Source organism: Chlorocebus sabaeus, unplaced genomic scaffold (assembly GCF_047675955.1).
Source record: "Chlorocebus sabaeus isolate Y175 unplaced genomic scaffold, mChlSab1.0.hap1 unalloc_scaffold_240, whole genome shotgun sequence".
Lineage (NCBI taxonomy): Eukaryota > Metazoa > Chordata > Mammalia > Primates > Cercopithecidae > Chlorocebus > Chlorocebus sabaeus.
This window is the reverse complement of record NW_027327527.1, coordinates 270,433-342,521: the sequence shown is the minus strand read 5'-3', so window position 1 is coordinate 342,521 and position 72,089 is coordinate 270,433. Positions and strand designations below refer to the sequence as shown.

At 46.9% G+C, this 72,089-nt stretch overlaps 1 protein-coding gene across 1 annotated transcript; it reads left to right on the top strand.

The window, feature by feature from the left end:
• The first annotated feature begins 12,300 nt into the window (after nucleotides 1-12,300).
• On the top strand, nucleotides 12,301-24,267 carry LOC140711166 (uncharacterized). The gene is given in 5 exon segments (XM_073014067.1): nucleotides 12,301-12,370; nucleotides 12,373-12,607; nucleotides 17,835-17,986; nucleotides 20,933-21,296; nucleotides 21,964-24,267. Coding segments are annotated over 5 exon segments (996 nt in total). The 3' UTR covers nucleotides 22,139-24,267.
• Nucleotides 24,268-72,089: the final 47,822 nt, after the last annotated feature.

The window sequence follows — 72,089 nt, the reverse complement described above, 5'->3', positions numbered from 1 at the left end:
ACCCTGCTCGCCTCCAGTGGGGCTCTCTCCTGCCAAGGGGAATGGCCCTGAAGTCCGTTGAGATTTCCAAAGCTCTACAAAGTCGTCCTTCCTCCTGCTTGTTCAGAAGACCTAAAGCCCTGAAGACACCAGTGAGAATTGACTTAGCCTCTTAAGGCAGCTCAAACACCTAAACACAGGAACGCTGGACCTCTCTGCCCTCGGGAGCAGCAATAACCCACTGGGCTAAGCAGAAGGCACAGATGTCACATCCAGAAGCCAGTGGCGCTCACGTTTGCATTCCAGGAGCCGCCCTTGTGAGTCTCTCCAAGGCTTCCAAGTCCCACTTGATTGTTTTCATCGTATCTCTATAACATCAGAGACATTATATCTCATGGTATCTATGAGATCCTCTCTACTTTTATGAGCATATATGCTCCCTGACTTACCGTGGGATGAAACTGTTCCAATAAACCCAGCGTAAGTTGAAAATATCCTAAATAGAAAGTGCATTTGACATAATAGTTTCAACTTACAATGGGTTCATCCAGAGGCAGCCCATCTAGGGCCGAACAATGCACTGAGTGTGACTAGTTCACACCATCACAAGGTTGAAAAAAAAAATCACAAATGCAACCATTGTGAGCCAGGGACCATCTGTATTGTGGCTCCTGTCTTCAGAGACAACAGAAACCTCTTCTTAGACAAGAGTCACAATTTATAATCCTCAGAATGTTAAACTTAGTTTAACAATCTACAGATTCAAACAAAGCCAAAGTAGGCCCACAAGGCCATTTGTGCCATTCGCTAAGACACACGACTCCGTAATAACCCTCACCACAGCCCCTCAGGGGGAGTCCCAGAGGCGGCTGAGGCTTGTAGCTACGGACACTAACAAAACCAAAATCAAAATACACAGGTGCAGTCAAGTCATATGACTTCTCCACTAGCATATGCACAAATGTTTATCAGCAAATCTGATCTTTGCTTTACCTCCCTCCCATGACCTAAAAAGGAGTCCACACACACACACACACACACACACACACCCCACTTCAAAAACATAATTCGTACTTGCATTCAATTCTGGGCACTTGGAATAGACCTAATGGGGGATTAAACCTCTCCTCCAACCCATTGCTTAGTCTTCTTAGAGGGTGAAGGATTTTGCATAACACAAGTCAGCATAAAAAAGATCTTGTATAGAAACAGACTTTCAAGTGGTCCTCATTATAGTGATTCAACTAATATACAAAAGACCCAACACACAGCACAATGTCTATTAGAAGAATGATTAATTTGTTCCCCTCAAAATCCTAATATCTACACAGAAAAAATACCCGATACACATTTTATCATTCTTTACCAGTATAGTCATACAAAGGAGTATCACAAAAGCAAAAGAACACATTTAGTGTGACTCACAGTTCTAAATTTAATATAAAATTGCTAAAACCACCAAGACAAACATGACTATTAAATATTTAACGATCTTCACCTAAATTGAAGTCACCATTCAACCACCAATACCTCTGCTGTCCTTACAGGAACTTTCCAAAAGTAAATTCTGGAATTAACAGGACAAATTTTTCTAGTGATAGAAAGTAGGAAGAAATTGGTTGAAGGTGGTTCCTTGGCTGTCAAACTTTTTCTCAATAATAGTTTGTAAAATGAAAGCATCAAACAGATCGTTACATTAACTTACAATCTATCAAGCAATACTGGAGCAAGCTTTAAATATCAGCCACATTCTGTCAGGGCTGACTCACATTAAATCAGCCTCAGTCTCATGTCTTGCAGCATCCACAGCTCATCTTCTGAAAACCGCTTAAGATTTCATAATTAACTCAATTAAACAATCTAAGTTTAATTCATTGACATGAAGGGATAATTTCCCCCCAAAATAGTACCTCTTTCCTTGACATGATTTAATCTGTGGTTAGAGTATTTAACAGGATTTCTTTCCTTCTTAGAAAATAAAATATACACCTTTCCAATATGAAAAACACTAACTGTTAATGCTATAGCTTAACCAGGTCAAAAGCGTTTTTTGTTGTTGTTGTTTTTTTACAGTTAAGAAAAGAACCTAACTACATCTTTGGAACTTATGTGAGGTAGTGTCCAGGGTCACTGGGACTCCCACTTGGTCAGTGCAGCTGGGTACCAATTAAAGAGAGAAACCCAAGCATTCACTCAAAGCCCCTTCCCAGCTCTTCATCCTAGTGGAAGCCATGGGCACAAAGGAATGCGGCATTCCTCGGAGGACTTTGGGGAATGGCTGCTTGAGAACATCAAAGTGGCTCACGTCCCCCCAGTATAAAGCCAATGACTGCTCTCAGCTTCAATGCAGCACCATCCACAACAGACAACGTCCGGAATCACCTGAGTGCCCGTCAACAGAGGATGAAGGGAACGTGGCCCGAACATATACAGGAGAAATACTCCACCACACAGCTGAGATCCCTGTCATCCGAGACAGGATGGATGGAGCTGGAGGACATTACGTTAAGCAAACGAGCCAAGCAAAGAAACGGAGCATGTTCTCACTCATAAGCAGGAGCTGAGAGCAGATCTCATGGAGGCCAAGAGGAGGTGGTCAACAGGGCCCAGCAGAGCCCACTCATAAGCAGGATGGGCAGAGGCTCGTAACGGGCACAAACACACAGCCTAATGGGAGCACAAGACCTACTATTGATAAATCAGCAGGGGGATGGCAGTGAGTCATCTACTGTGTATTTCAAAACAGCTAGGAGAGAATAACCTGAATATTACCAGCATAAGGAAAAGAAAATATTTAAAGTGAAAGACATCCCAAGTACCCAGATTTCATCAATATAGGGATGAATCAAGATATCACATGCACTCTGAAAATATGTACATATATTATGTATCAACAAAAATAAAAACCAATGACAGAACCATTTGCAAAGCACGTGCAGGAGAAGAATGGGAAGCCTGACATGGTGTGGCTGTGTGTCCCCACCCAAATCTCATGCTGAACTCTAACCCTTTGTTGGAAGTGAGCCCTGGTGGGAGGTGTCTGACTCATGGGGGTGGTTTCTAATGGTTTAGCACAATCCCCCAAGTGCTGTCCTCATGATAGTTCTGAGATCTGGTTGTTTGGAGGTGCATGGCACCTTCCCCTTCACTCTCTCTCCCCTTTCAGCCATGTGAAGACATGCCGGCCTCCCCTTCACCTTCCACTCTAAGTTTCCCCAGACGTAGAATCCTGTACAACCCACAGAACTGTATGCCGACTAAACCTTTTTTTCCTTATGACCCAGCCTCAGGTAGTTCTTTAGAGCAGTGGAAGAACAGTACAGTCCTCAGGACCAGCAATGTTTTCTTTCTACCCAGCGGCCAACAAGGTCCCACACCCTAGCTGGTTTTCCAAAGCCTTTGCCAGAATGCTGAGGTTGTTTTAGGGATACTAACTTACCCCATCTCTGGCAAACCAGATGGGGCATCCTGTTTTTCTCTTACCACCTTCCTCAGAGAAACCCCACCTCTGAAACAGCCTCCTCCAGGGACCTCCTTCAACAGCAGCAAAGCTGAGTATTCCTTGCACTTCCCTTCTTCTGAACAAGTAAACATCCTAAGCTTGTCTTTCCATCTTCCCAGCTCATTGAAAAAAATATCTTATGCTTTCTATTTTCCTAACACACACACGGAAGAGAAGTGCCGTGAGGGCAGGGGCTCTTGCTTTCCCAGATCTGAGCCTGGCCCTCAAACACTACCCGAATTCATACTGACACGATATCCAGAAGCAGAAATGCAAATATCCACATGACTTCAAATACCCTAAGGATCTAACAGGCCGAGTGGCCCATGTAACTATGGTTTGTGCTGGGCCATTCAACTGGTGTCCAAATCCCTGTCCAAGTGAGCTCTTTAATTTTGGGACTTTTCAGACAGTTGTTTTGTTGTTCTTGTTGTTGTTGTTGTTCTATTTTGTTTTTATAAAAGGGATCTATTACAGTTACAATCAAGAATATCCTAGGCCGAGTGTGGTGGCTCATGCCTGTAATCCCAGCACTTTGGGAGGCCAAGGTGAGCCAATTACCTGAGGTCAGGAGTTCAAGACCAGCCTGGCCAACATGTTGAAACCCCATCTCTACTAATACAAAAATGAACGAGCCATAGTGGCAGGCACTTATAATCCCAGCTACTCAGGAGGCTGAGGCAGGAGAATGGCGTGAACCAGGAGGTAAGGCTGTAGTGAGCCATGATCACACCACTGCATTCCAGCCTGGGCAACACAACAAGACTGTCTCAAAAAAATAAAAATACACCAATACGCCCAGATAGTTCTTCACCAATGTCAGATACATCAGTTTAAAGAAAAATAATATGAAAGCTTGTTTTTAAATTTCAGTGGTGAATTTAACCATACCTTTTAAGAAGATATGAAGATAGAAGTTCCCCAAAGATCGGGGGAGAAAAAAGCAGTTAAGAAAATGTTAAAACTTGAGGAGAAAAACAAGTATGGGGTAAGACCTCAAGGCAAAACTTTTTCTTTGAACTTTGATTTCAAAAGAACAGAGATGCCCAAAATATGAACCCTCCCATCTGCATTTTATAATCCTCTATGTCCTTTGAAAGACTGGAGATGGGATCCCAGGTTCCAAAGTGCCCAGCCAGGGCTCACATCAGGCTGATTCCTCTACGTCCTTTGAAAGTCTGGAGATGGGATCCCAGGTTCCAAAGTGCCTGGTCACGGCTCACATCAGGCGGCATCTTTCACAGCCGTTTACTCCCCTGACTGTGCCTAGAGAGCTCTGTGGCCCAATTTACACAAAAGGGTCCTAATTTACACAGGTTCATCACTTTGAACAAAGTCTCAACAAATGAGACAAATATTGACACTCCACAGAAGCACATATTTTTTCCCGAAAAGTTAAGTGTGAGTTTCCCATGAGCCAGGCAGCTTGCTTACAGAAAGCACTAGCTGACTTGCTGGTTTAAGGTTAAATGCATTTAAATTGTTAAGTGATCCGGCCCCCCTCCCAGTGGGTGTGTACGTTGAACTGGCTGCAGTAGTGATGCACAGACCACGTGGTTTTACTTCAAGCAGAGCACCCCACACCCAGGAAGAGGCCAAAGGACGGCATCGAGGTCTAGGACACTTCTAAGGAGAGCTGCAGGCTGAATGCCTTGTCTGCAAATAGTCTCCCATTTCAGAGGAAATCACTGAACAGAGTTCATAACACAGGAATTTTAAAAATTCATATTTCAAATTTCATCCCATTAGAACTCTTGAAGAACAGATGTGCACCTGCTCCAAGTCAATGACAGGACATTCGAATAGTCCCTGAGAAGTCCTCGGCCTCCGCCTCCCACCTAGAGAACGTCAGCTCAAGTTGATCACAGTGCAGTGCGATTTTCTATGATATGCACGCCTGCATCTGAGTTGAGATGTGAATGTCTGGAATGTGACTGCCAGGCCCAGGAGGAACTGCAGCAGCTGTGGGGACATAAGCCATTAAGGAATCCGATTTGGAGAGAACTCCAGGCAACTAAAACTAGTTCCACTGGTTTTTCTTGGCAAGGCTTGACCAGGCAAATTGTTATCACTGTTGCTAATTCATGGTAAATGGTATGGGGACTTAACAGTAAGTAACTAGAGCAATTATAGAATTTGCTACTCAATTACAATGGCACAGATTCCTGAGAATGGAAGAACTGTTGCCCAGGAATAGAGTTCAACAGGTCCTCCTCATGCCCCGGGAAACATGGCATTTCCATGCACCCCTGCTTTGGTCCCCGGCCACCTGATCTCGGCCATCTGATGGCATCACTCCCCACAGCTGGAAACACCTGACCTCTTGTCACCCTCCCATCTCCCCTGCCTTCCTCCAGCCCGGGATATTCAGCGATGCCCACATACAGGACCAGGAAACCAGGGTTATCCTAAACCAGTGCCTGCATTCAAAGTCCTCCATGGCAGGACAATCACCAACGGCCAATACTCCCAGAACCTTCCACCTCAAAACGGGAGAACATGTGGATTCAAGTTAACAACGCTGCATTCTCTTTGCATGTACACATGGAGGCATGTCAGGTTCCACCTAAAGGTATCATCAGGTTTCACCCTGGTCAGGAGCCCAAGCCTACTCACTCTGCATGATCTCAATTCACCATCCACAGAGAAGCCAGCAGTTTTCCTCTGGTGCACAGTGTGGATGGTGGATGCATTTCCTCTGAAAACTTGGAGACGGGATCCTGGCCAAGGAGGCCAGTCACCCCAGCCCCTGCAAGACCCAGACGTGCCCCTCTGCTGTCTGCACACAGTACCCAAGTCTAGCAGTGCTGACTCTGTGGCGGGATAGTTCTGGGCCTGCAGAGGACGCGGGACACAGGAACCGTGCAGCCTGGCTGTAGCCAGAGGCCTAAAGGATCCCCACGAGGCTCTCCAGCCAAGGTGCCATCACCACAGGCAGAGCCATGCAAGAGAACTGCCAGCCGAACTGGAAACGTCCCAATCTGCTCAGCCAACACAGAAAGACAACAACCACGTACAGCTACTGAGCCCCGAAACGTGGCCACTGGGCCTGAAGGGCTGAATCCGGAATTTAGTCTGTCAAGTTCTTTTCAAATGTGTTTGGCTATGTAATCAAATCTTTATTCTAATGAAATTTAAAGGAGCCCCTGGCTATGGGCTCCCTTGTCGGGCATCACAGCTCCAGGGAGTAAGAATGGGAAGGAGAGGTCCAGAGCCTCTCTGCATTCTCCGCCCTAATTCAACACGTCATCATAAGGAAAGGCCCTCCAGGAGAGGTGTGCATGGGAAGAACTGGGTTGGCCCTGACACAAGCATGATGCCGATGACACCACAGCTACCTCAGCCAACAGGCAAGACAATGATGCCCACCTGGACAGGTCACCAGATGTGATGATGCACCCCAAGCCCTAGTCCACAGCAGCCAGAGACCACCCGCTGCTCGTCCCAGGTGAAACAGGCAGAGCTGTCCGAGCCCTCAAAAGCAGGAAGAATTAAAGAGTCAATTCCTGCGATTCCCACAACACACATGACACTCCTCGGAGACAGACACAGGCTTCGCTGTGAAAGTGCAGAGGACGGTGCAGTCCCTAGGCGGGCTGCTTCTTCCAACGATCAGGGAAGAAACCAGATTCCTTTCCTTGTAGGAGAATCATTTGTACCGTCATTAGACAGAAGGTGGCTGATCTTATCAAATCATCAAGCACCGCAAGGCTCTATCTCGAAGGAGGGCCTGGAAACTTGCAGCCACCTGCATAAAGGTCACAGTGCTTACAATGGAGATACGTGTGACTGAGGTCTGGCTTCCTCAGGGAAGCTAAATTTGAACTTTCATCACTGAGGAATTGGTCATTTACAGTCACTCACCCTCAATGCAGAAGAGGGCTCAAAACACTGCACCAGACTTCAACACTCAGGGTTAGGGTCAGGGTCAAATTCACAAGTTTTACAAAATGTATTTACTTGGGATACCGGAAGACATGTAGCTTCACACCGCCCCAGCTCCAGGGTTTGCTTAGCCCCTTCACCAGTGGATCTCACCAACAGATGACACATCCAAGCCTCGTCCATGGCAGCACAGAAAACCACTTGGAAGACAGCCACTCCCACCAAGCTTCCTGACTTTGGTGTTTAAAATATGCACCATTTAAAATCTGCATCTCATACGTGAGATTACACTTCTCCGAACAGACATTGCGACTGTCATTTCACCCAAAAGGACTTTAGGAAATGACACGCGGCCCAGACGTCAGAGGTCGCCGGCCGCCTTACTCTAGCCTAATTCCTTTGTGCCTGTATGGAGCCTTCACAGATACAGCCCGGTCACATTAATGACCATAAGAGAAGCTCAGGGCATAGATGAACTCAGTGCTGAATTTTTCCATTTATCGTCCTTTTGTTTTATCCAGAAGACAGCTGAGAAAGGCTGGGGCAGATCATCTCGAGTGTAATGACTCCAGCCACTTCTCTTCACCCCAGGTCACCCCTCAGTCACACGCTTTTGAGAAACCAAAGTAATTCTGTTCTCTTCACTCTGCGTTCCAAGCACTAAATTCCTTCGTTTTATCAATTAGATTATCAAGCAGCCGTTTGTAATCTGGACTGCAATCTGATACAAAATGTAAAGCTAATTTAGGTTGCGGTAATAGCTCCTATTTACGTTATAGGCAAGGCATGAATGAAAACTTTAATCTGTTCATAGGACCAATTTTGTAAACAAACCAATTATTCAAACAATGATTGTTTTCAGTTAGATGCAAATTTCTTTGCTCATAAAAGATTTTCCAGTAGGAATTTTTAAATCCATGGTCTGTATTTCCTGAGCCTGTCTCTGCACCTTCCCTGAGTGCACAGAAGAACTTCTCAGGGCATCCCATTAGCAGGCCCATGGAAGAGAATAAGCCCACAGCCCCCAGCCCAGGAATCAAGTCCGAGCCCCAGCAGCCCCTCGTCCAGCCGGGGCTTCCTCACCAGCACAGCACCCAGAGGACTTCCAGGTTTAATGCCACATGTGCATGGAAAGTAGAGAGCTGGAAAGACCACAGGGGACATTCTACAAATGCAACTTCCCTCCTGGAACAGCCCAGTAACCCTCTGTACCTTCCCCAAAGTAACCATACCAGGTAGGCATAGAGAGTCTAATGGGGTGCCTAGGAATCAGCATTTAACACGATTCTGACGAATCAAAAAGTTTGAGAGGCTGGTCAGCGAGAGGCTGTCGTGTCCTCCACTCATTTGCAGGCTCTGAAGAGACACAGATTCAGGTAACAGGCCAGACAGGACGGGACAAGGATGGCGAAGTGGAGGGCAAATTCCATGGACCACCAACCACCCCGTCATCCCCACTGAGACTCCGTGATTTAACGAGAGGCAAAGCCAGGGAGAAAAGATGCCCGCACCACACGAGGGACTGAGATTTCACCTAAAGCGCACAACATGTGGCTGAGGGTCAAGGTTGGGTAAGCCGGGAGCACAGAACGGAGTTCACAGGCCCAGAGGTGTCCCCCACACCCAGACCCCGTGCAGACCTCCCAACTACTGCCTGTGTCTCCTGCCTGGTTTATTTCCTGCCCCCCTTCTATTGTGTTGGTTTCTCAACCGCCCCCCACCACCACACACCCCTCTCTACAAGCTTGGTGGACAGAAAAGGGTGGGGGTTGGGTAAGATCTGGGCTCTGGGGCCAACGACCTGCCTGAGACATTAGTTCCAACCCACCCAGTTGTGATGTGAGCCCGAGATTTCTCAAATGTGAGATGGGAAGGTAACTGAACCCACTTCCCAGGACGGCTGTGGAGACTGAGATCACATATAGCCACATATCAACGTCCAGCACACGTGGGACCCTGGCCGTGTTGCCCCTGATGGGAATCCCTCTATGCCCCTTCTGCTACCAGAGCCAACTCCCAGCAGTAGCTGTGGAGGGTGCATCCGCTATTGTCACTCTACTCACCTCCCATCACTCCATGCAGTGACCTGCCACGCAGCGGCCACCAGCAAATCTGGCCCCACTGGATAACCGACCACCAGCACACCCCCACCACCACTTTGCGGTGTCTCCCACTTGTAGTTCCGAAGCAGGCCGAGAAACTGCCCTCAAGGGCGCTCACCTGTTCCTTATTGCACGTAATGACCTGCCAGGCAGGACCACCAGCAAACCCTGCTCCATCATCCAGGCTCCTGTGGATAACCGAACCACCACCTTGGGGAGTCTTCCACTTGCAGTTCTGAAGGGGGCCGAGAAACCGCTCTCAAAGGCACTCACCTGTTGCTTATTGCACATAATGACCAGCCACGCAGGGCCACCAGCAAACCCGGCTCCACCGTCCAGGTTCTGGTGGGTAACTGCCCCCCTCCCCCGCTTCCTCCTGGGGTGTCTGGGAGGTTCAGAAACTGCCCTCCAAGGGCACTCATCTGTTCCTTATTGCACTAATACCTCCTTTACAGAAATCCACTTTGACTTCCAGCACTGCAGGTGTGACAGTTTAGGAATCCTGCTTGCAAGCTCCAAGACCTTAAGGTCACGTCCACCTCACCAGCATCCCAGAGACCTAACACTGTCCCACTCTGTGTTTAAATTCCAAAATACTCTTTCAAAATGCTACTGGCATTTGGTTTGCGCATAAAATGCTAAAAATCTTCAAGTGAAACAAATATCTTCAACAGTTTGATTCAATCATAACATGTGAGTTACACATCTGCCAAGTGGTAAAGCCTCATGCATTTATAACATTTTATGTATGGTCAAACGGTTCATTAATATAAATTATAAGAATCTCTAAGAAACAGGTTTTTTTCTGGCATTAGATGACCAAAGGAAAACTGGGTTCTGGCCGGCTTGCGGGCCTGTAGAGGCAGACATATCTGCTGACACAATCAAGCTCCTTCCCACTGATGTGGCCTCATCCCAGGCCCCTCAGCCAGATGCCCGCAGGCCCCTGGAGGAACAAGCTGACCTGCCCACATTTCTCAAATGCATAGCAGTTGCTCACACTGCAGATAGAGTTCAAGGCACGAGTAGGCCACCACGCTAAAAATACCACGCAGCGTCCACGCCAGGTGACGGTGGTTTTCACTCCATCCCAAAGCCCCATATATGAGTTTACAGCCATGATTACTACATGGATTTTTAGACCCTCAAGACATACTTTGTTTGGTTTTATGCAACAAAGTTAAAAGACTATCACTCAGATATAGGGTCTGAAATTGTGGCATAATCATTTGGGAACAGAGCCTCTGCCAGATCAGGATAAGCACTTGGGACAACACCCCGTGACCTCGGTCCACACAAACCCATCCAGACCAGAGGCCTCCCGCACAGCTCTGTAATTTCTGCGGATTTCTGTAAATGAGGTATTAGTGCAATAAGGAACAGATGAGTGCTCTTGGAGGGCAGTTTCTCAGCCTCCCAACCACACGGCCACATTAACGCTGAAGCCACACCACCTCCAGAAACACTGTCCGTTGCCGAGGTGTTCCTGGCTTCTCCCTTTTTCCAGAACTTAACAAAACCTGAAAGGACAGGTCTGTGTAGAAAAAGACAAACTACTTGCGATTCCTCTTCCCAGTTCAGGCTGTAGGAAGCTCGTCTCGACCCTCTCCGTGTTCTGACCTTGGTTCCCATAAGAAATAAAGTCAGATTTCTAGTCCCTGGGCGGTGTGGCAGGCATACGTACCCTCAGTTACATGAGGAAAGGCGTGGCAAGCCCCCTTCCTTCAGTATAACTGTGCAGTTCCCAGAACCCTGATGCCATCCCCCTCACGCCACTGTGAACACCTGGACAGAGCACATTTCAATGCGTGCACCTTCGTGGGCTGGTTTTCTATTTCTCCACTAAATCACCCCAAATTTAGCGCCCTAAACACTGACTTATTTTCTCCCATTTCTGAAAGCTGGAGTCCAAAACAGGTCCCACCAGCTAACGTCGAGGTGTCAGCAGGGCTGGCTCTGGGGAAGCGACCGTCTCCTCGCCTCCCGCAGCCTCTAGAGGCTTCCGCATCCCCTGGTCCATATGGCACCTACTGTCTCCAGAACCCACAGCAGTCCTGATGGCCCCTCAGCAGGAAGAGGCAGAACGTCAGGAGCCCGGGCTCCAGTGCTAGGGCCAAGCCTCCTCACCCTCCCAGCTCCTCACACTCTCCCGTGCGAGCTAATAGAGATTCCACTTTAACTAGTATCACCTGTGTAAGGGGTCAGTGCCCAGCTGTGAACTGGTTAACCTCGCTCACACAGACCCCGGGAATAACCTCCCAGGCCATGGACCACTTCACAATGAGTGACCACCTGCTCGGGGACCTCCCTGGCCCAGCAGAGCCCTCCGGTGCCTCCCCGTGGGCTCAGGGTCTGCAGCACCAGAGGGCCCTGGATAAAAAAGGCAGCTCTCATGTCGGCAGGAACCCACCAGCGGTTGGGTTCCCGGTACTTTAAGTAGCCCAGGTGGACAAGCCGGGCCCTGTGCAACTCCATCACAAGAATAACGGCTGCACGTGGTGAGTGCACGGGTGACAACCCCTCAGCCCAGCTGGCCGCGTTAAGCACATCACCGCCGTGACCTCCAATGAGACTCAGCTGCTGGCACAGTCCAGGTATCGGGGGACCCTTGCGGGGGGGGGTCACCCATCACCCGCATCCCCGTGTGTCACGGTGTTGCCACACACCATTAACGCATCAAAACGGAAAAGGAAATGTAAGCAGTGTTTGCTGTCCAAAGTTCACGTCAACAACTCCTTATTATGAAGGCACTTCTGAGCTTTCCTCCTGCATCTGGGAGCTACCAACAACCCAGTTCCAGGAGAGAAAATAGCTCGACATCTCCTGCAGCCCATGGAGTCCTCTTGTTGGGACAAGATCACCCCAGGAGAGAGGAACCCCCAGCAGGGTCAACACTGGAGGTCCTGGGGGTGGGTGGTGCTGGGGAGGCCATGCGGGGAGGGCTGTTCCCTGTTCCCTTCCCCTCAGGAGACAGTTTGCCCAAGGTGACACAGCACCGGATGGGATTTCAGGGTCAGGGACCACGGACCCCGGAGCTGTGGACCACACCAGCCCAAAGCCACTGCATGCCCCAGAACAACACGAGAAAAGTGCAGACCAACAACACCTTCGTCTACGGTAGGTGCCATGTTTATCGTTCCTAAGAGAGCCTATGGCCACTTCTACCAGGTGCCCTCCACTCTTCCCCTGCCCCAGCTGGTCCCCCTGTGACAGCCGTGTCTCTGAGAACGGGGTGTGGAGCCAGGGGGAACACACAAAATAAACCACCTGCTACTAGAAACAGCCTCGCTGTCCTCAGGGAGCCGGTCCCGGGGCCAGCCTCGCTGTCCTCAAGGAGTCAATCCTGGGGCCAACTTCGCTGGACTCAGGAAGTCGGTTCCAGGATCCCATGGACACCAAATCCAGGCACATTCAAACCGCACAGGTGGACCTGCTGAACCTGCGTGTACAAAGAGTCGGCCCTCCGACACGCGTTTCACATGGCAGGAACACTGTATTTTCTGCGTGTACAAAGAATCAGCCCTCCGACATGAGTTTCACTTGGCAGAACACTGTATTTTCTCCCTGAGTTTGGTTGAAAAAATCCACCTATAAGTTGACCCGCAAAGCTCAAGCTTGTGTTGGACAAGAGTGAACTGTATGTAATTGACACTGATTCCTACCAACAGTATCCAGATCTTACCATGACCAGCACCATAAACAGAATGAGCAAAATTCAAAAACTAAAGCAGAGTTTTTTCCTGCGAGTTGGCTCACTGCGTATCCCCTGTGGGAAAGACCACACTGCCTGCTGACCAAACTCCACCGGCCTCTTCCTCCGTCCTGAGGGCATCTTCCTCCATCCTGACAGCAGCCTGGGCTCACCTCAGTCCCAGGGTGGGGGAGGGGGAAACGGTGCACCCTCCCAGCTCTCCTCCGCCCCTGCCCTCAGGCTGGCCCAAGAGCAGCCTGGACAGTCACGTGCTGGGGACACCGAGTTGCCCCTCCTCCGCCCACAGCCTCAGGCCACCTGTCTCATCTGTGACTGAGAAATAGAGCTGCAGCTGGAGGCGGGACACGCTGGGATCTACCCATGGCCAGGCCGAGCTGCTCGGATCACTCAAGCTTCACTTTCCTCACTCGCTCTACCAAATAGACTAGAATGAAATATGCCGCGTCCTCCTTTCCACACACTCTCAAGCCTCACATCTCGCTTCCCGGCACTGACCCCTTAAGAACACTTTGTGCGTCTTTCCAGGGATTTTCTATCCTCCTCAAGCACAGAACCACATTCAGAGTGAATTTTTCTTTTCTTTTTTTAACAGAAATGGCACCAGGGCAGATGATGATTTTTTTGTACCATTTCTTTACTTTCTTGGGCATTTTCCGCACCAGGACAGATGGGCTCTGCTCTCCTTCCTCCCCACCCAAAGCTGCCTCACAGCAGCCACACACAGAGCCATAAACCCTCGCAAGACTGTGGGTGTCTTGGGGTACCCCACTTCCCCAAAGACCAAGGGTCACAGATGCACATTGTCCAACAACACTTCAGACATGGCCTCGAGCCTGGGAACCCTGCTGGCCAGCCCAGGCCAGCCCCAGAATAGAGGTGTGAGGGGTGACATCTGCACCTCTTAAAAAAAAAAAAAGGCAGATATTCAGTGTCACATTTAAAATGGTCATGGCGGCCAGGCACAGCGGCTCTTGTGTGTAATGTCAGCGCTTTGGGAGGCCAAGGTTGGCAGATCACTTGAGGTCAGGAGTTCAAGACCAGCCTGGCCAACACGGTGAGACCCCTGTCTCTACTGAAAATACAAAAATTAGCTGGGCATGGTGGCAGGCACCTGTAATCCCAGCTACTCGGGAGGCTGAGACACAAGATTCTCTTGAACCCTGGAAGCAGAGGTTACAGTGAGCTGAGATTATGCCACTGCAATCCAGCCTGGGTGACAGAGCAAGACTCTATCTCAAAAATAAAAATAATAAATAATAACAAAAGAAATATATATATGCATTCCTAGTCCCTTGGAGCTGCAGCAACAAAGCTGGTGATATATTTTGGGTGTTTCTAATCAATGTTTTCCATGAGCTACACTGCAATTCTCAACCTTGACCCTGCTACAGTAATCATCTATTACAAATTAAAACAAGAGCTACATAACTCTGTCTCCTACGAAAATATTCTAATTGAGACATGTTAACAGAATACATTTCTTTGGGTGAGAAAGTATCCACCAGGGTGGGGAACAGACGGCCCACCAATTGTGCTGTGGCCCTGACCACCAAGGACTCACGAATCGTCCACAGCAAGGCTGGTGACTCAAAAAGAACACTAAATTGCTCTTTGACATTAATTCTTAAACCTTGAGAAACCAAAGTTCTCTTTGTAACAGACTTGAAAAAGGATGAAGTCAGAAGTAGCTCAGCAGAGATGCACCAACTCTTACCTGGGAGAGACACCCCTTGCTAATCACGTCTGGATTAACGGATGTGCTAAGAGCATCTCTTCCAACAGGGACACAGACTGCAAACAGGAATGCTGTGAACACCTTCCCCAGATAACCCAGTCCTGACCCATCCACCCCTCAGGAGGTCCCCAGACAAGTCCAATAAGGAAATGACCCCACAGCAGATTCAGGTGCAGGCAGTGAGGATAGTGGCATCAGGGAATTCCACCGTAAACCTTGGCAGCACGCAGGGAGGTGTACCCACCTGGACAGGTGAAGTCAAAAGTGCAGGATGATCTGGCCATTCCAAATATGCAGGGCATTCCAATTTTGTTAAAATGAAACCAAGCCTTTGAAAAGGCCCGGACTTCACATGATGTATGGTATTCATAGTGTGGAGGGCACTGTAGAGAAGTTATCAGAGGGTTCATGACGGCAAGATCCACGGAGGCTCTGCCATGTGCCAGGTATGAGACAACTATTTACATAAAACACCTCATTTCACCCTACACAGAGTCCACAGACTGCTCCACAGTCTCCCAGTTAACAGTTGGTGCATCTCTGCTGAGTTACTTCTAACTTCATCCTTTCTCAACTGCTTCATGTTTCACCCTACACAGAGTCCACAGACTGCTCCACATTTCACCCTACAGAGTCCACAGACTGCTCCACATTTCACCCACAGAGTCCACAGACTGCTCCATATTTCATCCTACAAAGTCCACAGACTGCTCCACATTTCACCCACAGAGTCCACGGACTGCTCCATATTTCACCCTACACAGTCCACACACTGCTCCATATTTCACCCAGAGTCCACAGACTGGTCCACATTTCACCCTACAGAGTCCACAGACTGCTCCACATTTCAGCCTACACAGAGTACAGAGATTGCTTCACAGAATACTACCAAAGGGGACCATCAAATGATCCCCAAGAAGTAATGAGCGCCTTAAAAGTAAGAAAGCCAACCTCCTACCCCTCTCTTAATTCCTTCTCCTCATTTCCGCAGAACCAAGGAAATATGAAGGGCCAGTGACGCCCCACTGAAGAACGCTCTCCTGGTGGTTACGCTCTGTACATAGGGAGCACAACACTGCTCCGTGCTGCGCGAGGCTACTCACTAGTACGATATGTTTGTTCTATTCTATACTATTCCGTTCTCTACGATAGAATACTACAGCTTCGGCCGGGCGCGGTGGCTCAAGCCTGTAATCCCAGCACTTTGGGAGGCCGAGACGGGCGGATCACAAGGTCAGAAGATCGAGACCATCCTGGCTAACCCGGTGAAACCTCGTCTCTACTAAAAAATACAAAAAACTAGCCGGGCGAGGTGGCGGGCGCCTGTAGTCCCAGCTACTCGGAAGGCTGAGGCAGGAGAATGGCGTGAACCCGGGAGGCGGAGCTTGCAGTGAGCTGAGATCTGGCCACTGCACTCCAGCCTGGGCGGCAGAGCCAGACTCCGTCTCAAAAAAAAAAAAAAAAAAAAAAAAAAAAGAATACTACAGCTTCATTCTATACTATAAAATACTGTACTATCTGTTCTATTCTATTCTATTCTATTTTCTTCGATACGGAAAGCAGTTAGCCAGTTTGCTTTAGGCAGATAGTAAGGGAAGGGTCCCAGAGAGCCTCCAGCCCATGTTTTGTGCAGATAGGGGGACTTGCAGGGGGGTCTTGCCTAAACATGCTCACAGCAGACTAAGGGTCCCCATGCACACGGGGGAATGGGGTGGAGCCACTAGAAATTTGCTCCTTAGACAAGGAGCCCAGCCACATCAGCTTCTATATAAAAGCCCTTGTAAGTCAACTGGGAAGGGGGCGACCAGCAACCTGCTCTCAGGACCCCTCTTTTCACTGAGAGCTTAACTTTTAGCTTAATAAGTCCCACTGCACTCACTCTTCGATGCCCCCATACCTGTTTCTTCCTGGTCATGAGACAAGAACCTGGACCCAGCTGAGCTAAAGAGCAAAACTCCTGCATCAGTGCTACAGAACACTATCCTCTCTGTTCTGTGCCATGCGACTCTACTATTCCACACCATACTATGTAATATTAATACTATGCTGTGTGTTCTAATCTAGACTGTATTATGCTATGCAATACTACATCATTAGTTCAACTGTATACTCTACAATACTATCCCACTTGTTCTATTCTAGACCATCTAATACTATTTTTCCTATTGTATACTATACTACATAATGTTACACTGTTTCTTCTATTCTATGCTACCCTATATAACATTATACTATTTGTTCTATTCTGTGTTACTCTATATAATTCTATTCTGTTTGTTCCATTGTATACAATACCTTGCATCATTTTACCATGTTCCATGATATAAGAGTAGAGTCAGTATTACTTTCATAATCTCTTTTCCAAGCTCTTACCCAGTAAGAAATGTGATATTTTACTATTCCTCACATAAATGCACATTTCATGATAATCAATGCCATTTCCTATGGTTATAGAATTCTGTCTCTATGATTCTATTGATATGGCTTCTTTGGGCTTTTCTGTAAGTCGTTTGCAGTGTCTGGTTTCCTAATGAAAAGATGACTAAGATCCCGATAAGATCCTATAGAACCAGCATTCACACAGGCTCACCTGTGTGCACACTGCTGGACTCCGTGTTGAAGGAGTGACAGGAAGACAGACGGCTATCGGTGGATGGAAGGCAACAAGCACAGAGTAGATTCCAGAACTGAGACATGTACCACGGCTCTGGCACAGCTGAGGGTCGATCCCAATTCTAGCCTCTCACAGAAAGGCAGAGGAGACTTAGCACAAAGAGCATGAAACTTTGCTTTAATAAAGCAAATGCTTACCATCCACTGCGAGGAACTCAAGGAGAAATGGCAGTAGGCTCTACTAATAACTACTGCTTTAAAAAATGGAAGGGAGAGGGTACATTTTCACATGGGCCATGTGGAAAGTTGGCTGGACCTGCCGCTGGACCTGACACTGGACCTGACACTGGACCTGACGCTGGACCTGCCGCTGGACCTGTCCCTGGACCTGATGCTGGACCTGCCACTGGACCTGATGCTGGGCCTGCCACTGGACCTGCCCCTGGACCTGCCCCTCGGTCTGCTACTGGACTGCTAACAAATGCTGTAGATTTTTATGTAGAGAAAAGTACAATGCGTCTGAGAACAGCTGTCCCAGCTCTGGATGAAGCCGGCAGAACAAAGAAGCAGCAGAGACGCTGGTATCATTCAGTGGGCAGAGTCAATGACCCTCCTCTAAGTCCAGCAAAGCTCACCCTGCATGTCTGCAACTAGAAATACCAATCATAAGCCAGACCTCCTGGCAAATACCATTGACCCGCTGTAATTTTGTGTGGTGTATTTTGTCCCATGTACAGGAAGTCATTCACAAACCCTTTAACCAGGAAGTACTAACATGACTTTTAATGCAGTATAACACCTTTGCACCCATTTAACATATATTTAACCCCAGGGGTATATGTAAATATATATTTTATAGAGCATCAGGCATGTTTACCTAATGGCTCCAACCTTCACAATGTCTCTCCCTGAGAGGACAGCGGAGGATCCCATGCACTGTCTCCAGGAACATGCCCCTCCCAGAGAGGACTCACAAATCAAATGTGCACATGCACGCATGCACAGACACATATCACACACGCACATGCACATGCACACGCACACCTACACCTACATGCAATACATACATTCATACATGCACACACATTCACATAATCACATAATACCAACACATAACACATGCGTGCACATACACACAACACTCAAACACACACGCACATACAACACTGAAACACACATGCATATACATACAAATTCTGACACACATACATATGTAAATACGTAGACATAACATGCACAAATATACATGTATAACTATACACACACGAGCATCCATGCATGCCTACTTGCACATATGTGCAGTCGTGCCTAAAGATGTAACACATGCACACACATACATGCAACACAAATACACATGCACACATATACACATGCATGCACATGTACATTCACACAAAGGCACACATACATGCACAACACATATACATGCAATACACACTTTCACACACATAAATGCAAACACACATACATATATATACACCCCTCAAAGACCCCATTATTCAATTCTAAACAAAGTGGTTTTTCCCCCAAATGTACCTTCTCGAAATATATAAGCTCTACTGCACATTTCTTGTTTCAAATAATGAGGTCTCACACACAGCACGCACACATTTATACTCCAATACACGGGAACATATAAATAGAAATAGGCACTCGTGCACGAAGACCCTCTTCTGTAAAGGTATTCTCAAACTTGAACTGAACGAATTCTGCTAATTATAGTCAGAGTCAGTAAAGATATATATTTGACCTCGGAATGAATATACTCGTTCTTTTCGTTACCCCTGGCAACAGCAAGAATGTAAAACACAGTTGTGCGATACCATGTCACTTATTCAATCCCACTTCCTGGGATCTGACCCACTTGTAATAGCGTTTCTGTCAGAGTGATTTCCTTCTGACTAAAATCATGAGATAATTCCTTCTCTTCCTGCTTTCTCTTTCCCAGGCCTTTTTTCACTGCCCTTCCATCGTCTCCGAAACTAAATCATACTTGTCAAAATGGAAGGCAAAGAAACAGTCTTAGGAGAGAATCCCACAATGGAATGGACCCAAGAGAGGAAAAAATATTCTTTTTGAAAATGTACAAAAGGAAAAGTCAAGGGGCCTGGGTTCCCTCTCACGACAGAAACAGACGTCAGCATAGCAGGTCACTCAGCACAGTTCAGCTCTGTGGATGAAACAGAGATTCTAGCTCTTGTCCCTGTTTCATGATGTTGCAGTGAAGGAAACAAAACAGACAAAGGGCACAGGCTGCAGAAACGGATTTTAAAAGGATGACTTTTAAAATGTGCACCTGCTTTTCAAGGGCACAATGAGGATATTGTCAAGTATATTAAAGCTGATTTATAAGAAATGGGTATAAAGACTCTACAAGGTCATTAGACTTTAGACTTACAAAGAAAACAAATCACATTCTCCTAGCATCACGAGTCAGGTGTTCCACAAATACTAAGAAGAGCCACCGCAAAGGGATCCTCTATGAGGGGTCAAAACATAACCCACGAATCGTGGCCGAGAGCTCCTATAACCTGATTTCTAGGAATCTAATTTTCAACATCCTCACAGCTAGCACATCACAAAAATACAGAACTCCAAATGCCGTAACACAAGTGCTAAGAACACCTAACCAAAAATATACGAGGCATTTCAGAATTAGAAGAACACAAGTTTTATAAGTTCTTCAAAAGCTCGTGCCGGTTGAGGCTCTTCTGCAGATTTCAACAAAAGACACGCTAGAATTAGCCATTGACGGTAACCCTGAGTCAACACACACAGTGTTCGGAAAAGTACAAGGCCTGCTCCGGCCTTGAGACCCCTGGGAACTTTCTCTGGACCGCACCGAGTGGATGACTTTGAGAACTCAAAATAACCAACAACCAGTCCATGAACAGAGAAAGAAGACTGCAGCCTCCCTGGGGACCTGGCTCCATGCCTGCCCCCTTTCTTCCGGGTACCTTTGCCCTTCCTGGCTCCCTCCTCCACCTGGAGACGCTCTGGGTTCAGGCCCCTCTCCAGCTGTGTCTTGGTCCACAGCTGGCTGCCCGTGTGAAGCACCAGGCCTTGAAGGACCATCTCCACCTGCTCCCTGCACTTCCCACCCACTTCCGCCGAGACCCCCAGGCTCTGGCTGCTCTCAGGGATCAGGGCCGCCAGGCTCCCCTCGCAGGCTCCAACTGGAGTCCTGCCCCCTGGTTTTCAGCAACACTTGGGACTTTCTCCTGGAAACTCTCGGCTCTGGGCTTTAGTGAACTGCGCCATCCAGCTCTTCTCTGGACTCAGCAGGACCTTTTCTGGGTCTTCCAACCCTTCCTCCATTTCCAAACGTGGGCTTTCCTTTGGCCTCCTCTCTCCAGACATGCAAGCCTCACACTCTGGCTACTTGACCTGCACTTCTACCTAAGAGGCTCCCAAATGCACCCTGCTCCAGATTTTCCCCAAGCCTCCTCCTGTATTTCCAAACTCGCAGCTTGCAGTGGTGTCTGTAAGTGTCTCCGAGTCAGATCCACACTTGCTTCTCCTGATTTCTGGCAAAGCGCAACGCCGACCTCGGGGTGCAGACTCGCAGCTTCTTCCGCCTTCCTGCACTCCCTCTTCCCCTCCTGACCCAGGCACCGAATCGCTCAGCTCACTGGCTGCCTTCTCTCCTCCTCTCGCCACGGCGAGTGCCCTGCATGAGCCTGCTCTGTCCCCCCGGCTCCACGGCATGCCGCACATCAGAGACACGATCCTCTCCGAAACCCTCAGTGGCTCCCTAGTATCCCACAGGTAAGGACTTTCACATTCTGGCCCCAATCTAACTTTCTGGTCTCAGATATGCACATGCATATTTTATCTATGCAAAGAGAGTACAGGCCTCGCACCTGCTCTCATTCCTGGGCTCCTAGCTCCTCCTGAAGGTGCTGTATGAGCTACCTATGCACTTTGCAAACACTAACTGAACATGCGCTTGGAGAACACTTACTTGATAATTTTGTGGCATTGCTGGATAATGCGGACAAAGTGAGAACTACGCAGGTGTGTGGATGCTGCCTTGCCCAGACCTCACTTACCCAGACACTCCCAGATGCTCAAAGTGACCAGCCCTATTGGCGCACAGGCAGGCGCAGGCTGCACCCCCAGAACTGCGCCCCGCGAGCTGAACTATAATCAGGAAGCAGCTGTTTGCTCCTAAATCTGTTTATGCCGGTGCACTTGTTACACATTACTGAAACCAATAAAGTATGACTCCAAAGAGACAATAATTGTATGAAAACTAAGTTGGATGCCTTTCAAAGACTTAATAGAGGGGAAATTTTTTTTTCATTTTAATCTTTTCTAAATTGCTATCAAATTAGGTATGGGCAAAAAATATACACAATGTTTGAGGAAATCATTTTTAAAGGTTTCAAATGTAACATATCTTGTTTCTCTTGTGTTGCCTATTCTCTTCTAGAAGAATCAAAACTGGGGCAGGCCTGCGATGGCTGTGGTGGAGGAAAGAGGCCACACCCACAGCCAGTAGAACCACGCTCAGCAGCAGCCTAGCCCCGCGTGGAAGAGGCGTGAACACTCTCGGGAGAGGTGGATGTGCACTAACCGTTCCCAGCTCTGATCTACTCTTTGATTAACTGAATATGGTGATTGGTTTTATCTGAACGTCAGACAAAAGGGTGTCTATGCCCAGGAAAGACTCTAAACGCTCTGGACCCTGCTGGGGCAGACGGTGACCGTGACCCAGTGATGCCACTCTCCAGTGGGCAGACAGCCCAGTCTCCTAATCGTAAAGGACATTCATAGCAACACTCCGAAAAAGAAACACTGTTCTTTTTCGTTCTGACCCGGAAAAGTGAAATTTAAAACATTAAATATACAGGTTCTAACTAAGAGGCAGACGGACCAGGCGCGGTGGCTCACGCCTGTAATCCCAACCCCTTGGAAGGCTGAGGTGGGTGGACAACTTGACGTCAGGAGTTCGAGACCAGCCTGGCCAACATGGTGAAACCCCATCTCTACTAAAAATGCAAAAATTACCCGGATGTGGTGGCGGGCACCTGTAATCCCAGCTACTTAGGAGGTTGAGGCAGGAGAATCGCTTGAACCCGGGGGGTGGAGATTGCAGTGAGCCGAGATCACGCCACCACACTGCAGCCTGGGCAACATCTTCTCAAAAAAAGTAAAACAAAACAAAAGAAAACAAAACAAAACAAAACAAAACAAAATAAAATAAAATAAAATAAAATAAAAAGCAGTGAAACAAAAGGAGATTTCCTCTGATCTTAAAAACAGAAGTATTTGATTCACAGCCTGGATAATTGAAGATCTGCATAGAAATCACCTAGGGCCTCACCCTCCCTCACAACAGAGTGGGATAGAGGGAAGGAGGGCCAGAGGTGGGCCCCTTGTCCACGAGAGGCTCCTCTCGCCCCATCCCCTTCCTCAGAAGGGCGGCCTGCCCAGCACAGGTCCGTTCTCCCCAGGTAAGACCCCGACGTCTCTACAGGAACACCCACCTCCCTTCCCTGCAATCCACTCCAGCTGTTCACGGCCAGTCAAGGGGGGCGCTCTTCAGAAAGGGGCAAATGGCTTAACGTCCCAGGTGTGGCTTACCAGGGAGCACAGAGGAAGGATGCAGGTCCCGAGAAGGAGGAGGCGCAGGAGGACAAGAGAGACAAGAGAGACAAGAGAGGCCACCCAGTGGCGGGCTGAGCGCAGGACCTGGCTGAGGTCTCCTGGGGAGGGGCAGAGGCAAACATGCTGCTGCTTCTCGGCTGCTCGGGAGGATACAAGCTCGGAAGGGGCTGCAAGGCAGGACTCGCTGAGGAGCAGTCATGTGGATGCCCCGCCTCTCACACGGCACACACTGACAACATGCAACTCACATGCAACACAACACGCATGTACAATGCACTTATACAACACTGACAACACACAATACACACAAACACACACAACCTATACAACACATACCCAATACATGCAACTCACAACACAATATGCATTTATAACACTCATGCAACACATAACCAATACATGCAACTCACAGCACAACATGTACGTACAACGCACTCATACACACATACAACAAACGTAATTCACATACAACACAACACGCACATACAATGCGCTCATACAGCACACACAACACACAACTCACATACAACATGCACATGCAACACACTCATACAACACACAACACTCATATAGCACACAACACATGCAACTCACAACACAACATGCATACACAACACTCACAAAACATACACACAATACATGCAACTCACCACATACACATACAACCGACTCATACAGCTCACGTACAACACATGCAACTCACATTCAACACAACATTCACCTACAGCACACACAACACACGCAACTCAACGCAACATTCACGTACCCACAACACAACATACACATACAATACACTCATACAACACATACAAGAAATGCAACTCACGCACAACACAACATGCACTCACAACACACAACACTTATACAACACACAACACGTGCAACTCACAAACACACGTACAACACACTCATACAACACACAACACTCACACAACATACACACAATACATGCAACTCATATACAACATACACATACACACAACACATAACATTCATACAACATACAAAACATACAACTCAAATACATGTACAACACACTCATACAACACACAACACTCAAATATACAATAAATGCAACTCAACACAATATGCACATACAACACACATACAACCCATGCAACTCACATACAACACAACACACACAACACATTCATACAACACACACTGTATAGATTCTAAGTATGAAATAGAAAACAGCACACGCACGGTTTCTAAAGTATGATGAGTTTTTTCAAGAAGGTCGTCCAACATCCAAACTGGTACCATGTCCTCATTTTCAGCTGTTGTTCAGATTCAAGCATTTTTATCATCTGCTCTATGAATTATAATAATACAGCATAAACCCATTTTTCATTGTACACCCACTTTGGTGTGGGGTGCTCCAAAACAGGGGCCAGGAGCCTCAGAGTCATCCCTCGGAACAAAACACAACCCACACTCAGAGGCCAGGAAGGGAACTCGGGGGGCGACACACACTCTCTCATCTGCAGAGCTCTGCTTCAATTACTTCACACGGAACCAGGGCTGGAACGGGGTTGGTGAGGGTACAGACATGGCAAACTGAAAAGAAACTGGCAGGTGGAGAAAGATCGGCCAAAATCCAAGGAAAAATGCTGAACACTTTCCACAAATAGTTCCCACGACAGATGATACTCGGGCTACTGAAAGTTTATTGAGAGGGATATTGCTCCAAAGAAAAAGTTCTCTCCCAAGGTTATGGAAGATTCACAGCAGACACCTGCCCCCAACACACCATCTGCGGAGGGCCTATGAGTCAAAAAGAAGGTAAGACGGAAGTAAGGGTGCAGGGGTAGGAGAGCGGAAGGGGACTGAGAACTCGGAACCAAGTGAAGTGATGGGCGGACACTGAATGCCTGACTCCAGGGTTATCACCTCACAAAACAAGTCTGTTGAAGTCCGTAGTAACAGTGTTAGTGCTTTCACTGAACCTGCACTCAACACTGGAGAACCTGCCTGTGTTATGAAGACGATCTGAAAAATAACATTAATTCACAATGTAGAGTGACGATTCAGCCACAGAAAATAAAACTGATACAATCCACTGCAAGTCATACTGTGTCTTTCTTGAAGGCTGGTTTATGATCAGAAAAGAGGCAGCTTGAGATCTAAAATACTGAAACTGGCAGACACCTCGTTTCCCTGAATTCTCACAACGTGGCACCAGCTAGGGTAAGTCAGAGAGGATTTCAGAGCTTCCAGAACAGCAGAACAGATCAATCATAAATATGCAAAAGTGATCTGAAGACAGAATTAATATTCCACGTTTTGGCTTAAACTAGTCATGTGATTTCCAATAAGTGGGAAACATTCACACCAATTTTTATAAGAAAATTCAATGTGAACACATAGTACAGAACACTATCTTTGTTTTGGAGTTTATTTATTTAATATGACAATTTCAATTGTCTTTAGGGATTCCTGATATTGAATGCTCATCTTTATTAATGATGAGCTACCTATTTTCTGACTGAGGAAACGGAATGTTATCACTGCCTAACAGCAATACTCAAAACAGCCTGTATGAAAGGGAAAAGTATGTCTGTGCGCCCACACATGCATACACATGCATATACATACCCACACATGTACACACACGTGTACATATATGCACACACATACACGTGTATGCACATGTACACATGTGTGCATAGGTACACATACATGCACACATATGCACATGCATGCATACACACGCCTGTACGCACATACACGTACACACACATACACACAGACATATACACGCGTACACATGCGCGCACACATGCATATACACGTGCACGTGGACACACGTACACACACATACACACACATACACACATGCACACACATGCATGTGTACATGCATACGTAAGTATCATCTCAGGTATGTGGATTCAAAATTCTGATGCAAACAAGAATAATCACAAAACAGGGTAGGGTGTCAACAAGTGAGAATTGAGATGGAAGTTCTGGAATGTTCCAGAGACGATATGGGGGAGGTCCACACATCACATAAACATCTTACCATTTTAAACGTGACTATTCCTGCCAACATCGGCCTGGATTAAGATGATTTCATTTACATAAGGAACAGAAAATATAATACTTGTTCTAATGAGATTGTCTAATCATTAGATTATTTTCACAATTATAAGTAATCACTAAATAACTTCCTCTCAAGGGTCTAAAAATAAAAATAAGATAACAAAAGAAAGTCACAGTCCTGACAGTTTTATCATGCAAATCACAGCTGTGAAAATAAAGCATGGTTTTGAGACTATGCCCTCCTCAAAAATCCTTCATGGAATTTTGTACCAGTAATGACTGGTAATTAATTGTTATACCAGGTGGAAAAGTATATCATTTGGGGTATATGAAGTAAGCATGTAAAGAGAAATGACCACACACACCTGAAACCAGGTCTCATTTCACAACTGTTTCCTACTTTAGATTTGCTTAATTTACTTCATGAGGTGCCTCCAGGAGAGAGAGCAGAGCTGGGATCTGCCCCGAGGCTGCTTCGGGAAGAGCTGGGTGGGCACCAAGCCCCTCAGACCGAGGGCTGAGCTGCGTGGCTGTGACCCCATCACTGCGGCTCCCCAAGCGTGTGTCCCTGTGTGTCACGTAAACCCCTGCCACACAGGTGACACACGTCACACACCTGACACAGGCTCAGCACACAGGGAGCGATCAGTAAGTGGTGACTAGAGAGAAGCGATGGCCTTCAGCGTGGACGGAGAAAACAGGCCACAGACTCACAGAGGAAACGTCACAGATCCACAGACGGAGAAAACACCACAGACGCATGGACGGAGGAAACAGACCACAGACGCACGCAGCGAAGAAAAGCACCACAGACACACGGAGGGAGGAAAAGCGCCACAGAGGCACACATGGAGAAAACGCCACAGATGCACGGATGAAAGAAACGCCACTGACACACGGACGGAGGAAATGCCACAGACGCATGGACGGAGGAAACGCGCCACAGAGGAACGCACGGAGAAAACAGGCCACAGATGCACGAACGGAGGAAATGTGCCACTGCGGCACGCACGGAGAAAACAGGCCAGAGACACAGGAACGGAGGAAATGTGCCACTGCGACACGCACAGAGAAAACAGGCCACAGACGCACGGACGGAGGAAACAAGGCAGAGACGAACACACACCAGTGTGGAACATGGGACAGGAACGTCCGGCCATGCACCGGCCACTCCCACTAGGGACTTCCCACCCCAGAGCACTCAGGATGGCTGTGGAGCTCCTGCCATCCACCCCAGAGGTGAAGCTGGGGAGCCAGAGATGAGCAGGTTCACGTCCATCAAATGCGGCAGCAATCCCTCTAGTAACTGGAGGTCACCATTAAACAGAAGGGCACTTCACTTAGAATAAAAGCACTCTGCACAAAAGAACTAAAGATTATCTGGAGACCGCTTAGAAACCATCACAATCATTCTTGCTAGTGACAGCGAAGCTTTAAGAGTGGTCACTTTTCCTGTAGAAACGCCACAGAGGTGATTCCTGGAACTCAGTTAGAATATTTCTTTCTCAGAAACCACACAACCAAAAATTTAATAATGCCGTCTCTTGACCAGAAAGATTCAGATTTCTGATGAAACTAAACCCTGGCCAGCCTTCTGATTCTGGAAGATGCTATACAGAAAAGCTGTAAAGGGGTTGCATTTCTTTTGTCGTCCATGACACACATAAAAAAAAATTTAAATATACAAAAAATGTAGGAATTGTACAGTGAGTACCCATGTATCTACCCCCGGATCACAGATTAGATTTTAAATGTAAAGTTCTAAAGGTTCCCAGCTAAGGAAATGTGCAGTGTAAGCCTCTACCTGGTTAGAACCAAGGGGAATGGAATGAGCTTTCCCCGGCCTTGCTGCTCAGCTGGGAGGGGCTGCTACAGCTCGGCCACCCCACCCCAGAGCACCCAGGATGGCTGTGGAGTTCCTGCCACACACCCCAGAGGCGAGGCTGGATCGATCCCCAATCGTGGTGTTAAGAGTGAGCCAGCCAGGCGCGGTGTCTCAAGCCTGTAATCCCAGCACTTTGGGAGGCTGAGACGGGCGGATCACGAAGTCAAGAAATTGAGATCATCCTGGCTAACACGGTGAAACTCGGTCTCTACTAAAAAAAAATACAAAAAACTAGCCGGGCAAGGTGGTAGGCGCCTGTAGTCCCAGCTACTCCAGAGGCTGAGGCAGGAGAATGGCATAAACCCGGGAGACGGAGCTTGCAGTGAGCTGAGATCTGGCCACCGCACTCTAGCCTGGACGACAGAGGGAGACTCCATCTCAAAAAACAAAAAACAAACAAACAAACAAAAAAAGAGTGAACCAGCCTTTAGAGGCCATGTGGTCTATACTTGAATAAAAAATGTTCCAGGAAACCAAAGATTCCAATGCCTGCGATGAATTCCCAACCATTTGAAATCCAGGCTCTTCATCTATATAAAGAGAACAATACTTTCTCCTGGGAAAGCATTTCAGAAGGACGAAAAAGGATCCACATGAGAGCAGCTGAAAACTACAAGGCACCCTGCAATTATAAGATTTTTTCTATATCTTTGTTTCAAGGAATGTCAGCATTCTAAATATTGCACTTCATCCCACATCACCTTTCAGGAGCAAATCATAACGATCAAAATTATCAGCAGAATCCCTACCAGCTCAGTCGCCGCATGCTTCTTCTCCCTGCATGAGAATTCCTGCAGAACGATGGGACCGTCCAAGAATGGCTTCCTGCCATCATGTGCCCATACTCCTTCCCCAGAGAGCTATTCCTGCACTCGTGGGGCATGGGAAACCTGTATAACGCCACCAGAAAGTCCTTGTTAGACTTACACACTTCCCAGAAGGGCTGATTTTATCCAGAATCCGAACTGTTTCAAACATTAAACCTAAGAAATCATCAAGAAACCAAGGAAATGTAAGGCCATCTCCTGCCCCGGGTGCATGGCTACTAGGGGAGAAATAGAAAATGAGACATGAAAGAAAACTTTTAAGATATTCAGACCATCACTGGATGATTCCAGGAACCCAGTACAGATCATTGCTCTTCCTAATAACAGGAAAGAAATTCTAAAATTCCAACAGGCATGGTGAGTCCCTCACTTGCATGAAATCAAAATAATAATCCATCACTATCTTCAAAAGGACAAAAGAAAATCTCTACTTCCTCTTCATATTAATTTGTGTACAAATAACTTAAGTGAGAAAATCTTAATGTCTGGACTGTGATATCAATAGCAAAATAACCCCAAGCTTCCCAATGAAAAGATATAGACGAGCTGAGTGGATTTAAAAGAAGAAAAACCAACTATATACTGTCTACAAAAAACTCACTTCAGCTGTAAAGACACACATAGACTAAATGTGAAGGGATGGAAAAACATGTTCCACATTAATGGAACTCAAAAGTGAGCAAGAGTAGCTATATTTATTTCAGACCAATCACAATTTAAGTCAAAAACTGTAAAAAGGAGACAAAAAGGTAATTATGTAATAGAGAGATCATCATAGCAAGAGGATATAACAATTACGAGTATATGTGTACCCAACAACAAAGCACCCAGATATATAAAGCAAATATTAGTAGATCTAAATAGAGAGAGAGGTAGGGCGCGGTGCCTCATGCCAGTAATACCAGCACTTTGGGGGGTGGAGGCAGGTGGATCACCTGAGGTCAGGAGTTCAAGACTAGCCTGGCCAACATAGTGAAACCCTGTCTCTACTAACAAAAAAAATTAGCCCAGCATGGTGGCACATGCCTGTAATCCCAGCTACTTGGGAGGCTGAGGCAGGAGAATCACTTGAACTCAGGAGGTGGAGGTTGCAATGAGTTGAGATTACACCTCTGCACTCCAGCCTAGGCAACAAGAGCAAAACTCTATCTCAAATATATATATACACACACACACTCATATATATATATATATATATATATATATATGTATGTATAGAGAGAGAGAAAGAGAGAGAGAGAGACACCAACACAACAATAATGGTAGGGGCTTCAAAATCCCACTGTCAGCACTGAAGATCATCTAGACAGAAAAAAACAACAAAATATCAAGTTGAAAGTACAGTGTAGACCAAATGGAACTAACAGACATTTACAGAACATTTCATCCAACAGATACAAAATGCACATTCTTCTCCTCAGCAGATAGAACATTCTCTAGAATCAACCACATGCTAGCCTACAAAAGAAGTCTCAATACATTTTTTTAAAATTGAGATAACATCTAGGATATTCTCAGACTGCAACAGAATAAAGCTATAAATCAGCAACAAGGAACAGACACTTCTCAAAAGAAGACATTTATGCAGCTAATAGACACATGAAAAAATGCTCATCATCACTCGCCATCAGAGAAATGCAAATCAAAACCACAATGAGATACCATCTCACACCAGTTAGAATGGCGATCATTAAAAAGTCAGGAAACAACAGGTGCTGGAGAGGATGTGGAGAAATAGGAACACTTTTACACTGTTGGTGGGACTGTAAACTAGTACAACCATTGTGGAACAGTGTGGCCATTCCTCAAGGATCTAGAACTAGAAATACCATTTGACCCAGCAATCCCATTACTGGGTATATACCCAAAGGATTATAAATCATGCTGCTATAAAGACACATGCACGCATATGTTTATTGTGGCACTATTCACAATAGCAAAGACTTGGAACCAACCCAAATGTCCATCAATGACAGACTGGATTAAGAAAATGTGGCACATATACACCATGGCATACTACGCAGCCTTAAAAAAGATGAGTTCATGTCCTTTGTAGGGACATGGATGCAGCTTGAAACCATCATTCTCAGCAAACTATCACAAGGACAGAAAACTAAACACCACATGTTCTCAGTCTTAGGTGGGAAATGAACAGTGAGATCACTTGGACACAGGAAGGGGAACACCACACACCGGGGCCTGTTGTGGGGTGAGGGGAGGGTGGAAGGATAGCATTAGGAGATATACCTAATGTAAATGACGAGTTAATGGGTGCAGCACACCAACTTGGCACATGTATACATATGTAACAAACCTGCACATTGTGCACATTTACCCTAGAACGTAAAGTTTAATAAACAAACAAAAAACAAATCAACAACAAGGAGAACTTTCAAAACTGTATAAATACATAGAAATTAAACAATATGCCCCTGAATAGCCAATGGGTCAATGAAGATATTAAGAAGGAAATTTAAAAATTTCTTGAAATAATTGAAAACAGAAACACAACATATCAAAGCCTATGATATACAGCAAAAGCAGTATTAAGAGGAAAGTTTATAACAATAAACTCCTACATTTAAAAAACAGATTTAAAATAAACAACCTACAATGAACTGCAATGAGCTAGAAGAGTAAGAACAAATCAAATCCAAAAGTGGTAGAAGAAAAGAAATAACAAAGATCAAAGAGGAAGTAAATAATATGGAAACTAACAAATACAAAAGATGAAGAAAAAAATGTAGGTTTTTTGAAAAGATAAATAAAGTAGAGAAACCATTAGCTACACTAAGTAAAAAAAAAAAAAAAAAGAAATGCCAAATAAATAAAATTAGAAACAAAAAAGGAGAATTACATTTGATACCACAGAAATACAAGGGATCATTAGAGACTATTTTTAACAACTGTATGTCAACACACTGGAAAACCTAGAGGAAACGGATAAATTCCTGGACATGTACAACCTACCAAGATGGAATCAAGAAGAAACGGAGGAGGCCGGGCGCGGTGGCTCAAGCCTGTAATCCCAGCACTTTGGGAGGCCGAGGCGGGCGGATCACGAGGTCAGGAGATCGAGACCATCCTGGCTAACACGGTGAAACTCCGTCTCTACTAAAATATACAAAAATCCAGCCGGGTGAGGTGGCGGGCACCTGTAGTCCCAGCTACTCGGGAGGCTGAGGCAGGAGAATGGCGTGAACCCGGGAGGCGGAGCTTGCAGTGAGCCGAGATCCGGCCACTGCACTCCAGCCTGGGCGTCAGAGCGAGACTCTGTCTCAAAAAAAAAAAAAAAAAAAAAAAAAAAAGAATAAACGGAAATCCTAAACGGACCAATAATGAGTAACATGTATGACTATGTAATAATAAAATGTTTCCCAACAAAGAAAACCCCAGAACTAGGTGGCTTCACAGCTGAATTCTACAAATTTTTATTTCAATTCTTCTCAAACTATTCCAAAAATATTGAAGAGGAGGGAATTCTGCCAAGTTCATTCTTCAAGCCCAGCATCACCCTGACATCAAAATAAGACAAGGACACAATAAAAAGAGCAAACTGTAGGTCAATACCCCTGATGAACACAGATGCAAAAATCCTCAACAAAATGCTAACAAACTGAATCCAACAGTCAATCAAAAAGATTATACACCATGATCAAGTGGGATTTATCCCAGGATGCAAGGATTGCTCAACAAACACAGATCAATAAACACACTACATCACATCAACAGAATTAAGGACAAAAACCATATCATTTCGACAGATACAGAAAAAGCATTTGATAAAATTCAACGCTGTTTCATAATAAAAAGTCTCAACCAACTAGGCACTGAAGGAAACACACCTCAACACAATAAAGTCCATATGTGACAAACCCACAGCTAACATAATGGTGAATGGGTAAACACTAAGAGCTTTTTCTCTGACATCTGTAACAAGACAAGGACGCCCACTTGTGCCACTCCTATCCAACATAGCACAGAACGTCCTAGTCAGGAGCCGTTAGGCAAGAGAAAGAAATCAAGGGCACCCAAAGTGGAAAGGAGGAACTCTAATTGTCTGTTTGCAGACAATATGCTCTTATATATTTAAAAAAAAAAAAAGACTCCAGCAAAAATCAATTTGAACCGATAAACACATTCAGTAAAGTTACAGAATACAAAATAAAGATATAAAAATCAGTAGCATTTCTATAGACTAACAATGAGCCAGTGGAGAAAGAAATCAAGAAAGCAACCCAATTTAGATACAAAACTATAAAATAAAAATAAAAATACCTCAGAAGAAGTCTAACCAAGAGGGTTAAAGATCTCTATGAGGAAAATGATATTCTACCCTCTGAAGGTAGAACAGTGGAATCTAGAGACAGGAAAGGGCGGCGGGAAGGCAGAAAGGGAGAGGTTGGCTAATGGATACAAAATGACATCTAGATAGTAAAAATGAGGTTTAGTGTGCTATGGCCTTGTAGGGTGACTGTAGTTTATAATTTATCGTATATTTTCAAGCAGCTAGAAGAGAGGATTTTAAATGTTCCCAGCATTAAGAAATGACAAATGTTGGCCGGGCGCGGTGGCTCAAGCCTGTAATCCCAGCACTTTGGGAGGCCGAGACGGGCGGATCAGGAGGTCAGGAGATCGAGACCATCCTGGCAAACACGGTGAAATCCCGTCTCTACTAAAAAAAAATACAAAAAAATCTAGCCGGTCGAGGTGGCAGGCGCCTGTAGTCCCAGCTACTCAGGAGGCTGAGGCAGGAGAATGGCGTGAACCCGTGAGGCGGAGCTTGCAGTGAGCCAAGATCCGGTCACTGCGCTCCAGCCTGGGCGACAGAGTAAGACTCCGTCTCAAAAAAAAAAAAAAAAAAAAAAAAAAAGAAGAAATGACAAATGTTTGAGAAGATGGACATGCTAATTACCCTGATTTGCTAATTACACATGATAAACATGTATTGAAGTATCACACTGTATCCCATGGATATGTATCATAATGTGTCCATTAAAAATAATAATTGTTAAAAACCCAAAGGCCATTTCTCATTTGTCCTATGTCAATGTTGTGGTCCACTGGTGGAGACCTAGCCATTTGCAAGTAAGACTATAGTCACTTGAGGTGAAAGCAAATGAATCGTCACAAAAACTACCACTGGCACCAAGTCTTCTTTCCAGAATTTCCTGGCCACAGCACTGCACAGTCACTGTGGGAAGGAAAGACACACTAGCCATCAAGTTTCAACCCCAGCACAGTTGATGCTTTTATTTCTTTGGTTTGGAAAAAGTGTGTGTTCATAACTTACATTTACTCCAACTGTCCCCTTGCTTAAATAGCTCCTTAAGGATGACTTCCTGTTACTAAATTCCAACAGCTTCCGAGCACCCATTATATTCTCCAAAGTAAATAAAAAGAGAAAATGTGTTGAAAGCCTGATAATGTTCACTTAAGAATCCAGCATGATGTACCGCTTGAAATGGCCACTCCACCTTGTTCCTTTACATGACTTTTAAAGTAGCCCCAGTTATTACACATAATTGAAGCCATAATTTCTGCAATACCATTAGGTCCACAAAGGGTGGGGCCGGGGGACTTCAAAGTCTGTCTCTGAATTTTTTTTTAAATAAAGGAAAGCTTATGAGAGTAGGTAATGAGAATAAATATTCACACAACTCGGAACAGGGGATGGTAACACATAAAGTTCCAGCCTGGCACAGGTGTCCAGCCAGTGAGGGTGGGGACACAGACTCATACGGTCCCCACAATCCCCCAGAAGTGTCAAAGAAAGGTGGGTGGCCTGACACGGAACCGAGCTCCGAATTCCAGGAACTGTCTGGCTCTTGTGCACCCCATGTGGTCCACAGAGCACGAGGATGTCCCACGTTACCAGTCCCAGTGCAGAGCACAAGACTGCCCCATGTCACGAGCCCCCGCTGCAGAGCATAGCCCGAAGGTGCCAGCCCAGCTTCCTACACACACTGGCCACCAAGGCACTGTTCTCCAGGAAGGAGGACCCCAGAGGTCGTGGCAGGGTGAGGTTCTGCTCTTCATCATCCCCGAGCAGAGGGGAAATCTCAGCAGACATTTGGGGACCCTCTACACGTGGTTCTGGGACTCTGAGTGGAGGTTCAAAGATGTCCCCAGATACGCCAGACTCAAACCTAAAGCAGGCCAGATATGCCCAGACTGGAACCTATATAGGCCATCCTTCCTAGCTTTCCTCTGGAAAAGCAGGCTTAAAAGAGTATCGACTAAAAGGGGCCACCAGGAGAGGGAAGACCTATCTTTAAAAAAACAAAGAGTTTCTTTAAAAAAGAAGAACTGAGGCTCTGACCCATCTGATCACAGAGTACGTGCTCGGCAGCATCTGTCAGAGCAGAGCAAGCACACACATGCTCTCCATACCCTGTGTTCCCGGCCCCCGTGGTCCCCGCACCCGTGCTCCCCACACCTGTGCTCCCCACACCTGTGCTCCCCACACCTGTACTCCGGGCACCCGTGCTCCCCACACCCGTGCTCCGCGCACCCGTCCTCCCCACGTCCATGCTCCCCACACCGATCTGTGCTCCCCATGCCTATGCTCCCTGCACCCGTGATCCCCGCACTGTGTTCCCCGCGCCCATGTCTGCTCCTCGAGCTCTCTTCCACTGATTTCCTCTGTACGTCCCTCTTGATAGTCACTGTCCCCTCGAATCACCTGGCTAAATGGAGGTAAAGAAAAAGTCTAGAGTAACACGTTGGAGGACAGAGTGGAAGTGGCTGTTTACCAAGCAGGGCTGTGAGATGAGCGCATCTGATCCCCATTAGTCCTGACGGTCAGTTGATTAGCCCTGTTCAACAGCTGGGGACGCTGAGGTGTGAAGGGACAGGCTTGCTTACCCCGGACGATGCTGACACTGTGGGCCCAGCACGGTCCCACAGCCACCAGGAGGAGGCTCCTGACTGGGCAGGCGTCGAGGTGCAGCCCAGAAAACGCCTGGGACCCTGGCACAGACTCCTCAGGAAGGAAACAGAGAAAGGTCCACAGAGACTCAAGCAGCACAGAAGAAGGTCACCCACAAGTTAAAAATAGATATTTGTGCTTTATCGTCCCAGCGTGCCAAACATCCAGCTCGCTCACACGCACGGCCTGACGTGAGCCCGGCCTCCTTCAGCACTGGGCTAAGCGAGAGACGTACCTGCCCCTCTCCAGACAATAGCAGGTTCGGCAGCTATTCTTCAATGTACTTGATACACTTCCGTGAGGATTAAGCTACACTCTGTCGACACTGGGTAAGTTTAATCCCGACACAGCTAACCGTGTCGATCTGCAGTGAACAAACAACTTTGGATGATTCTGTCACGGACAAAGACCCTGAATCTCCCAGCAAAGCTTAGTGACACGACTTACCTTTCTGTTTTCGTTTCAGGTACACTGGCCCATACGGTTTAATTTACCTGCTGATAATGTCTTGGAAAGACCACCAGGGGGCCCCACACCATTTTCAGCTTTATAGTGATGTGAATTTCCCTTTGATGACAAAGGTGATGGGGAAATAAAACAAGGATCTAAAACAGATGCCTGTGTGTTTCCTGGGAGTGATAAGGTCAGGAACTGCCGCTCTGTGTCAGGTGAGGGAGTAACAGAGAGAATGGCACCAACTCCTGAGACAGGACCTGATGCATGGTGCAGCCACCGCCTGTGGCCATGGAAATTCCAGGGACTGCAGGCCCCAGTTGCACGGTACAGCCGCCATCTGCGACCACAGAAATACCAGGGAATAGAGACCCTCAGTCACAAGGTACGGTTACCATCCGCGGCCACAGAAATTCCAGGGAATGCAGACCCTCAGTCACATGGTACAGCCACCATCTATGGCCATAGAAATGTCAAGGAATGTAGACCCCCGTCGCATGGTGCAGCCACAGCCTGCAGCCACAGAAATTCCGGGAAAAGCAGACCCCAGTTGCATGGTACAGCCACCAACTATGGCCATGGAAATTCCAGGGAACACAGACCCTCATTCACATGGTACAGCCACCACCTACGGCCATGAAAATTCCAGGGAACATAGACACCAGTTGCATGGTGCAGACACCACCTGCAGCCACAGAAATTCTGCGGAATGCAGGCCCCAGTCTCTAAAGTGCTATTTGTTTTATGAACTTCACTGCAGTGAATGTGGAAGAGTTTCTCTCGGTGCAGAGCTCAGTATCCAGAAGGGAAGTCGGCCCTAGGAATGCCTTCCTCCTCTTCAGAGCTCAGGGCCCAGGGCTGACGCCCTTGGGAGGGGTCCTTGTTCAGCAACTGTGCCTGTGGAGGGTTCCCCAACACTCACTATGCACCTCCTAGGAGTGGAGGCTACAACAGGGAGCCAGAGATCAAGCTCTGCTCAGACAACAGTGAGCTGATGGCCCTCCACTCTAAGTTCCAACCGCATGGAGTGTGTATTCCATGAATGCTTGTTCAATGAATGATTCATAGAAAGTCATCTGTGCTGACCTTTGCTGGTCTGCTGACTGTGGGCTTCAGAGCATAGACCTCATTCCTGGAGCAGCCAGTTCTTCCCAGAGTGACGGCTGCTGGAGGACAAAGCCCAGGGCTTCTGTCCTGCAGCAACACGCTCAGGACCCTGCGCTGGGCACGCTGGGGGCCTCTCCAGCAGGAGATCCCCAGTCCTCACCTTGCAATACCAGTGAACCCCAGGGGAGTCCCACGTGCTCAAAACCAAGTAAATGTCCATTGTGATTTAACATATCAATTTTAGAAGAAAGGGCAGGTTGCCGCCTCCCTCCTAAAACTAGGGACCATAAATCGATCCACGGCCGTAACTGAGGCTCTGCCTTAAATCCTGCTAAACCTACCAGCCAAACACTCAAATTTACATTAGAGTTAAAGGAAAAAAAAAAAACTAAACCAAACACGTGTAAGAAATGGTCAAGTAACCTGTGATACATCAACCCAAAGATTAAACATTAAAACAATGAAGTAGCAAGATATTAAAAGAATATAAACTCTATGTACATCATGGTTCAATGTTCTAAAATTACACAGAGACAAAGACTGGAATGGAAGGGGGATAGGTTTACAGGTACATTTTTTATTTTTTATTTTTTAATTTTAAATATTACTTCTCTAATGTATGATTTGACTAACCAGATAATTCAGAAAAAAAAAATCAATTATGCCTATAGATAAATATGTAAAGAATTCTTCTCTCTGATGCCAGTGGAGTTAGTTTGGCTCTGGCCTACAGTCTTCAATCTTTTAGTTAAGACACAAAAACCATCTGTCGAGCTATGATAAAAAAAAAAAAGATTTAAAACCAGGAGCCCAGAAGAAAAGGACCCGCTATGTATCACAGCGTCTCTCCACGCCTCTCCACCCAGGACAGTGCTCCCTCTTTCCCCATTTTCATACCTACAGCACAAAGCACTTAGTAAAGAACTATCTCAATTCATGAGTCGCACAGCACAAAGGTCCGATGTCGCTGCCAAACATACCCTGCAGCCCCAAAACGAAGCAGCAACCCCCAGTGAAGGAAGAATGAGAGGCTGCTGGTTGTAATTTTAAATCTCGCAACTCAATGTCTTTGCACTTCCCTGCTTTGTTAGTTTCAAGGGCTTATTAAAATTAACCCCCTACTGGATATTGAAGAAAGAAAGCAGGATGGTTGTGCAGGCTCTGAAGAGGCAGAGCCCTCGTTCCGCGGCCACAGCTGTCTTTCTACCCACAGCAGACGGGTTGACCAATTAGTCTCCCTTAGAGGGCGCTGTTTATGATCATCGCGAACAAATGGGTGCAATTGCTTCTTTTGAGATGTAGCAAGTTCTGGGCCCTCAGCAGAAAAAAAAAAAAAAAAAAAAAACAGGGCACTGGCACAATAGTCATAACCTCTGCGTGAGACACACACACAGAAGGAAAATTAAAGCCCTGGAGGCGGGGGCGTTCGGAAAGGGAAGGTGGAAGCAGGAAGGACGCCCACAGAATAGAGTGCTCAGAATCCGACCACGTCACCAAAGGGCGCCTTAGATGGTCCAGAGGACAAAATGCCCCTCTTTCCAGGGTAAACACCTATTTGCCAAACTAAGCCAGTGACGGCAAGCAGGAGTTTGCTTTTTTTTTAAGGCGTCGAGTAACGATGAGAAGAGCAAGAAATGAGCTTAATAATGGGACTGACAGGGCCCTGGGCTGGTGACTCAGCTGATGTGCACAGCATAAAACCCACGTTCCTCAATGCGCTCCCTCTGCAGTTCAGGACAGCACTACAACTCACCCCGTCAATCACTGCTTAAAAAAGCAGTTGTAAAAGAAGAAATGACCCATTTGAAAGCAGCTGGAGGAGGAAGACAGAGAGTGACTCGCAGAATCCAACCCCTTGGAGCCTCGGAACCATAACAAGAATATGAAACTAGCGGGTCCAGTGTGAGGCAGAACGGAGACGCTGTCACCGCTCTCAGGAGGCTGAGCGGGAATCCCATGGCTCAGGCTCCACAACGCCCTAATGGTGCCTGGAGCAGCCCACAGGCCTGTGTCCTTCGTGTGGGTTCACCTTCCTAGTTTCCTGGGTAAATTCAATGTATAGCATTTATTCGCCAAGAAAAGAACATTCAAATCAAACTACTGTCATAACTCTGAAGGACTCTTAACACTCCAGTCCACACGTTCAAAAGCCCACAAATATCAGTGCTGCCACTGTGCAGGCAACAATGTTTTTGATGCATCATGCACGTAACCAGTAACGATGTTTTCATGTTGTCCGTAGCCATCTCATTCAGGATACTTAAATATCCTTGACGACTTGACACTTAGTTATCTGTGACTTTCAGATAGATTTAACAAGGCTACCTGGCCAAGAAGGCCTCGCCCTCCTGATCCCGGGCACCGGCGCCCCTACGTGCACCCGGGGCCTGGGGAGCGCAGTCTCCACCACCTCCCGCTCTTCAATGTTAAATGCCCTCCCGGCGCGCCCGCGTCCTGGGCCCAGGCTCGGGCCCCTCCTGGAGAGCCGCTTCCACATTGCAGGGCAGGGGAAGCCCAGAGCCCACGCGGCGGCGCCGCTGATGTCCCGGAGTCACCGCTTCCTGGTCCTTCGAGTCCGCGGAGGCTGGCGGGGAGGGCCTGGGATCCATTTTAGTTTTCAGTTTTGTCACGAGCCGGAAGGCGACAGCACATGCGAGCGCAAGAAACCGTTTTTGTAAATCTTGCAGCGGAAACGCGAGGGGCTGCCTGACCGCCTCGGAGACGCCAGGCGGGAACCCAGAGCACCCCCGCCGCGTCCTGCATTGCAGCAGCCGGGACCCCGCCCACGCCGCGCGGGGCACGAGGCGACAGGAGGCGTGCAGGGACCCGGCCGTTTCTTCCTCGACATGCTGGGTGGTGGCGTGGGGCGGAGTTGGGGACCGGGGGGCCACTTAGGAAGTGATCGCGCTGTGCCCTCGCTTCGGAGGGGCAGCCCGGCCCCGTCCTACCGCTCAGAGGCAGAATGACCCCCGAGGGCGCTCCAGGAGACCCCCTCTGCCAGGCTCAATTTAAAACATAAACCGGAGGGAATGGAAAGCTCACTATCTTCCGGATGGAGGTTCCTACCGCCATGTTCCTTCCTCCTCCGCCCCACACTGCAAGGACCCCGGGGCTGCCTTGACGGCTCCCGCTGCTCCGCAGGTACCCCTGCACTGCCGCTCCCGGGCACCGGCTTCGACCTAGTTCTCCCGATCGCTTCCCCGCTCTTCCCCCCGGTTCTTCCCATCGCTTCCCCATCTTTCCCCGGGTCCTCCCATCGCTCCCCCTCCTTCTGCCCTGTCCTCCCATCCCCTTTGCCCTGTTCTCCCTCTCTCCCTCCGTCCCTCCCTCGCTGCCTGGAGGAGGTCGCGCACCTTGAGCATCCCCGCCGCTGGTCAGCACGCCGATGGCCTTGCCGGCCCCGGAGAGGTGCTCCAGGAACTTCCGCAAGGAGCCCTTGGCGGCCCGGGAGTCGTCCGCGTCCTTGGCGAGGAGGCCGAGGAGAGTCGCTAGTCCTGGTGTGCAGCAGGCAATGGGGACCCAGCCGGCGAGCGCCAGACTCGGAACCGCTGCCCCGCCCGCGCCCCCGCCCCGCGCCAGCGCCAAAGGGCGGTGACGGGCGGGGCCAGAGCACAAGGGAGGGGCTACGGGGGCGGGGGCGCGGCTAGGGGCAGGAGCAGGGAAAGGGGCAGGCGCTGGCGGGGGGGGCGGGTATGGGCAGGAGCACCTACGCGGTGGTCGTCGTAGGTGGGGGCCGCGCTAGCGGTGGGGGAGGTCGCAGAGGCGGCCACAAGTGGGCGGGGTCCCTGCGGGTGGGGTCGCGTTACTGGTGCGCGAGCCTCGCGGGTGGGTTGGAGGACTCTGGTTGGGGGCTTTAGAGACGCCCGGAGCGCCACGGGTGGGGGCAGGGGCAGTGTCCGGGGGAGGGGATTCCACAGTGGGGCGAGGTCACATCGTTTGCGGGGCGCTCCAGGACGGGGCGGAATGGAACACGGGGAGCATCTCCCGGGAGGGCAAGGGAGACTGTGAGTGGGCGCGAACGCCGGGGCGGGTGGAAACCCCGCACTTGCGGGGAGCGCCGATGGCGGGGCGGGGTGGAATTGGGGCGCAGAGACCCCACCTGGACACGGAGGCTCGCGGCAGGCCCGGCCGCTCCTGCTGTTGTCGGCGCCGAGCCCCAGCGCACGCACAACCTCTCGTTAACCGCAGGATTCCTCCTGGGGCTGCGCTGGGAGCACCGGGGCGCGGCTTCCTCGACCCCCGCCCCCAAGTTTTCTCTGCAACCTGAGGTCGGGAAGGACGCGCGGAGAGTGGATCCTTCAGGTCGTGGGAAAAGCTGAGCGCGGCGGGCTTAGCCATGACGAAACTGCGATTTCCCGGGCCCACGGGGGCTGTGGCGCTCCTGGGCCACCAGCCCGACCCTATGGGAGAAGCAGCCTTGGGGTGGAGGAGGGTGTCTGGGCGAGACCCTCAGAGACGCCTGGGCGCGTGAAAATCAGAGTGGGCCACGAGGAGGCGCAACAGGACTGGCCTGGCGGGGAGGCGGGACGACCCTTCCTCCCCACGGACACGCGCGCTGCTGTACGCTCTGCCGACCTCGGCTGACTTCACTGGCCAACTCCACGTGCTGAAATACGCACACGCAATGCGCTGTGCGGTTGTGCATCCACAGCTTAACAGCCTGGTGCCAGTTACCCTGCGATGGGAGAGGGGGCAGCCCCGACAAAAGGAAGGGCTCATGGGGCCCCGGTTCCTTCAGTGCCACCCCCACAAAGAAGGGCTCCCAGACGGCCCCACTCGAGGGCTTACCAGAGGATGGTCCTGCACAGTGGGTGTTTGTTGAACAGATAAGAGACAACAAAAGAGACTAAGAAGAGGTTTGTTCTATGAACCCGGGAAAGTGAAGCAATCGCAAAGGAGAGTCTCGCCAAAGGGCAATCCTGGGGAAAAGATGGAGAGGCATGGATTTTTCTTGGATGTGTGCCTTATCCTGGGGCTCATCCCGCTGAGCATCAAATATTCATTGCAAAAAAGGAAAAAAAAATATGCTGCGGACAATGCTGGATGGTCTGCTCTCTCCCTTGGCCAGAATGAACGGGGAAATTCCTAACCCCTCGTGGTCCTCAGATTCACCTGTCCTATGCACACCCCCACGAAACCACTGAAGTCCAGTTTCTGGGAGAGCAGCCAGGGAATGTGTATTTTTAAACAAGTCACCTAGGTTACTCTGATGAATGCAAAGTCGGAGAGCGCTGCTCTCATGCGCTGAGCCTGAGCATTATTCTATTAATAAAAAAGGAGAGGAGAATCCTGGGTGTCTTAAGGTGGCAGTTGAGTGGCCTTTGCCTTCTGGCAGGCAGAAGAGCAGACCGAGGCTCTAAGCACCTGCACGCACCCCTGGGCTCAGGATCCGTACTGGAGAATAGAAGGGCTAATTTAATTATTCATGCCTTTTTAGAGCATATTACATGTGGAGAAGGTGGGGCACGCTGAATTTTATTTTAGCCAAATACCCTTTATCTCCTTATACAATTGATATTTTTATATTGAACATTAGGGGATTGGTCATTTGTCTTCAAATTGTCTATAATACAGAAAACGATAGACACAACCTAACAGTTCAAACACAATGAGTTAAATAAATGATGGTAAAAATAGACGCTGTAATAATGTTTAGTTGCTGTTACCACTACGAAGATAAGTGTCTACTGACATGGAAATATGTTCAGGACATACAAATAAGTGAAAAGGCAGGCCTAGACACAGTGTGAGCCTGTGTGTGCGGGTGTGTGAGTGTGTGTGTGTCTGCATATATATGTAAATGTTTCTGAACATTTTATTTCCTTTCTTTTGCTTAGTATAGGTAATGCCATTTTTTCTCTCCGATGAACAGGTATTGCTTAGGGAATAGAAATAGTAAATTCAAAACAATAAAATTTAGAGTGTTAAGACCCCCAAGGTTACAGATTATGTTCAAAAGTTTGTCTGTATATAAAGGCTGGGGTCAGGGTGGTCACTGACGGTCCTCACACGTCTGTTCTCATGAGTTTGGCCCATTGTTCAGTCAGTCAGGGAATTAACATATATTAATATATACCTGTAGCTAAATGGAAAAGAATAGCTACGGCTCTTTTTGTTTTGTTTTGTTTTTTGGTGTTTTTTTTTTTGGCAAATCATGTATTTTAATGGTGCTACAGCTAGAGGTTTTTTTTTTTTTTTTTTTTTTTTTTTAACTTTGGCCTTAGCAATTAATCTTCTAGTTCAACAGGAAGATATTGTCATGCGTGTCCCTGTGAAGAGACCACCAAAGAGGCTTTCTGTGGGCAACATGGCTGTTTATTTCACCTGGGCGCAGGCGGGCTGAGTCCGAAAAGAGAGTCAGCAAAGGGAGATAAGGGTGGGACCGTTTTATAGGATTTGGGTAAGTAAAGGAAAATTACAGTCAAAGGGGGGTTGTTCTCTGGCGGGCAGGAGTGGGGGGTCACAAGGTGCTCAGTGGGGGAGCTTTTTGAGCCAGGATGAGCCAGGAAAAGGAATTTCACAAGATAATATCATCGCTTAAGGCAAGGACCGGCCATTTTCACTTCTTTTGTGGTGGAATGTCATCGGTTAAGGCGCGGCATTGCATTTGCACTTCTTTTGTGATTCTTCAGTTTGTTCAGGCCATCTGGGCATATACATGCAAGTCACAGGGGATAGGATTGCTTGGCTTGGGCTCAGAGCCCTGACAGATATTACACGCCGTGCTGACCATACAGCTTCCCCCCAGTAGGACCTGAGGTGTGTGTTTGTTCTTTATTGTCCCTTGACAGGTTAGTCCAAACTGTGGCCCACACCAGCACACAGTTATACCACAGGAATGTTTACTCCTTGGGCCAGGAGTTCAGGCAGGCTTCACTGGGCCCTCTGCCCCAGGCACTCTCCGCGGCTGCAGCAGGTGTCTGCCCAGAGCTGCCGTGTCTTCTGAAAGCTCAGGCTCATCACGGGAGGAGCTGCTTCCACGCTCGCTTCTGTGTTGCTGGCAGGATTCTATTGCTTGCAGGCTGTTGGACTGAAGGCCCCAGTCTCTCCGTGGCATCAGCTTCAGGCCGCCCTCGGCCCTAGGCAGGTGACTGGATATGCCAGAACTAGCACCTATCAAGAGCCAGGGGGAGAGTTCCAATGGACGGAACCTGCAGCCCCTCCCAATCCAATCTCAGGAGAGACCGCCATCTCTTTTGCCTGCTTCTATTCATTAGAAGTGAGCCGCTGAGTCCAGCCCTCTTCGAGGGTCCGGCTGTGAACACTAGGGGCAGGGGCCAAGAGGAGCCACTTGGGAGGGGAGGTGTTGCCTGGGACCTGCCTAGGACAAGGTGAAGGAGAACATGCATAGGGACAGATGCCCTTCCCACTTCCCCTCTGTGGTGAGCGCAGGAGCTGCAGATGTGCCCTAAAAGAATTGTGGCATCCCAGGAGGGAAGCAGCTCCCAGCCATGAGGGCACCATGACCCAGTGCCCCAGCAGGTCGGGCTACACGTTCCAGGGCTACCTGAGCTGCAGCCTCTTCCCCTTCCCTGCCGTCTCTGCCTGTGCATGGAGTTGGCATCTCAAATCTGCAGGGGCCACACTGAGCTCAGGCCTCTGCACCCCCGCACAACCCCCCACCGCTCAGTCTTCCTCACCTCAGCTCCTGGTGACTCCATCCTCCAAGGGGCTCAGGCTGAAACCTTGCAGTACTCCCTCCACCCCAGCATCTAAGTCCCTCAGGAAAGTCCCTCTTGGCTCTTCATTGCATCTGGAGCCACTGGGGCCAAGCCACTGCCTCTGACCTGGACCGGCACAGGCTCCCTCCCCATTCCATGCTCTGCCCCCACATCCACCCCACCTCCATGCCTCGGGTGTGCTCAACTTCAAAGTCAGAGTGCACCTATCAGGAGGTAATTCAGGCATCTTCTCTGCTGACTTGGAGTCACAGGCCCCACACATAGTACACTGGCCTGTCCTCTGGTCCCTTCAGATCCTGGTGCTGCCCAGAGGCCCATGCAGGCACCCGACAACCTCAGACCCAGCCTGCTCTTTCCTTAGACCAGGCCCTCCTCTCCCTACCCACTCTGCCCACCTTCCTCAGGTCTGTCCTGCAAGGTCTCCTGCATGGTGAGGACTCCCCAGATCACCCTCTTAGAAATTTTGGGCTCCATGCACACTCCTGTTCCCTCCCTGCTTCTCTTAAAACATCCTCATAGTTGTCACACATGGGGCATTTCACCTATCTGCTGGGCTTCTCCAGAGGTCCCCCTACTGAACTCTGAATGCCGTGGATTCAGAGATCTTTGACTATTCCCTGCTGCAGGCCCAGGGCAACAGCAGAGCCCACGACAGTGAACCTGTCATGGGTGCTGCTGAGTGAATGAATGAAGGAGTGAGTGAAGGAGTAAATGAGTGAGTAAATGAGTGAATGGGTGAGTGAGTGAGTCAGTGAGTGAATGAGTGAGTGAGTGCATGAGGGAAGAAGTAAATGAGTAAGTGAGTGGGTAAATGAGCGAATGAGTGAACGTGACTGAGTGAGTGAATTGCTGAGTGAGTGAATGAGTGAGTGAGTGAACGGGTGAGTGAATAAGTGAGTAAGTGAATGAATGAGCGACTTAGTGAATGAGTGGGTGAATAAGTGAGTGAGTGAGTGAATGAGTGAATGAGTGAGTGACTGAGGGAATAAATGAGTGATGAGTGAGTGAGTGAATGAATGAGTGAGTAATGAATGACTTAGTGAATGGGTGAGTGGGCGAATGAGTGAGAGAACAAATGAGTGAGTGAGTGAGTGAATGGGTGAGGGAAAGTGAGTGAATGAGTCAATGAGTGAACAAGTGAATGAGTGAGTGAAGAAGTGTGTGAGTGAATGAACGAATGAGTGAGTGAATGAGTCAAATGAGTGAGTGTGTGAGTAAAGGCTGAGTGAATGAGTGAGTGAGTGAGTGAGTGAATGAGTGAATGAATGAGGAAATGAGTGAGTGAGTGAATGAGTGAATGGGTGAGTAAGTGAAAGAGTGAGTTAGTGAATGGCTGAGTGAGTGAATGAGGGAATGAATGAGTGAGTGAATGGGTGACTGAATGAGTGAGTGAACGGCTTAGTGAATGAGTGATTGAGTGAGTGATTGAGTGAGTGAATGGGTGAGTGAATGAGTGAGTGTGTGAGTGAGTGGGTTAGTGAATGAGTGAGTGAATGAGTAAATGAATGAGTCAGTGAGTAAAAGAGTGAGTGAATGAGTAAACGACTGAGTGAATGAGTGAGTGAGAGAGTGAAGGAGTGAATGAGTAAGTGAGTGAATGAGTTAGCGAGTGAATGAGTGAGTGAATGAGTGAGTGGGTCGCTCAGAGGAGATGAGGACTGGAGCTGCCCTCTGACTCTTACAGTAAACAGGAGTTGAGGGAGGAGTCTGAAGGGCAGGATGTGCCCACTCGGTACACATACCCTGCTCCACACATCCCCAAGAAACCCAATCTTACCAGAGTGGTCTCTTGAGAATTATTAGTAACAACCTTTTTTTCCCAATATTTCACATGTGCAGGATGATTTCTTTCTTTCCTTTAAAATGCCAATCGTTTTTTGGACTTGGAATTCTCCACTGCTGGTCCACGCCACTGTATTCTCCCATAGGGGCATCCTCCGAGTTGGAAAAAGAGTCATTGCCAGGAATGGATAAAAGCCAGAAGGGCATCATCAGGTGGGGCACCTTCTCCCATCATCCTCCCCTTCCTGGCTGGCTTACGCTGAGTGACTTGGTTTGGAGGTCTACAAAATGCGGACGCATCAAATTTGGATAAAAGCCTAAGCAGTTTAAGAGGTTGCATTGCTAGCAGGAAGGTCTTTGGCTCCCAGCACCCTCCTCCCCTCCAGTCTCTGCTGGACCCAGGACTCTGACTCCACCTTCGGCCTTGGGGGTTTCCTTCCTTCCTTCCCAGACACTGAGCCGCCTTGGACTAATCTGCAACCTCAGAGACACAGCCTTCCTCCTTTCCTCCTGCCTCTTCCTCCCTTCTCACTTTCCTTCTGCATCTTTCAGGACTTTGGAAAGTCCAAGAATAAGCAAAACCGTAGACTAGAAAACGCTGCCTTCAGCCCATTCCCCTCCCACCAGCTTCCCTTCAGATTCCTTGATCTTTCAAAATTATTTTGCTTTGTATCTAGATGCTAAACTTTATATAGAAAACAGATGGCGTTGGTTCCTTGACCGGGTACAGTGGCTCACACCTACAATCCCAGCGCTTTAGAGGCCAAGGCGGAAGGATTGCTTGAGGTCATATGTTTGAGACTACCCTGGGCAACATAGGGAGACCTCGTCTCTACAAAATTCAAAAAAAAAAAAAAATTAGCCTGGAGTGATGGCACATCTGTAGTCCCAGCTACTTGGGAGGCTGAGGCAGGAGGATCACCTGAACTCAGGAGTTTGAGATTACAGTGAGATATGATTATATCACTGCACTCCAGTTTGAGCAAGAGAGTGAGACACTATCTCCTAAAAAAAATAAAAATAAAAAGTGCTGGATTCCATATCCAAGCCCACAGCCAACTGTGACATGCGGATCTTTTATTTTTATAATCCGCCTCTCTTGTCTAAGTGCCAAATGGCACTCACATCGTGTGTAACTACTTCCACCTTTGTCTGGCGTCTCTTTCCTTATGTATTAAGAATCAGGTTGCATAGAGTTCTGAAAAAATAAAATAATAAATCAGCTGTGTGCCGTGGCTCAGGTCTATAATCTCAGTGCTTTAGAAGGCTGACACAAGGAATGCTTGAGACCAGGAATTCGAGACCGGTTTTGGCCACATAACGAGATCCTGTCTCTACAAAAAATAAAAAAATAATAATACAACATTAGCAGGACATGGTGGCACACCAGTAGTCCCAGCTATTCGGGTGGTGGAGGCTTGAGGATTGGCTTGAGCCTAGGAGGTTGAGACTACAGTGAGCTGTGATCATACCACTACACTTTGGCCTGGGTGACAGAGTGAGACTCTATTTCTAAATAAATAAATAAATAAATAATAAACAAAATAAAACCAGATAGAAGCTTCCCAAGACTTTGATGCAGAAACAGGTTGCCCTGAACCAATTAAAATTAATACCTGAAAACTAGAAATGAAAGAAAGAAGTTGCATTATTTCTGTAAAATATGAGGCCATTACAAGTTTTACTTTCTCGAGGACATTTTCTCAGTGGTGTTAACGGAAGTCCACTTCACAGAATGACTTCATCTCCTGAGCACGTTGGAGAACGATGATTAAAGAGACTTCCTGGCACTCCCGATACTTTTAGTGTCACATGGAAGCAGCAAGAGCCATATGTGTGACATGGATGGTATAAAAGCAGAAGACACCGGTTTGTTCTTTCACGAACAACATCGGAACATTTCCCTAATGACTAGCGTTATGTCAGAAAATGGGGGAAGAGCGATGGTTCTTTATTGGCAAATAAGTTACAAGAATTTCCCAGTTAGAAAAACAATCATGATTTAAGCCATGTCAGATGAGGTCAGATATGTCCTATGCTTCATTTATGCAATGCTACCTCTGAATATTGATTGACAGGTATCTTCCAGAGACCTGTGACCTGTCACTGTGTACAAGCTTGAATTCATAACTACCAGTCCTTGAAGCTCCCTTGCTGCCCGAGCTGAACTGAAGTGGCGCCCGACTGAGGCATTCAAGGGAAAATTCACTGAAATATTTGAAACCACCGCCATGAACAAGAATGCTCTTCCTGTGTGCCAGAATGTACACCCACAGTGTTATCTTGTTAATTGTATATGCCAGCATCCTGCAGGAGCTTTTATGATTTTTGGGTGTCAACATTGAGATTCTAATGTAAGCTGCAGACCTCTTCCTCTGCCTGCAAGCACGCCCACCCACAACCACGTGTTGCCTGGTTTAGAGAACTCCTGAGCCTGAGGCTGCGGCCCCCTGCAGGAGGAGGAGTGAAGCCCAGACCAGGGACAGGGTCAGAGCCGCGGTCACTCATCCAGGGGTGGACAGCTCTGCATTCTTGGGTGAAGGGGTGGCCTGCCCCTCCACACCTGTGGGTGTTTCTCGTTAGGTGGAACGAGAGACTTGAGAAAAGAAATAAGACACAGAGACAAAGTATAGAGAAAGAAAAGCGGGGGCCCAGGGGACCGGCGCTCAGCTTACAGAGGACCCACGCCGGCACCGGTCTCTGAGTTCCCTTAGTATTTATTGATAATTATCTTTACCATCTTAAAGATAAGGGAGTGGCAGGACAATAGGCTCATTGTAGGGAAGAAAGACAGTAAGACATACGAACTAAAATCTCTGTGACATGAATAAGTTTAAAGGAAAATGCTGTGCCTTGAGCTGCATATGCAAACATCTCCATAAACATTTTAACATTATTGTTTCAGTCTATCACATGGGGAGAAACCTTGGACAATACCTAGCTTTCCTAGGCAGAGGTCCCTGCCACCTTTGGCCATGTACGTGTCCCTGGGTAGTTGAAATTAAGAGAATGGTGATGACTTTTAACCAGCAAGCTGCCTTCAGACACTTGTTTAACAAAGACACATCCTGCACAGCCCAAAATCCATTAAACCTTGAGTCACCGCAGCACATGTCTCTTGCAAGAACAAGGTTGGGGGTAGGGTCACAGATTAACAGCATCTCAAATACAGAACAAAATGGAGTCTCTTATGTCTACTTCTTTCTATATTGACACAGTAACAGACTGATGTCTCTTTCTTTCCCCACATTTCCCCCTTTTCTTTCCAACAAAACCACCATTGTCATCATGACACCGAGATTACATACTTCACAAAGTAATAGAATATCACAAGGCAAGTGGAGGCAGGATGAGATCACAGGATGGCGTTAAAATTAAAATTAAAAATGAAATTTTGGGCATGCATAGTCATTGATAACATCTTATCAGAAAACAGGGTTTGAGAGCAGACAACCTGTCTGACCAAAATTTATTAGGTAGGAATTTCCTCGTCCTAATAAGCCTGGGAGTACTACAGGAGGCCGCAGCTTATTTCATCCCTTCGGCTTCAACCATAAAAAAGGCGGCACGCCTCCAAGGGGGTCGTTTATAGGCCTACCCTCAGAGCGCATTCTCTTTCTCAGGGATGTTCCTTGCTGAGAAAAAGAATTCAGCGATATTTCTCCTATTTGCATAAGAAAAGAGAAGAAATATGGTTCTGTTCCGTCTGGCTCACCGGCGGCCAGTTCAAGGTTGCCTCTTTTGTTCCCTGAACATTGCTGTTATCTTATTCTTTCTTCGAGATGCCCAGATTTCATATTGTTCAAACACACATGCTCCACAAACAATTTGTGCAGTTTAAGGCAATCATCACAGGGTCCTGAAGTGACATATACCCTCCTCAGTTTACAAAGAAGATGATTTAATTTAAGAGATTAAAGTAAAGACAGACATAAGAAATTATAAAAGTATTAACTTTGGAGAACTAATAAATGTCCATGAAATCTTCACATTTTATGTTTTTCTGCCGTGGCTTCAGCCAGTCCCTGCGTTCAAGGTCCCTGACTTCCCGCAACGTTCTCCCTCCCTTTTCCTCTCTATAAATGTGCCATGGCGATGAAGGCTTGTTCGTTCTCTCGATTCTGACGCAGGATTCTTCGACTGGTCCGGCACACTAAAAACAAGCCGATTAAACAGAGACACATAATTCTAAAATTTACTGCAGTAGAGTTCCCAATAGACTTAATCCAAGTCGTGGGGTTTAATCCATAAAGATTTTTTGCCACTTGATCTAACGCCTCAGCTCCAGGCACAATATTTAAGTGACTTTGAGAGGCTTCAAAAATTTGTTCTTTTAATTTAGAAATGTCTAAAGTGAGATTATCTTCTCTTCCCTGTAGATGGTGTCTAACCATGTCCCAGTGATGTTTAGACTCATTGTAAACTTGGGGTGTAATACAAAAATCTGACGTATTCCAGTCACACTGTAACTGGAAATGATGTTCCAAGCTCGCGAGTCTATCTCCCATCCAAATGACAGTTTGTCTAAGATCATTAATTTGATTTGCCAATTTTTGATCGATACCAGATTGTGAATTCCACAACCTTGTGGAATTCTTTTGCCGATTGCCAACAAAGCTTACTGTCTGAACAGAAGAGTGCAATACAACTCCTGCCACAGTGGCTGTAGCTGTGACTGCAATTAATCCCATAATCACTGCAATTAAAGTAAAAATGAATCTTTTGGATCTATTTAAAACACCTTTTAATACTTCAGTCAAAATATGGATGGATGGTGAGGCCTCCCATGGTCGGTCCAGGGACACAGGGATCCACACGCCTTCTCTTGCTCTCACTAACAGAATACGGTGCTGCCAATCAAAAGTCGAATCAATGCAAGTAAACAATCTTCAATTTTCACAAGTTATAGTTTGGGAGTCTGATTTAATAACTCTATTTCCTATGACTAACATATAAGGGGGCTTTACACAACTTTGTAAAGGAACTGTTAGACTGGAATTTAGGTTGATAGAGTAAAATGGCTTATAATCTCTTGTTTCTATAGTTTGACTTCCAGACCAAATTCTAAGGTGGTATGAAGCCACAGTAAGTCTCCCTAATTCTGGATATTCAAGACCAAAAACAGGACTTATCATTTTTGGTCTTGGAGTAGAGACTCCCTTTTCTCGCCATATCCAAGGGTAGAAAGACTGTAATTTTTTGTGCTTCTGTTTGTCTAAATTTTCCGTTAAGTCACTATCAACAGTTGGACTCACTAGTGTACTGGGACAGAATTGAGTTTGTCCTGTGCAGTTGTGGTAGAATTGACCTCGAGGTGCCCAGTCTATAACAGTTCCAAATGTATTGTTTTGTAATATTACCGCACTATCGGCCACACACTCTTCCCAAACTAAATCTTCTGATTTTTTGGAAATCTCCTTGGGGCAAGGTTTCCCTTTTGGCATAAATTTTAATGATCTTTGATAAGAAAAGTCTTCTAAATAGTTTACCTGTGGTTTGAGTGACATTCCGCTTACCATGTGATAAGTAAATCTACTGGTGGGACTGACAGTAGTTACTTCTACCAACCAATTTTGAATAGCAGGCATTAAACATCCTGGTGCTCTCCCTAGGCAAATAGGAGGATAACGATACCCAATGGAAATATTTATCATCATTCCTTCTTCCTCCGGTTTGGCAGGGCAACGAATATCTGTGGGTTAATAACACTATTATTAACATATACTTCAATACGATTATCCATCCATGTAACTACCCGAATTAAGGGCGGGAAAGGCACATAGGCCCAGTAGGTATAATTAGCTGCAGCTGCTCCTGCAGGCATGGGGAGACTTACCACCGTTGATACAATCATTAAAGCTGTAAGCAGCATTTTTTCCGGGGTTTGTGTCACCTTTGTGCTAGCTAGGCTTTTTCCAGCTAACGGTGTCAACTTCTTTAACTGTGCCCAGGTCGGCAGCTCCGCCTTCTTGGTGCATGGTGACTTCATCTGTTCTTCTGATATCATCACTTGGTCCATCATGCGAGTCAATGGTGGTTCATCATGCGAGTCAATGGTGCTCGATTGTGGTGTTTCTGTCTCCGTGGAGGCGCTTTTCTTTGAATTTCCGATGGGTTCATTGTAGAACTTCAAATGTTTAGTGGGTATCCAAACAGGAAGCTGATTTTCTCCTGGTGAAACACAAGCAAAACCTCTTCCCCAGGTTGTCACCTTCCCTATTTCCCATGTCTTATTTTTGTTGTCTTTCCACCAAATCAGTTTTCCTTCATGTGGACTGTTCTTTTTACCACTAAGATGTTGTTCTGCAGAAGTAGTAGTCTGATTTCTATAAATGTTTAAAAAATTTAAAGTATAGAGTGCTAGATTAAGCTGCATCTGAGGAGTAGTACACTCCTTACTGTCTCCCCCCTTTTTTTTTTGTTTAACTAACTGAGTTTTGAGTGTTCTATTAGTTCTTTCAACTATGGCCTGTCCTTGGGAATTATAAGGAATTCCTGTTGTATGTGTAATATTCCACTGATTTAAGAATTTTTGGAAAGCTTTACTACTATAACCTGGTCCATTGTCAGTTTTAATTTCTTCTGGAACTCCCATTACAGCAAAACAAGATAATAAATGTTTTTTAACATGGGAAGTACTTTCTCCTGTATGGCATGTTGCCCATATGAAATGTGAATAAGTATCAACTGTTACATGAACATATGATAATTTTCCAAATGAAGGTACATGTGTAACATCCATTTGCCATAACGCATTAGGACACAGACCTCTGGGATTAACTCCTGCCTCTTGAGTGGGCAGGTGTAGTACTTGACACTGGGTGCAATGTTGTACAATATCTTTTGCCTGTTTCTATGTGACATCAAATTTGTTTTTTAACCCTGCTGCATTTACATGAGTCAAAGCATGAAGTTCTTGTGCTTTTATGAATGCAGAGGATGCCAGTAAGTCAGCTTGTTTATTTGCTATAGTTAAAGGTCCTGGTAAATTAGTGTGTGCTCTAATATGAGTAATATAAAATGGGAAATTCCTTTTTCTTACAGTTTGTTGTAATAAATTGAACAACTGGTTTAGCTGATCATCCATGTTATATTTAATCAGAACTGTCTCAACATCCCTTGTAGACTGTACTACATATGCAGAATCTGATATAATGTTAACAGGTTGATTAAAATCTTGTAACACTGTAATAACTGCAACCAACTCTGCCCTTTGAGCTGATTGATATTGAGTTTTGATGACTCGCTCTTTTGGTCCTGTGTAAGCCGCTTTTCCATTGCTGGAACCATCAGTAAATACTGTCAGAGCATTTTCTAAAGGCTCACGTCTGGTAATTTTAGGTAAAATCCAAGTAGTCAATTTTAAAAACTGGAAGATTTTTGTTTTTGGGTAGTGATTATCAATAACTCCCACAAAATCAGCAAGGCCAATCTGCCATGCACCAGAATTGATAAAGGCTTGCCTAACTTGTTCCTTGGTTAAAGGAACAACTTTTTTGTCTGGTTCATTACCACACAATTTTATTATTCGTAATCTTGCCTGACCAATTAATGTAGCTATTTGATCCAAGTACAATGTAAAAGTCTTAATTGTACTGTGAGGAAGGAATGACCACTCCACAAGATTCGTATTTTGAATAATGATGCCTGTTGGAGAATGTGTAGTAGCAAAAATCAAAAGTTGGAGTGGGGCTAAAGGATCTATTCTACTTCTTTGCGCTGACTGAATTTTTTCTTCTACTAATTTAATTTCTTTTGTGCCTCTGGGGTTAATATTCTTTTACTATTTAAGTCTGGATCTCCTCTTAGGATAGAGAACAAATTTGACGTGGCATAAGTAGGGATGCCTAGAGTTGGCCGAATCCAATTAATATCGCCTAGCAATTTTTGAAAGTCATTTAATGTTTTTAATGTATCTTTTCTTATTTCTATTTTTTGTGGCTTAATTTTTCTATTTTCTATCTGCATCCCTAAATAATGAAAAGGAGCAGAGGTTTGGATCTTATCAGATGCTATTGTTAGTCCTGCGTTGGCAACCTCTGCTTGCAGAAATGTGTAACAGTCAATTAAATTTTCTTTTGTTTCTGCAGCACATAAAATATCATCAATATAGTGAATGATATAACAATCTGAAAATTTGTCTCTAACTGGTTGAAGGACTTGACCTACGAAAGTTTGACAAATAGTTGGACTATTAAGCATTCCTTGAGGTAGTACTTTCCACTGAAACCTGGCGGCTAGTTCTTTATTATTTATGGCTGGTATAGTATAGGCAAATTTTTCACAATCTTGCTCTGCCAGAGGAATGGTAAAAAAGCAATCCTTAAGATCAATTATAATTAAAGACCAGTCTTTTGGGATCAAGGCCGGAGAGGACAATCCGGGTTGAAGAGGCCCCATGGGTTGAATTACAGCATTTACGGCTCTTAAGTCCATTAACATCCGCCATTTGCCTGATTTTTTCTGAATTACAAATACAGGAGAATTCCAGGGTGAGAATGAAGGCTCAACGTGTCCCTTTTCTAATTGTTCCTTTGCAAATAAATGTAAAGCCTCCAGTTTTTGCTTCGGTAGCGGCCACTGATTTACACATACCGGCTTTTCTGTTTTCCAAGTTAATGAAATGGGTTTAGGAGGCGCTACAGTGGCCGCCCCTAAAAAGGATACCCTATTCCTTTTCTTTCTTGATTTTTCTTAGTCTCAATTGGGACTTTAATGCCATTTTTGTTTTTTCCTAATCCCTTTCCTGGTATATATCCCATTTTAGTCATGATTTTTTGACTCGTGGGGCTGTATAATGGAGTAGGCATAATGATTTCCGCACCCCATTGCTGTAATAAATCTCGACCCCATAGATTAACAGGAATTGAAGTAATCATTGGCTGAACAGTACTTCCTTGATTATCTGGTCCTAAACAATGTAAAATCATTGTACTTTCATACAGTTCCGAAGCTGTGCCTACGCCGACAAGTCTTGTAACAGCCTTTTGTTTAGGTCAATTTTTTGGCCACTGATTTAAAGCAATGACAGAGATATCTGCTCCAGTGTCTACCAACCCTTCAAACTGTTTTCTTTGAATAATGACCTTACACACAGGTCTGCTCTCAGAGACCAGACTTGCCCAATATGCAGCCTTTCCTGTCTGATCAGTGCTTCCGAACCCTCCTGTTCTTTTTATCTCACTGTTTCCAACTTTAATATAAGGTAGGAGTAATAATTGAGCAATCCTGTCTCCTGGACTGGCGCTCCAAGGAATGGAGGAACTAATAACCAATGGAATTTCGCCTTTATAGTCTGAATCAACCACACCAGTATGAATTTGAACTCCTTTTAGATTTCAACTTGATCTTCCTAAGATTAGTCCTACAGTCCCCTCAGGCAATGGACTGTATACCCCTGTGGGGATTTTTCGTGGAGGCTCCCCTGGAAGCAGAGAGACTGCTTGTATGGTGCATAAATCTACTGCTGCACTGCTGTTTGTGGCGGGGGATAATTGCTGTATGGTGATAACTGGCTTATTCCCTGACACACCTGTGGCAGTGGGGGTTGTTGTTCCTGAAAACCCTGAGGAACAAAGGGCTGAATTTGGAATGCCCCAGTTTGTTGCGGGGCCTGAGGCTGGCCCCTCCTCTCGTTTCCCGACAGTGGTTGCCCATTTTTATCAAATTTAGAACGACATTGATCACCCCAATGTTTTTCCTTTTTACATCTTGGACATAGGCCGGGTGGCTCTTTATCTGTTGTTGTAGTAGCTTGAGTAGTTACATTTCATTTATTTGAGACTAGGCAATTCTTTTTTAGATGACTAATTTGACCACAATTGTAACATTTTCCCCCAAATGTTCTAACGTGTCCTCCTAAAGCTCCTGCTGTGATTGTTTGAGCCATAAGCATAGCTTTATGCATAGCTCCTCCAATTCCATCGCAGGCTTTAACGTACTCTGAGATTACATCTGATCCTGCGGGAACCCTTCCTTTTAATGGCTTAATGGCTGATTGACAATCAGGATTGAGGTTTTCATATGCCATCAACTCCACTATGATTTTACGGGCATTTTCACCGGTAATTGACTTTTGAGCAGCATCTTGAAGTCTTGCTACAAAATCAGGGTAGGACTCTTTAGAGCCTTGTCTTATTGTATTAAAGGAGGGGCAGGCGGTTCCTGGGTCTTGGATTTTCTCCCAGGCCCTAAGGCAGATAGCCCTGATTTGCTCAATGGCCTCATTTGGCATTATTACTTGTTGGTCAACAGTGCTCCAATTTTGACCTATTCCTAATAGTTGATCTGCATCTATGTTAATTGGAGGATTGGCAGTCCTATTTTTTCGGACCTGTACTTGTACCCCATCAATCCACCAAGTCTTAAATCGTAAAAATTGAGAGGGTGAGAGTGAGGATTTTGCCAGAATCTCCCAATCTTAAGGAATGAGTCTATGTCCATGAGCAATGGAATCTTACAATGTTCTCATGTAAGGAGAGTTGGGTCCATACTGTTTTACTCCTTCTTTCATTTCTTTAAGCATTTTTATAGAAAAGGACTTATATCTGGCTTCAGCTAGGGGAAGCTCTCCCTCTGGGGCCCCTTCTCCAGGTGGTCTTGCTTCTAATATTACTGGGAATTGCCACACCTCAATATCTCCTTGTTTTCTTGCCTCATCAATAATTTTATGTAACGCACTACCCTGTGTACTAGGCGGTGCTGTAGGATTAAGTCTCATGGTGGGCGGCTGATATTGGCACCCTGCCCTGTGGCGCTGGAAATGTTCCTGGCTGTCCATACGGATTTTCTGGGGGCTGCCGATACTGCAGTTCAGCTGGCGGCCAGTATTGATAGGCTACTGGCGGCTGGGTCTTATTTTCTACCAGCTGATATTGTGGACACTGTATTTAGATTGGCATTGCCATGACAGAGACTCTATCTTTTCCTAATTGATCTGCTTTTGGAGTTAGTACTTGTTTCACCTGCATTTGAGGTTGTAAAGTTACAGGCATCTGAGCTGCTGGAAGAGCAGTTGGCCATCGTGGTTTAGACTCTGATGGCTCTGCTAATTCTGGATCTTTTTCTTCTAATTTTAACGTTTCAGGATATATTACCTCCTGTAATTGATTATTGTCAACATTTTGCGTTGACTGAGCCATTACCGGCTCTGATACACATTTACAATGTGAACTTTCTTTTTCTTTCCGGGATTCTATCCCTGCCTCTTTTTCACAATCTACTGCACAGCTTTTAGGGACATCAGAAATTGGAACGCAATCTTCTTCTGTTTGAAATGGTTCTAAAGCTACTTTAATAATGACCCAATCATTCCATACTGTGAGTGGAATGTTTTTACCTTCCCTACTTGCTTGTTTTAATTCTTTGCCAATTTTTTCCCAATCTTTTAGATCTAAAGTTCCCTGATCTGGAAACCATGGACAAAACTGCTATATTGTTTGAAATAGCGTAATTAGATTTTTGGTAGAGACTTTAACTCCCCCTCTTTTTAAGGGAATTTTAATAAAGTTGCGATAAGAGGCATATTTACCCTTAGTTTGCCCCATTGTTACCCTAGGTTCTTCCGAGCGCACAAGCTTACCGCAAGGCTGACTGTAGACGTACTCGGGAGTCTCTCGTCGACTTGTCCTCAATGACCACACTCCAGCGTACCTTCACCTTAGAGAAAAGCCCCACGTTGGGCACCAGATGAAGGGGTGGCCTGCCCCTCCACACCTGTGGGTGTTTCTCGTTAGGTGGAATGAGAGACTTGAGAAAAGAAATAAGACACAGAGACAAAGTATAGAGAAAGAAAAGCGGGGGCCCAGGGGACCAGCGCTCAGCTTACAGAGGACCCACGCTGGCACCGGTCTCTGAGTTCCCTTAGTATTTATTGATAATTATCTTTACCATCTTAAAGATAAGGGAGTGGCAGGACAATAGGATCATTGTAGGGAGGAAATCGGCAGTAAGACATACGAACAAAAATCTCTGTGACATGAATAAGTCTAAAGGAAAATGCTGTGCCTTGACATGCATATGGAAACATCTCCATAAACCTTTTAGAATTATTTTTTCAGTCTATCACATGGGGAGAAACCTTGGACAATACCTAGCTTTCCTAGGCAGAGGTCCCTGCTACCTTTGGCCGTGTACCTGTCCCTGGGTAGTTGAAATTAAGAGAATGGTGATGACTTTTAACCAGCAAGCTGCCTTCTGGCACTTGTTTAACAAAGACACATCCTGCACAGCCCAAAATCCATTAAACCTTGAGTCACCGCAGCACATGTCTCTTGCAAGGACAAAGTTGGGGGTAGGGTGACAGATTAACAGTATCTCAAATACAGAACAAAATGGAGTCTCTTATGTCTACTTCTTTCTATATAGACACAGTAACAGGCTGATCTCTCTTTCTTTTCCCCACACTTGGGAGGGCCCAGATACCCTCTTCTCTTGGAAGACCAAGCCCAGAGCCTTGGTGGTCTTTGAACCCAAATAGACTTTGTGGTCTAGGGAATGAGAGCCCCACTCACCAGGGGAAAAAATTGGGGATCTTGGTCCTGAGTTTGTGGGGCAGACTTTTGCCATTTTCCTCCCCCTTTCCCTGCCATCCCCTATTTGAAAAGAAGTCACTTCCATTTCAGTAAGCCAAGATCGAGCCACTGCACTCCAACCTGGGCAACAGAGTGAGACTCTGTCTCAAGAAAAAAAAAACAAAAAACAAAAAACAAAAAAACAAAAAAACAAAAAAACAGATCACTTCAAAGCCTCCCTGTTCAAACAGTTGATACTTCAACAACAGCATTTAAACCGTGTGGGTCACTTACTTACACATGGATTTTCTTTCACTTCTGTCACCCCTTAGACAGCAAGACCAACCTCTCCTCCTCTCCTCCCACCTCCTCCTCCTCAGGCTACTCAATGCAAGAATGAGGAGAAGAACCTCTATGATGAGCCACTTTATGAATAGTAAACATATTTTCCTTATGATGGCTTTATTTCCTCTAGCTTACTTTACTGTAAGAATACACTATACAATACATATAACACACAAAATGTGCGTTAACCGACTCTCTGCGTGATCACTGAGGCTTCCACACAAGAATAGGCTATTAGTAAATTCCTTTTGGCCTAGTCAAAAGCTATTTTCCGAATTTCAACTGTATGGTGGGTTGGTACCCCTAAGCTCTGCATTGTTCACGGGTCAATTGTATTGCTTAAGAGGTGGTCATTGGAACACTCCTTAGGGGCTATTTTTTTTTTTTTTTTGAGACGGCGTCTCGCTCTGTCGCCCATGCTGCAGTGCAGTGGCCGGATCTCAGCTCACTGCAAGCTCCGCCTCCCGGGTTTACGCTAATCTCCTGCCTCAGCCTCCCGAGTAACTGGGACTACAGGTGCCCGGTACCTTGCCCGGCTAGTTTTTTGCATTTCTTTTAGTAGAGACGGGGTTTTACCGTGTTAGCCAGGATGGTCTCGATCTCCTGACCTCGTGATCCGCCCGTCTAGGCCTCCCAAAGTGCTGGGATTACAGACTTGAGCCACCGCGCACGGCCCAAGGGGCTATTTTTTTGTTTAAAAAAGCGTTTGCCACAATGGGCCACTCATTTAAGGCCCTACGATTCCTCACTTCTGAGGTCCTGCTGCCATAGACCAAGTGCTGGTCATTTTTGTTGCTCAACATACTTGTCACTTCCATCCATCACAGGACCCACTCTGACCTTCCAGGAGCTGCTCCTTCCACTGCCTGTGATCCTGAGGGTCAGCATGTCCAGCCAGGCCAAGTAGCAAGATCAGTCCTCTCCTCTGCCCCAGTTCATGGATGGGCACAGGATGCGGGTGGTGGGGGTAGTCCACACGGTTCCTGCTAATACCACTGGATCATCAGGTGGGGAGAGTCAGCTTGCATAGTGAAACCAAAGAGAGCTGCGAGATGGAGAGTGAGAGTGAGAAACCAAGAGAATGAGACACACACACACGCAGAGAGAGAGAGAGAGAGACAGAAAGAAAAAGAAAGAAGGAAAGAAAGAAAGAAAGAAAGAAAGAAAGAAAGAAAGAAAGAAAGAAAGAAAGAAAGAAAGAAAGAAAGAAAGAGTAAGAAAGAGAAAGTAAGAAAGAGAAAGAAAGAAGGAGAGTGAGAGAGACAGAGAGAGAGAGAGACAGAAAAAGTCAGAGAAGCAGAGACACAGAGAGACATAGAAAGATGGAGAAAGAGATGAGGGGAAGAGAGAGACAGAGACACACACGGAATCTTAAAAAGAGACAGAGAGAGACAGAGCAACCAGGAGAGAGGCACAGAGAGGGAGAAACAGAGACAGACAAAGTGAGAGGCAGAGAGAGATGGAAAGAGAGATGGGGAGAGGGATGGAAAGAGAGATGGGGAGAGAGATGGAAAGAGAAATGGGGAGAAGGGCAGAAAGAGAGAAGCAAAAGCACAACATTCCTTGAATTGCTTCTCACTGAAGTCACCATTCTATTTCTGTACTTCCAGTTGCCACCAAGAATCTTTCTAAGTCACCTGTCCTCCTTCCTTCCCCATCTTCCTCACGCACTCTTACTAAAGCCTCCTGAAATCTGCCTTCCCAATGACAACTCCTCCTTGAAATGTCACCACTGACTTCCAAACAACCAGCAAATAAAAAAGGTTTTTAAAGCAATTACTTCCACCAGTTTCTCAGTTTAACTAATGTTATGGTGCTGTTTCTTAATACCTGTCTCAAAAATCTTTCTCTTTGTTTTTTATTTCTTTGCATGAATTCACATGAAAATAGAGCACAACATAGTACAGTGAATATAGACTATAAATGATGTTTTGTGCATGCCTTATTATTAGTGATAAACACTGTATAAGTAATTTATGTTTGCCATTTCTTTCTTATTATGGTTTGAAAGTGTCCCCCAAATTTCAAGTGTTGGAAACTGAATCCCCCATGCAGTAGTGCTGAGGGGAGGGATCTTTAAGGGGTGATCAGGTCATGAGGGTTTCGCCCTCATGTGTGGACTAATGTTGTTATTGGGGGAGTGGGTTCCTTATCACAAGAGTTGGTCTGTTACAAAAGTGAGTTTGACCCCTCTTACTCCTTCATCCTCTCTTGCCCTTCCACCTTCCTGTGGGATGACACAGCACAAAGGTCCTTGCCAGATGCCCACCACCCCTTAACCTTGTACTTCCCACTTCCAGGACTGTGAGAAGTGAATCTCTGTTTTTGTAAATTACCCAGTCTCAGGTACTCTGCTAAGAGAAGCAGAAAACAGGCTAAGACAAAATGTTTTAGGATTCTTTTCCGTCACAGTTACAGTGAGAAGTTTATAGCTTTGTTTTGCTTTGTGGAAGATAAAATGCTAAATAATAGGCATAATTTTGAAGGTTTCTCCTTCCATCCAAATATTTGATTCATTTTAAAATTTCTATGACACTGAGTTGTTGACCCTTGCTTCTGATGCCCCAGAGATGTCTGCAAGAAAGCCACGGAGGAAACCTTGAGTGCCATGTAATCCGTCTTATCTAAGTGCCCTCTGGACTTCGAGAAGGCTCTTTCTGTGAAGCAGAGAGCTAACAATGTAGCCCAGCTCAAGCACTTTCCTAGAAAAGCTTTCAAAACGCAGCCATTCCTGGGGAGCATCACAGCTTTTAGACTTCACAACAGGCACCAGAGAGCAGTCAGAAGACCACGGAATATTTTGCCTGAATTCCTTCCAGCATTTTGTTCCAGAAACCTTGAAACTCCCTCCCCCTGCACTTGGGTCTTAGGTTTCTCTTTCCCAACCCAAACAGACTAGTGTTTAAACAATCCCCAAGAAGATGATGTCTCAGCGTTACATGTAATTGAATTGTAAATCTTCTAAATTCAGAAAGAAAAAGTATGGAAATAATTCAGAAGCCCTTGAGTTTTTAGCAAGAAGAATCTGCAGTGAGAGAGAGACTCTTTTTATCCTGCGAATTCCCGACGTGCTTCTTCCACACACAATCCTTGCTTGTGTCTCTCTCCAAGCCTGTCTGTGAATAACCCACTCATCCTTCCAAGCTCAACTAAAACGCCATGTGACAGAAACAGTTGGTTCAACATCCATTTCTTCCTCCTCTTCTGACCAAGGCTCTGCACTAAATGCTTCATTTCCCAGCTGTCTTTGTACATCCATGTGGCCATGTTCGTGCATTCTGGCCCATGTGATATAAGTAGAATTGTTGAGCAGGACATCCAAAAGGACTTAAAAGAAGCCAAACTACTGAGTACGACGTTGTTTTATTTTTTCTTTTTCCTGCTGCTTTGAATGCAGCTGTGATTGCAGGAACAAAGCTGCTCTCTTGGGGCATGAGGTGACCTAGAAGATACAACCACCTTCAGTCAAAGTGCCTGAGGGAATGATAGGAGAAACTGGGCTCTCTGATAAGATCACAGATCCAGTGCACAGGGGAGGATTGCCTGCCTTCAGATTTCTTTCATGTGAAAAGACAGACCTTTATATGTGTGAGCCTCTGTTAGCTTGAATCTTCTGTTTTATGCAGCAAACTTAACCCTAACTGCCACACACCGTCTACTTATATTTTATGATGCTCTCTCTAATCTCTTAGGTAATTGTGTCCCCCTAGAAACCTATGGAGAGCTGAAGGGGTTTTAGGATCATGGAATTCACCCTCCTCTTTTGGTAAAAGAGGACAAAGGCCAGAGAGCCGTGCGATGGCTGAGGCATGCGATTGTAAACCAAAAGGTACCTGAGACCGATCTCAATCCATTTAAAAGTTAATTCTGCCAAGGTTAAGGACATGCTTGGAAAAAAAAACACAGAATCACAGAAACAGTGTGTGGTCTGTGCCTTCCTCCCAAGATGATTTTGAGGGCTTCAGTAGTTAAAGAGGAAGGGTGGGCTGGAGGAAAAGGGTGGGCTGGAGGGAACGGTGAACTGGAGGGAAGGGGGGGCTGGAGGAAAAGGGTGGGCTGGAGGAAAAGGGTGGGCTGGAGGAAAAGGGTGGGCTGGAGAGAAGGGTGGGCACGAGGGGAAGGGTGGGCTGGAGAGAAGGGTGGGCTGGAGGGAAGGGTGGGCTGGAGGGGAAGGGTGGGCTGGAGCGGAAGGGTGGGCTGGAAGGGAAGGGTGGGCTGGAGGAAAAAGGTGGGCTGGAGGGGAAAGAGGGAGCCTGTGGTCGTCCTCAGGTTGCAAGAGAAAGAGAGCAGGTGGGGAATGGTCAGTTATGTCTTCATCTCACATGCGGCAAATGAGTCCTTTACATAAGATAAAGTGAATATAGACCAGCTTCCTGTGGAGATATGTAACCCTTTATCTGTAGCTATCTGCTTAGGAACCAAAGGAAAGGCAGTTTCTTGCACGATTCGGCTTCCAGCTTAATGTTTTTTTTCTTTTTGGCTGTGAATTGGGGTCCTGAGACTTCATTTTTCCCTGCATACTATACTGTGTGTGAAAATTGTTGTTCAGGACCTAAAGCTGTTTACTTACTCCAGCTACATCCCTTAGCTCAATTTCCATTTGGAGCGGCTTCTGGAAGGCTGGAATTGAAATCCACCAGTGCCCATTTCAAGGTGTTCCCAACATCGCCTGGAAAAAAGGAGCCCGGATACGTTTCCCTGTGGATGCAGGTCAGTCATCATAATGCACAGAAACAGCGTTGACCTCAGCCTGGAGCCATTGTCCTGAAAGGGGATTCTTCCCAGCTCAGGCCTGAGACTGATCCATGAGAAGCGGCTGCTCCTTCCCTGAACCCTTCCTGCTTGTGTCTCCTCACTTCCTAGTGATCACGGCATACAGGCTCAGAATGCCACAAGCCTATCCTACCGGAAGCTGCCGAGGTGCCTCCTACCACACAGGACACCCGGCACGGCAGCAGCATCAAGGGACGAGCAGGGAAGAGGCTGCAGTGATTTTGGGGAACAGCCTGAAAATCAACTGGAGCCTGGTGGCAGGTGGTTCCACCTCCTCCCCAATATTGGTTCCCAGAGAAAATGGCAATATGAGCAGCTCATGTCATCACTATTAGCAGAGTCTTTTTATTCTTTCCTTAAATTTTGCCATTAAATTGAGCTCTATAATAGGCCCACTTTCTTTTCTTTTCTTTTCTTTTTCTTTTTTTTTTTAAGACAGAGTCTTGCTCTGTTGCCCAGGCTGGAGTGCAGTGAGACAATCTCAGCTCATGGCAAGCTCTGCCTCGTGGGTTCACGCCATTATCCTGCCTCAGCCTCCTGAGTAGCTGGAACTATAGGCGTCCGCCACCATGCCTGGCTAATTTTTTGTATTTTTAGTAGAGATGGGGTTTCACCGTGTTAGCCAGGATGGTCTCGATCTCCTGACCCTGTGATCCTCCCGCCTCGGCCTCCCGAAGTGCTGGGATTACAGGCGTGAGCCACTCCACCACGCCTATAGGCCCCTTTTCTGCTTTTAATGCCACCAATACATGAAATTCCAGAGCTGCTTCTGTAAAAAAAGTTTCATTTTCATTATTTTATTATTCATTACATTAATTCTATTATTTTATTCTCTTTTTTTTTTTTTTTTTAGAAGAACTTCAGCGAGAGAGGGGCTATCCCTGCTGCCTTGTGGCTACAGAAGGAGAGAGAACGACCCTGTCCAAAAAAGGGTTTCATGAAAGCCCTGAGGCGAGATACTCACTTCAGAGGGTTCAGGCCAAGGACACTCACTTTGTTCTGTGCGGTGTGGAGACACGGGTGAGCGTTCCTCAGTGGCACCAACTGGTTCCCTCTCGTCCTCAGCTGCCAGTGCCCTGGGGCATGTCATTTGGACAGAACACTTTTCCATGTCCTGCCATCCATTCCACGGAGGCAGGAGAAAGGGTCTGGAGGCAGGAACATAAGGCCGATTCACCCTGACTTCGGAGAACTAAATCAAATGGAAACTCTTGGGCTATGACAGGAAATATCCTCTCCATTTACACAGGGCATACACCGAGTACACGACTTTGTAATTGTACTTCCTCCTCTTCATTTACATAGGGTTCACACCAAGTAACCAATGGAAACCTCTAGAGGGGATTCCAACCCCAGAGACTTCAGTAACGGGCTCCCTGTGCTCAGGCGCTCCCACCCTGTGGAGTGTGCTTTCATTTTCCGTCAATCTCTGCTTTGCTGCTTCATTCTTTCCTTGCTCCATTTTTGCGTTGTGTCCAAGTCTTTGTTCAAGGCACAAAGAATCTGGACACCTTCAACCAGTAACATTATCTTAATATCTTGTTTTAAAACTGAAATCTGTTTTTCATCTGTTCACCTAGTTTTCAGAAAATGACAGTGAAATACAACTTGGAACTTACCACAGCTTAATACGAGGGTCACTATGAGCTATACAACAGGTTTGATGTTGAAAAGTTTGCAACATTTTTGTTGCTCTTTCATTTACAAACGACAGTAAATATTTCATTTTTTATGTTTAATTATGAAATATATGACACGTAAGAGTCTATAAAATTTGGGTGGGCACGGTGGCTCATGCCTGTAATCCCAGCACTTTCGGAGGCTGAGGCAGGTGGATCATTTGAGGTCAAGTGTTCAAGACCAGCCTGGGCAACACAGTGAAACCCGTCTCTACTAAAAAAATACAAAAAGTTGGCTGAGCATCATGGCAGGCACCTGTGATCTCAGCTACTCGGGAGGCTGAGGTGGGAGAGTTGTTTGAACCCAGGAGAGAGGAGTTGCAGTGAGCTGAGATCATGCCATTACACTCTAGCCTGGGCTACATGAGCAAAACTCTGCCTCAAAAACCAACCAACAAACAAAACTGAATGCATAATACCAAAGATTAATAATTGCACTGATGTCATCATCCATTAGTATCAACTGTCTTGAAAGGCTACAATATGCCCTTCCTTGATCACCTGGGTCTCCCTTCTTCACCCAGACATAGGACTGATGTGTTAATGTTTGTCTTGCTTTTCATAAGGTTTATCATTTCTGTGTATATTATTAAGCAATGTCATATGTTATGGTTTGTGAACTGTATATGGAATAGCAGTGTATTTTTCAGTCATTTCCTTTGTTCACTGTAACTTTTCATTGTTGATGCTTCTAACTGCAGTTCATTTTCACAGCTGTATCATATTCCACAATATGACTATGCCAACTTTTTCCCTTGATAGAGGTGTGTTTGGATGGCTTTCAGGTGTTTTCTATTTCTACAATCACTGCCTAAATATTTTGCCCCGTACGTGTCTCTTGGAGAAGACAGTGCAAGGGCATTTCTGGGGCAGACATGCCTGAGAAGGCAAGTGTGAGGCCACAGAGGGGCGTGTTTACTTTTTTATGAAATGCAGTCTCTTAACAGGAGCAACAGCAGTGGATCCTTTGCCAGCAGTTGATCTTTTCCACCTTTTGGATTTTTGTGGCTCTGTTGAATTTGTTTCTTGAATTATTGGATGTATCCACAGTACTTTGTTTACTTAAGTTTTGTAACTTTTTGCACGCGGACTTATCTTCCTTGGAATTTTATGTGGGGAGATATTTTGAGGACAGGGTTGCATTGTTTCAGCAAAGATGTTCACTCACATGGGGTAGAGGTGAAGTGAGCAGCCGACTGGTGCCACGTCGATTTGACCCATGCTCTCCAGGTCTTCCAGCATGAACTCCTGGAGGACTGTTCTCGTCGGTTCTCAGGGTCAGGGTTTTCCCTCCACCCAGCACCAATGCAGGGACAGCTGCTCTCCTCGCTGCTCCTGCTCTGAGGTGGGCTTTCATTTTAAGTCTAAGATGTCAGATTTCTGACCTCATTTTGGAGAGACATACAGTTTTGTTTCTGATGCCCCATCCACTGTGCAACTGTCTAAACAGAAAAAAATTTCCACTTTGTTTCCTGCCAATTCTTTATTGTCTGCTGTGGATTCAGTCCTTCAATGCCAGCTCAGTAATGCACTTACAAAGATGCATTTTGGTAGGTTTTACCCAACATCTCAGTTGTTTTTGTTGGGAAAGCTATTTAGTGTCCCTTATGTTGAAAGTTGGAAGCGCCTGGCCACACCATAGGTGAGAGAGCTGCTCTTACCCCTTTTCATCATCTTCGTGCTGGGTCAGGGCCTTCTTTTTCTCTGTGATTAACCTGCCACAATGGGTCGGGTACTGTGGCTCATGCCTGTAATCTTAGCATTTTAGGAGGGCAAGGTGGGTGAATCACCCGAGGCCAGAAGTTCAAGAGCAACCTTGCCACCATGGTGAAACTCCATCTCTACGAAAAGTACAAAAAATTAGCCCGGCATGGTGGTGCATGTCTGTAATCTCAGCTATTCGGGAGGCTGAGGGAGGAGAATTGCTTGGAACAGGACCCAGCAAGTGGAGGTTGCAGTGAGCCAAGATCACGCAACTGCACTCCAGCATGGGCTACAGAGTGAGACTCTGTCTAAAAAATATATATACACACACACACACACACACACACACACACGTATATGTATATTTATATTTATATATATATAGTATATGTATATATATACACACACACATATATTTGAAGTATTATCCAATGCGGGCAGGTGTTCCGGAAGACCTCATCCAAATACAGAATCTGAATGTGGGCCCATGTCACACCTGCCATTTTTTTATCTTTGCAGCTGAGCTTTTCTCCTCTTCTCTGCTGGACTCTACTGTTTCCCACAAGGTGTTCAGAGAGTCTGCCCTGAATCCTATAACCAGGAGATGAGAAGCACAGAGTGACACCAGCAGGAGAACATCAAGATGTGGTGACAGTTGTCCTCCTCCTGCAGAGTCCAGAGCAGTGCACTCCTACTGCTGGTGACCTAGCTAAGCCTGGGGGCCAACATGCCCGATGATAGTCTGGGAGTGCTGCCGTCAGGGTCCCCACAATGGGCACCCAGCCTGTGCCCTTGCACTCTGCATGAGCATGACCATTGTCACCTTAGAGCCCCTGGGTACAGACCAATGCATCCTACCAGAGCTGCATGTGAAGGACCACGTGAGTCCCGGGAAAGAGCTGAGGCCCTGCAGGGGGAGGTGGCCAGGACCGTGATATGATGACTGTGTGGATAATCGTCTGTGGGTGTGAGTGGCACTGTGCGGTCAGAGCCCGGGTTCTGCTGCTCCCCCTCCTCAAAAATCAGGGCCCGAGCAGGGGCTGGCATGTGTGTGGCACCTGGAACTGCAGGGCCACCACCCATGTGTGAAGCCGACATGGGGACCTGAACACGGTGTCGTGTGCAGACCCCACCCATCCATTGGCCCCAATTCCTGGCCAGCTTCTGCCAAGGTGACAGGGTGGAATTTGGAAGGTGGGTGTAAGCTGAAGCCTGTCCCCCAGTGGTTGACATACAGTGGTGACACTTTATGTGTGTGGGGGGAAGAAAGAGAGATCAGACTGTTATTGTGTCTATGGAGAAAGACGAAGACATAAGAAAGTCCATTTTGATCTGTACTGAGAAAAATTCCTCTCCCTTGAGATGCTGTTAATCTGTAACCCTAGAGACAACCCTGCGCTCACAGAAGCATGTGCTGTATTTTTTTTTTTTTTTTTTTTTGAGGCGGAGTCTCGCTCTGTCACCCAGGCTGGAGTGCAGTGGCCGGATCTCAACTCACTGCAAGCCCCGCCTCCGTGGGTTCACGCCATTCTCCTGCCTCAGCCTCCCGAGTAGCTGGGACTACAGGCGCCCGCCACCTCGCCCGGCTAGTTTTTTGTATTTTTTAGTAGGGACGGGGTTTCACCGTGTTAGCCAGGATGGTCTCGATCTCCTGACCTTGTGATCCGCCCGACTCGGCCTCCCAAAGTGCTGGGATTACAGGCTTGAGCCACCGCGCCCGGCCAGCATGTGCTGTATTGACTCAAGGTTGAATGGATTTAGGGCTGTGCAGGACATGCCTTAGTGAAAATGTGTTTGCACCTCCTGGGCTCCAGGCTGCCAGCTGCCTGCCCAGGGTCTGAATGTCCTACGGTGACCTGTTTCCTCACCTAGACCAAAGGACAGATAGGGAAGGCTTGTTTTGAGGATTAGGCAGGGTAATCCCAGTCAGCCCTCATTAGCTTGCCTATCCTCCAGGTCTTTTTGATTTCTTTTTTCTCTTCTTTGTTATGAAACTCTGGAGAATTGTCTTCCAGCCAGTCTTCAGCTGGGGAGGTAGAAAGACTGGACCATGCCCTTGGCTTCACGACCCCTTCTAGGTGCCCCTTCCTCCTAGGGTTTTTAAAAGCATATACTTAGCAACATACCCTGTACCTAAGAGAGCTGCAGAGAACCTCCTGTGTGTCCAAACCAGAACAATTTGTTCCCTGACCCCAGGCCCTCATCACACCCCAAAGCCCAAATACTTTCAGGTGGCCAGCTTCAGACAAGAGTCTGAACTTAGTGCTGGCTTTCTGGGGTCTACACAGGCCCATATGATAGGGCTACCTCCATTCTACCCCTGTGCCTCCCCCAATCCATTAGGGGCCTCAACTCCAGCGATCCCTAACTGGGAGCAAGGTTCCCCAGGCAGGGAATGCAGCCCTCCCCAGGATGCTGGCCTGGCCATGTCCCAATGGACATCAGTCCTGGAGCAAGAGGACCAAGACAGGGAGGTTCACCCCCCCCATTTCACCACGTGTGGTGACCTTTCTGAGTTCCTAGTCTTCAAGATGAGATTTTTACACTGCCACAGTGGGGGAAACGGAGACACAGGGATGGTGAGCGGTAAAGAAAACCTCTGTGACTAGGAAACGTGTCCCCTGCCCAGTACAGCCACTCCACGGTAGCACCCTTTGGGATGTACCGCTGAGCTGTTCCTGGCACGTGGCATGGCACTGTGGTGCAGGTCAGCAGCTTGTGGAGTTGGGGGTGGGGATGCTGGCAGGAACAGGTAATTTTGGACCCACCACGGGAAGGAAGGGGACATTACCCCTTTCCCCACACCTTGCGCACAACAGCAATTTTCTTCTCTGATATGTGTGGGCACCAATGCCTATGTGGGTGTGGGTGTCTCCTCCCCTTTTGTTGATGAAGAACCTTCCTGCAGCCGTTGAGGTTGTTATGGGAACCACGTGTGCCTGGCAGTAGGGTGGTGCCTGTGGAGGTTTGGCTACTGTATGTCTCACTGCCACCTCCCCAGCGTGAGCAGACCCTGTGCCCTCAGTGTCCCTCATACCCAGTCCCTCACATTCTTTACTTGGCATCTGCCTGCCTGATTCTCCCAACTCAGCCCCTGCCAGGTTTCTCCAGGCCCTGTGGGCCCTGGGATGGGATCAAAGGAGGCAGCAACTGTGCTGTCTGCCTCTGACTGAAGTCAGGGATCCCTGGCCACTACTGACATCTGGTGGGAAGGGTAGGTGGGGAGGTCAGGGGTCAGTTTTTCCATTCCCCAGCCTGCACTGGCTAAGTCACCAGGTGTAACTGCTCTGGAGGCTGATCTGTGTCCTCCACAGTCCCTTGATGCATTTTATTGAAGCCAATCCTTGTGTGAATGACTTCAAGTGTTGTTACCATCCAGCTCAAACCAGAACCGGAAGACTGTTGCACTTGGGCCCAGGACTGAATGATCCCCACAAAACACAGTGACCAGGATGGGAGGGAGGGCTGGAGGTCAACTCCCCCCCAACCCCTGCCACCACAACCAAGAGGACCCCATGGAGGTTGGCCCCGAGATGTGGGTCCCTGCGGGATGCAGGCTCCCACGGATAGTTCAGGGGATGAGCACGGGTCCTCCTGGCTGACAGGAGCCTGGTGGGCACTGGGTATGTGGGGCCTGTGTAGGTGGGTTGGACAGCCCTGGGTTTAACCGGGGAGCCAGGGACTGGTGTGGTCAAAGTGGGCAACAATATGTTGCTGGGACCAAAACTACAGTGCCACCAGCCCAGCTGGTAGGGAGAAGGAGGCCTGGCTGGCAGGACCACCCACCCCTGTCCTAGCCCCAAGCCCAGACTGCCTGCCTGTACGGGACATCGCCTGGTCCAGGAGGCCTGGGCATGAGGGTCAGGTGGTGTGTCCCTGGGTTGCAGGCCTTGGTGGTCCCTTGGGACCTGAGCATCCTCTGGGCAGGAGGATGGCGCGTGGTCCACTGTTTGTATATGCCTCTGGGGGTGTGCCCCCACCGCAGCTTCTCAGTGCACACGGGGACGTGGCCAGGGCTCCTCACCTGCTCTGTGGCTCCAGCTCTGAGCAGCTCACTGGGTGACGCTGACAGCATCCTCCCCAAAGCTTGGGTCCTCCTCTGGAATCATATCACAGGGGTGGCGTGCACCCACTGCGAAATAGGAAGAAATATCATCCTGTCCACATTTGCGTCTTAGGGACACTATCACGGGGGAGGTCTACACCCCCTGCAATATTGGGAG